Source organism: Amblyomma mixtum, chromosome 2 (assembly GCF_055824585.1).
Source record: "Amblyomma mixtum isolate Tamu chromosome 2, ASM5582458v1, whole genome shotgun sequence".
Lineage (NCBI taxonomy): Eukaryota > Metazoa > Arthropoda > Arachnida > Ixodida > Ixodidae > Amblyomma > Amblyomma mixtum.
Genome location: NC_143013.1, coordinates 11,108,835 through 11,169,099, shown reverse-complemented (window position 1 = coordinate 11,169,099; position 60,265 = coordinate 11,108,835). Strand labels below are relative to the sequence as shown.

General features: G+C 46.2%; 3 protein-coding genes across 4 annotated transcripts; 2 read left to right on the top strand and 1 right to left on the bottom strand.

The window, feature by feature from the left end:
* The first annotated feature begins 599 nt into the window (after window positions 1-599).
* Window positions 600-9,592, top strand: LOC149358397 (sequestosome-1-like). The gene is made up of 7 exons (XM_089570466.1): window positions 600-783; window positions 1,216-1,387; window positions 2,848-3,203; window positions 4,666-4,873; window positions 5,901-6,199; window positions 7,599-7,746; window positions 8,888-9,592. The coding sequence occupies exons 1-7, from the start codon at window positions 727-729 to the stop codon at window positions 9,016-9,018; spliced, it is 1,371 nt and encodes a 456-aa protein (XP_089426592.1). The 5' UTR covers window positions 600-726; the 3' UTR covers window positions 9,019-9,592.
* A 957-nt stretch (window positions 9,593-10,549) lies between these two features.
* Window positions 10,550-12,290, bottom strand: LOC149358396 (translation machinery-associated protein 7). Its single transcript, XM_089570471.1, has 4 exons — window positions 12,136-12,290; window positions 12,001-12,056; window positions 11,470-11,557; window positions 10,550-10,663 (listed from the first exon to the last, which is right to left on the bottom strand). Exons 1-4 carry the CDS (start codon window positions 12,149-12,151, stop codon window positions 10,629-10,631), a joined length of 195 nt encoding a protein of 64 aa, XP_089426597.1. The 5' UTR covers window positions 12,152-12,290; the 3' UTR covers window positions 10,550-10,628.
* Window positions 12,291-12,511: 221 nt separating this feature from the next.
* Window positions 12,512-59,756, top strand: jar (Myosin heavy chain 95F jaguar). 2 transcript variants are annotated; one of them, XM_089570463.1, is made up of 27 exons: window positions 12,512-12,635; window positions 18,067-18,197; window positions 20,024-20,093; window positions 20,653-20,726; window positions 21,282-21,411; window positions 26,139-26,303; window positions 28,024-28,121; window positions 35,603-35,767; window positions 37,520-37,685; window positions 38,943-39,186; window positions 40,098-40,255; window positions 42,021-42,112; window positions 43,422-43,494; window positions 43,585-43,808; window positions 44,281-44,578; window positions 46,835-46,965; window positions 47,409-47,616; window positions 47,853-47,943; window positions 48,893-49,043; window positions 49,462-49,679; window positions 52,161-52,230; window positions 53,262-53,308; window positions 54,464-54,571; window positions 54,660-54,748; window positions 55,200-55,337; window positions 56,625-56,813; window positions 58,293-59,756. In XM_089570463.1, exons 2-27 carry the CDS (start codon window positions 18,078-18,080, stop codon window positions 58,442-58,444), a joined length of 3,669 nt encoding a protein of 1,222 aa, XP_089426589.1. In that variant the 5' UTR covers window positions 12,512-12,635; window positions 18,067-18,077; the 3' UTR covers window positions 58,445-59,756. The 2 variants fall into 2 exon arrangements, with proteins under 2 accessions (XP_089426589.1, XP_089426588.1); XM_089570462.1 differs by having other exon boundaries at window positions 53,259-53,308.
* The last annotated feature ends 509 nt before the right edge of the window (window positions 59,757-60,265 follow it).

Here is a 60,265-nt window from a genome sequence, read left to right as displayed (position 1 = left end):
CTCAAAGCGCGCCTGATGCGGATCCTTGTAGTGCCGCGGCAAAAACTTTAAATACGAGCACGACACTAGCCACGTGCTCCTGGGGAAACGGCGAAAGCCGCAAGCAAAAACTGCACAGAAATTTCAGCTGGCTGTCGCCGCCGAGCGCACCACGCACGAACGCCATAGCTGCACACGCCTCGAAACGAGCGCGCCGAGGATCACGAAACGAATGCGGCATGCCCGCTCACCACGCACGCGCGGCGCGGCGGGTGCACCTAGCGATTCCCCAGGCGCTCTAGGGAGAGGTCGAGAAAGGCGCGCTGACGCCACGTCCGGTTGAGAACGAGGGCGAAGTCAAAAAACGTCACGGAGAAGCGCATCCCATCGACCAATCAGCGTTTCCAGCCTGCCGTCCCGCAAACGCTTCTATTGGTCACACGCGTCTCACAGGCTTGCATGTCGTGACGCAAGCGCGGCCACGCAGGTAGGCAAGAGTGGTGAGAACCGAGAACCCCCAAAGCTCGCAGCGATGAGATCATCGCGTATCCTTTCTCCTTTCTCTCGAGCTCTTTATCCACGGCCAATAGCAGGACAGGAGACTGTCACGTGACATGAATCGACCAATGTTTACTAACAAAATGGTGTCTCCTTGAGGTGGTGACACGGAAGAATTGAAGCGGCCGGCAGAACCGTCGAGAACATTTGACTAGCTGCAAGTCACCGAAACTCGAGCGTATAAATACGATGGACAACCGTCAGTCGCCGTTTTGGACTGCATCTGCCACCTCATCGTATCCTCAGGTAAGCTAGCCGTGCAAAATCTCTTTAGGTATGGCGTCAGCTGTTCTGTGCCTAGCTCGAAACGTATATCCGCGCATTGTATTGTTCTGCTTTGGCAGCGTGTATTTAGTGCTGAAAGACATATCAGCTAGCTTTCTGGATGTATGTATCTAGCTTTAGGTATAAGTTTGCCGTGCCTTCGGCGATCTCGAGGGTCGGGTGCGTCATCGCATGTCATCAACTTATCAGGAAGTGGCTTGGATCTATGGCGCAGTTAGCCTCCAGCTGTTTTAGAACCAGCTTTTACGGTCAACATTCGTCGTTGATCACGTTTATAGGGTCATTTGATTTGCACTTGAAGCTTCATGTTTTCTTCCTGCTTTACTTTTTTGCTTAGGTGTACGTCTTTCGGCAACGGTCGGCTGATCGTAATCGCGTGCGCATGTTTTGCAGGTTCTTCTGGCCGACCCCATGACTGTGACGGTCAAAGCTTACGTCCGGTATCTCGGCGGCTGCGAGATCCGTCGATTTGTCATCGAAAATCTGCGGCATTTCCAGACGCTTCAAGATAGGATCAAGGAGGCTTTTTCATTAAACCGCGTGCAGTTCTCTGTGTCCTGGAAGGGTAAGTTCCCAAATCCTCCGCGCGTGGCAACTTTGGGTCCTTTGTCACACTGCTTTGTCACGTCCAGCACATGTTTCTCTTCGAGTCTGTCGCATGCGCGCCCAACAAATCGACATTTTCTGGCAGAAAAAATTGTTGATTACATTAGCATGCAGAACATCAGATTGGAGGCTAAATAATTGTGCTATTTGGTAGTACGCATTCCAAGTAGAAATATTAGGCAATAAGGGGAAATTTATTCGATACAAACTTTGGTGAAAGTTATGGTAAATGTTTATGTTGTAAGGCTTATAACCTAGAAAAAAAAACGAATTATGAAATATACAAAGAATTATATGTCTTATTGCATAAAGCATCCAAAAGTTTAATTGCGTTTGTAGACAAATACTTGAGTTACAAAAAAAATATTTGCTGCTTCATAAAAAGTGCCTATCTTTTTTGGAGGTGTTAGAAAATCTTTTTCTTCAAATATTTTGATTGGAATATGCTAGACATAACAAGCACATCTACTAACATCAACATTTTCATAAAGTATATATGTTAAAAGAGTAAATGGGGAATTGTAATTGCAAGAAAAATTAGAAAATAGAAAAATCTATTTAAGATGACAGCAAAACATAGAAAGAAATGTGAATATCATAAAAGAAATAAATGGCTGTTATGTATCTTCTGCACAAAAATGTTCCAAATCAAAGTGGCTAAAGGTTGCGCGAAAAATTAATGTTGCACTCGGTTGTGGTTTTAGCTAAAAAAGAAAACCTTCACTTCCCAAGGCTGTGTGACACAGCTACTCAATGTTGAAAGGTGTGTACAAATGCCCATAGAGTACAGAAAGAGCAGTAAAATGCCTCATGGACTTTAACCTGGGAAGAAAAAGGCTAGAAAACAAGTTGGCATTACTCCAGTAGAGATGCAGTCATAGAAGCTCAACAACGTTCTTGGAAATGATCAAGGCATTGGACGATGTGCCTCTGCACTTGCTGCTTTTTTTATGGGCTATCGGATTTTGCTCGTGCTTGTTTGCTCAGGATGAGCATGCAGCATACTTATTTTGTGTTATTGTGTTTTGTTGTGTTATTACCACTGTTGAAAAAAAAAAAGTGGCCAATAACCATTTCATTCTGCTTCACCGCATCAAGTGTCATTGGCTTCACTACATAGGCAGCATAAATGGATGGCAAAGAAAAAGGGTGCATGGACCTCCTATACATACTGGTAGTTCACCCATTCAGCATTTGTGAGGTCATAGCTATTGCTGAGCACTGTAGTAGGATAGTTGCAAGATTTTAACAACAGTCATCAAAGTTAACGTTGTTTCAGCATTACAAATTCGTGTTACAAGACAAGCGGTGGACATTCCAGCAGTGCATGATTTGGCACGAAGCTTGCAGTAGTAAGAAAAGTGATAGTGCTGTACAGTGAAATGTATAACTGGCTGCATTGATTGCATTCTTGTGCAGACTCCGAAGGAGACGAGATTGCCATGTCCAGTGATGCAGAGCTCGCCGAGGCTGTGCGAAACATGAAGGATGACATATTGAAGGTCTTTGTGGAGCTCATTGGTGAGAGAGGGCCTGTGGCAGCTACTAGTGCCAGCAGCGGTGAGCCGAAGCCTGCGCCCGGCGCTAGTGCCAGTAGTGCTGCGGGGGATTCGACCAAGGTTCATGTCGGGGTGCTCTGCGATGCCTGTGACCAAGAGATCTGCGGAGTGCGGTACAAGTGCCTCCAGTGTGAGGACTATGACCTGTGCGGTTCATGCCATGAAAAGAAGATCCACGAGGACCATGACATGCTGAAGCTCGTCAACCCTGGCATCGTGAGTATTTCTCAGTGCTGCTGCTGTTGAGACTTGTGGAGTCTGGGTTGAAAGAGTTTAAAGGGCCCAACTTTCCCCTTATGTGCTTTAAAGGGGCACTGCGATGTTTTCCTCGGTACCAATTGATATCATTAAATCGACTTGTGCGCTCCTGAGACCAGTGCAAAAAGAATGATTGAAATCAGAGCACGCAAACGAAAGTTATTGCACTTTGAAAATTTGAAATGGAAAGACGAGACAAAAATGCGATTCACTCACCAGCCACCAATCAGAACCGCGCCTAGCGCACACGCAGAGGAAGCTTGCATGCAATTGCTGCTTTGTCGGGGCAGCCCACGGCCACGTATTTTGACGGTGTCTCCCCCCCTTTCAGGTTTGTGGCTGGTGTCCACATCTATGGTTAATGCAGCAGTATGCCTTTTGTTGTTGGCGTGATGATGCGATTACTTGATTCAGTCCGTCATGCATTTTGTTGGAAAGCTTGTTTGCAGTGCATCCTGAGGAGTTGTGCTAGGTTTGCATATTGAGTGGCCTGTCATTTTACGGCTGTTACAGATGCCTAATGGCTTTATTTATTCTCGGGTACTGTTTCAGTTGTGTGGCTTGGTTCACTTGCGTGGCATTCATAGCCCTATGTCTAGCAGCTGAAGTTTTCTGGAGTGGCTTTTGAATGGTGGCCGCCACATAGGTCTGTGATTCGCATTGCACATGGTTGATACAAGCCACAGTTTGTGAAGTGAGAGATAAATTTAAGTGTGTGGATGACTGGCAGATGACATTGGTTAAGCTAAGGAAGGCACAAGGCAAAGTGTAGTTTTGTCTGAAAAGGAGGAATAGAAATTGCTAAACACCTTAGAGAAAAAAAATATATAGTAGTAGAGGAAAAACTAGTACAGTGTTGTTTCAAATCGAATTCCAGCAGCCTTGTTGCAACTTTTTTAACTGTAGTAATTTAAGGCACCTCTGCTTAGTACTGTTTCTTTAAAGAGAAAGGTGGTAGTGTGGTGTAGTGGTGCAGCAAATTAATTTGTCTTTTCTAGGTCGGACTTACTGTGCTTCCAATTTATACAGACTATTTGAGGAAAACTTACATCTGCACTCATGTATATGCGCATGATACACTTGAAGTAGATGGCCACCTGCGTTCAATATAACGGTGGTGGATTTCAAACTCTTGTATTTGGACCACAGTGTTCACACTGGTTGCAGTCAACTGCAGTTGCTTATATTGCTTTGCGGGGCTTGTTAGTGCATTTAATAATACTAGTACATGTTGAGATATTAGGGAAGGTTACAGGCTTGACGAACATACTGCGATTTCTTGTAGTTATGGCATGCAGCTGCCGTGTACAAACTAAACTACTTCCATGGCTTGCTGTCTAGAGCGGTTCTTGATGATATGCTTAGTGCCGTCAGGCAAGAGTTCAGTGATGCAACGCAGAGTGCCTCTTGCTGTTTTCAGCGCCCCCTGTGGTCGTTTCCGGGGTGGAAGCGTCTGTGGCGCCACTGCGGTCACCACCGTCGAGGAGGCTACAGAGGTGCCGAGCGAGGGTGCCCGGCCCAGGGCCGCACCCGTTCACCGCCACACCCTCGGCCCGACCAGAGGCAGCAGTACCAGGAGATTTTGCGCGGCATCGGAGACACTGTGGCCAACTTCCTTGAACCCTTTGGTAAGCCCTTTTTGCCTGTGTATTACTGTGTTTACGTAAGTAATGCGGCCACGAATGTAACTCGTGCGGGGAGTTAGAGACCTTGTTGAAAAAAGAAATATGATTGTAATGCAATTATAGGTTGTTCAAGCCAACTACAGCTGAGGCGCTGAGGGCATGGGAAAAAAAGAGCTCACAAAAACACTGAAGCAAGGAATACATTTATATTGTTTGCGGCAACACTTCAGAAATGCGTGTTGCGTCATTGACTGCAGCAAAGCCTCAGACGTAGCACACGCAGTCTTCCACCGCAGTCATTGCCGCACTACTCTGCTACCAGTTCCGCTTCCCACTCCTGTGGGTGTTCACCCTTTTTTCTGTTTACTGTTCCTCCACTCTTTTAGTGACTACTACTCTTTCTTTATAGTCTGCACTGGCTTTTTTCCTCGCCCATAGCCGCCCTCTACTTTCCCTGTGCGTGTTGCGTAGCCCCAGAGTTGGCGTCTTCCATAGATAAATACAACTCAAGTGTCAGATGCCCCTCAAAGGAGGAACTCATCATCATCGTATATTGTTTCCTTAAAGGTCCTGTTGTGAACATTACGTAGGGGAGGGGAAACAGGGCTGTGATACGGTCATAAACGGCGTCAACCGATTCTCATGACATCATGGTTAATCCTCGTGGACCTACTGGCATGACATCGCAAAGGGGTGGGAGATAAAAGGACATTAACCATGGTTTAATTGGATGAGCCACAACGTTGTGTGAATCAGTTGACGCCATTGGCTGGAAGGCCTCCTTTTGAGGGGTTTCTGCCAGACTCTAGCAGCTCATGAGTCCGGTGGTGGAGTCCACTGTAGCCATCTTGAGGGGCAGTGAGGGGAGAAAAAAAGTGTTATAATCGTACCTTGGTTCCGAATATAATGCGAGGTGGATTCTGAAATGAACGAAGTCAGGAAAAAAAACTCTCATTGTATTCGTTCAAGTGCAGTACTTGAGACGCCTGCATCCGAGTTTCAAGAGTTGCATACCCCATTTGTACTGCAGGCATTACAGTTGATGTGCTCAATGATATGGCCAGCAACACCACACCGGAGCAACCCAAGAAGGACAGTGCTACGGAACCAATGGACACAACGTCGCAGAGTCAAGCGGGCCCTAGCAGTGCCGAACAGCAGGCCAAGGCTGCCACACCGCAGAGACCCATGGATGCAGAGACCCCAGGAGCAACCGCCAGCGGTAGTGCACCGTCAGCTCCAAGCGGTGGGCCGTTCATGACTACCAACGATGGTAGCAGAGGGAACGCACCCCAGGAGGATGCCTCGAGGAACTCTGAGCTTGTGGTGGTGAGTGGTGTCATAGTTCACTCCAGCTTCTACCAAATTCAGCCCATGGCCATGTTGCCTTGATCATGGCTCCTGCACTGGGCTTGTATGCTTTTGCTACATGGTAGCATGCTGTGAATGAAAAAAGGGTTACAGTTTTTCTCCTGAATGCATTTAGTCTGTGGGGTAATTTATTAGAAAAAGTTAATATGTTGACAAAAAAAAAAAAGCCCTTCTAGTTCATTGTACAAGTGAATACGAGTGTACGTATTTACTCGCATAATAAGCGCACCCATAGTTTGGGCGAAAAAAATCAGATTTTTTTTTATTTCCGCGCATAAAAGGCGCACCCCGAACTTGGCACTGTGATCAATACTGTATTTACACGATTGCAAGCCAACACCTCGCCACCCCCCGCTCCCCAATCTTTATTTTAACAAAGTTTTTGCTGAACTGACTACTAGTCCTCACTAGTGCTGCTGCGGACCCACAGCACGTACAACATCGCGTAGAACAGCCGCGCACAATTTTCAGGGATTGCTCTGTTTGGAACGCTTCATCTGTTTGGAAAGCTTCATCTCCAGCCGGAAATGTTCCTGACTTAGGCCCGCGAAAACCTCGGCGCTCAGAGTCGCGTACGAAAATTTAGGGACGTCGCAGTCGCAACTGCCGCACTTCTCGGCCACGTCGTATTTTCCGACCTGCACGCTAGCCGTGTTCGAGAGCAAACTCCCAGCCGTGTAGCTGCTAAGGTGCTTGGCCGTCGAGCTAAAACAGCAACGCCTCGCGGCAAAGCCATAAACCACGATGAACTATCGCGCTACCGCAGATCCCGGCACTTGACAGCAACAAAAAAAAAAACAAAACAAAAAGAAACCCGAGCTGGAGATGCTGATGGCGATATGAATAGCGAAAGCTCGCGGCGGAGGAAAACGATGATGATGATAAGCTCTACCTCGGGCGCCCTCCGTGGGTGGCGTCTGGAAGCTCCTGTGCGCGTGTGTGACCTCCACGATCAAGCGCCCGTTGCACGCAGCCGGAGCCGATCGCAGAGGCCTCGGCGCGTGCATTCCGAAGGCTATTCCCGCGTGGGTCGTGGAAAGTTTCGGTGCGGCCCTTACACGGATCTTTTTTTTTAAATATTTTCTTCGGGAAAACGGGGTACGGCCCTTACAGGAGTGCGTTTACGCGGTGTGTTCAATTTTGAGAGTCGAAAAATTTCCAGAAATTTTACCCCGCGTAATAGGCACACCCCGAACTTTGAGCCGGATTTTTTGGAAAAAAAGTGCGCCTATTATGCGAGTAAATACGGTAATTTGCATGGCAACAGTATACGCCCACGACCAAGTGTATAAGCAGTGTGTCTTTGAGGTGTGAACAATTGTCGCCCGACTTGCCCCCTTTCGTGTTGTGCACACAGGATTGTGAGGTGGCCCCCCCTGGCTGGACCCTGCTGAATCCCATGCGCGACTCGGTCATGGAAGAGAATGGCCTGCCGCGTCCCATGAGCCCACAGGTGGTGCCTGCTGCCCCACTGTTGCCAGCTGCAGCCAGAGCTGACAACCCAGGTGAGCTGTCGGCACTCGGGCTTTTTTTCTTCATTCATACGGGTTGTGCGACTGTGCCCTTCATGCCTAAATAAATTGCACAAGATGAATAGCTTGATCAGAGCTTCGTTCAGAGATCGGAGAATTCTTTCAGCGCAAAAGTGTTAGTATCCCTACGTCGCAAAACATTATTCGGCGCCAGCGGTGTTGAATGTTTGGAACCTCGTAGCTGAAGTGGCTGGAGCAACCAGCTGCTCCGGCAACAGACGGGCCACCAGGTCATGTGACTGTGGGGTGTCATCGCAACCTGCCAACTGGATTGTAGAAAACTGACCGCCAGGGCAGATGGCAGGCTAATTAATGACTGGCCACGAGAGGTTGCTTGGGAAGAGCAACCTGGGTCGAACAAGCCCCACCGGTGGCAGCACCTGCCATCGCAGGGCAGTGGCGCATCACTTAATCTTTGCACTACTATGTACGCCAGGATTGGTAAGACTCCCAGGGACCTATAAATAGAAAGTCGAGAATGACTACATAGTTGCACATATATGGGTGTTTACCCATAGTACATGTGGAACTATCGCGTTACACCCTTAAGGTGGAGCTAAGAAGTGTCCCCTCCCGATTTTTGTGTTTGATGTGCCTGCATAACTGAACAGGGACCTGTTGGAACACACAGTTGAACAGGCACAGCAGCCAGCATTTCATAGTAAAATTTGGAGTTTTAGCTGTTGCAAAAAGAAAGAGGTCCTGAGAAAGTCTGAACACAGTAGGAGGAGTGCACATTTATCTCCTGTAGTGCAGCAGTATTATGCCTTTAGTTTTACAGTCTCTCATGATGTCGTTTTAAGCAGCATGAGTTTAACAGGATGCAAGTATGCGCAAAAAAAAATTTATTTTGGCACAGTCGCATAATCCATCTGAGGGATATTTGTGAAGTTATGCGAGGACTACATGCTTTAGCGCCAGGTAGAGCTACAATAACTTTTTTTTTCAGAGAATGTGCGTCCCGTAAACTTTTGCTGCTGATAGTACAGCAGCATCAGTGATTGATGAGGAATGCAAGAGAGCTAGGTGCATGCTCTTATTCTCACCCTTCTTCCTGCTCTGCCTTGTCGTCCACTGTAACTGTTCTGACATCCGCTACTGGCTTGCTTTTCAGTTGACGTCGCCCTCACTCAGATGCTCGCTATGGGATTCAACAATGAAGGTGGCTGGCTGCGCCAGTTGCTTGAAGTCAAGCGTGCTGACATCGGAGCAGTCCTGGAGTCTTTGCACCCATCCCCCAAGTGAAGCAGCTGCATCTCGCGTACCCACTGTGCTGCAATAAAAATTTTTTCCAGGCATCCATGCGACAAGACGCATAAGACAGGCATCTTTTGGCGATGTGCCACTGTATCATGTGGAGGAGCTTGTCAGTTCCCGAGATCAGTAAACTCTGCTTAGGGCTGAACAGGTGTGCCGAGGGCTCAAATGCTTTCATTGTGTGTATGTTATACCAGTCAGTACTGACTGATGTTATGTAAGGACCAGTTTATTATCTGTGGACGTTGCAGTGGTATGCTAGTATTGTTGCATGCAGCAGTGCAGTATTAGCTTTCTCGTTTTTATTTGTACTATTGCCCTTTTAAATTTCCTACCTGCTTACTGTGATAAGTTTCAAGCATGGCTGATTGTACCAACATTCCTTGCAACCAAGCTGAATGTTAGAACAGCATCTTAGCTCTACAAGCATGTAATCAAACGTTTTGTAACCAAAGGTGTATATCGACACTTGCAGCTGCACATCTTATTCTGTGAAGAATGCCTTGTCCTGTGCAACTGCATATGTAACGACTGAGTGGAAATAAAAAAAATCTCTTCCAAAGTCGAGTTTTGTTTTGTTGGGTACGGTATGCACATGCAGTGGACCAGTAACTTGCAGCTGTGCATACGATTTTTGAGCCGACACAATAATGTTGCATGCAAGTCCAGCATAGCTTAAAAAATATGCCACACAGTGGACGATGGTGATAGAAAGCCTTCACAAAAGTTTAGGTGCAGGTTCTCTTGGATGAGTTTTGTCTAATTGCAGACTCCACTTATAAATGGACCTTTTATAGCTAGAAAAGGTGAATAAACGAAGTACAGGTATCGTGACCACTGGCTCATTTTGTATGGACACCGGATTTAGGGCGCAGATCTTTAAGCCTACGCTGCACTGCCAATCGTTTCCAAATGCAGGTTACTTGCCCTTTTCAGGAAGGCAGAGATGATTTTGCTCGGAGCATTAAGTGGGTTGTTTAGAGTCTCTCTTTAGTGCTGGCTTTCAAGAATGAGTAGAGCTTGTCATCGGCAGAAAAATTGGCTGTGGCTTAGCTTGGTTAAGCCCGGTAATTGCGAAAGCAGTATCTGTAGGTACACCATGGTTCAGCTGGTAGTGTAGCTAGAGGTGGTGCTTGTGGTGATGCATCGGTTATACAATCCAAGCCAATATACTAATTTGGTAGCTACCGGCCTCGCTACGCGACGGGCTGAAAGTGTAACTAGTATTGCTGTCGCAATAATAAACGGATGTTATTCGTTTAAAGGAGATAGAGAGGAGACATTATAGAATTTTATGGCATGACTCTTGCTTGAAGGCCACTTTCAATACTCGGCGGTGCTGGTAATACCTGCACACTTTCATTGAAGGGGCGCCACCAGCAACGCTCCTGCACGAAACAATGCTTGCTCTTCACAACTCAAACTTCAACTGCCCATTGTCTTGCAACTTCCTTGAACACCTGCACCACTTTCTAAGCTCAATTGGTAGACGCCCGTATATCGGCCAAGAAAAATGCAATAACAAGCAAAATGCGATTTTATTTGACAAGTAGAGTGCAATAAAAATGTCGACGGCATTCAGTTGAGGCAATTGTGTGTCATTTCTTCCCAGATTTCTTGATACCTCCGCTCACTGCAAAGACCACCAGCATTCCAGTTTAGACACTCAATGATTATTGAACATATACAGCATCAATTTTAAGACGAAAGCCTTATATGTCCCATTAGCAACAAAACCTGGTGTCGTCAGCGTCCAGAAAACCCCCAATGACGTCACCAGCACAGAAAAAAATTTCGTCTGAAGGTGTGGGAAACTGAAACAAGGACCTTCAGATTGTAAGGTGAGCACGCAACCCATAGGCCACAAAAGTGCGTTGTTTCTTGGTGAATAAAGATGAACGTAGTCTATGCAGCGCCTTACAACTCTAAGCTAATAAAGAGGTTTGTCATTAGAAAAGAAGGAGAATTACAAAGCACATAAGTAGCCTTAAGTGCCCTCCGCATTTTTTTTTTTAATGATATTGTGCAGCAAAATGGGCAAATTCAATTGAACGCATCTTCAGAGATACAAAGGAGAATGGGCAAAACGAAACAGTTGGGATAAGCTGAACACCAATGCCTGTCACCTTTCTACTTCCTCTTGTTCCCTTTGGGGGGTCTGTCTGCAGTAAATGTAATCAGGTGCCGAGGTCCTCCCCCAATGTATTTAGGACGCCAGAATCAAGCTTAAAAGCATCCACCAACTTGAAAGTGTCCATAAGTTGAATGGAAAGTCGAATTTCAATTTCGAATTTCGCTCCTATTTCCTTCACTGCGCCAGCGCTACGACGACTGTTACTTTAAGAGATTTACATTGCCTGGCAAGAAAACGGACACACGAGGGTGCCAGAAGAGTGCAAAGAAAGGGGAAAAAAAAAAAAAATACTTGGGAGGCCGTACCGAGGGGTCCCTTTCCAGCAGCCTTCGCCGCTGCCTCCTTTAGGGCCTTCTGCTCTTCTTTTTGCCGCTGCTTGAACTCCATATCACTCTAAGAAAATGAACCAGAGAAAATAAAAATCACAATCGGCAGATTATCCGGGGAGCATAGGCCTTATGCCTACGACGCAGCTAACGTGCGATGTTTGAGAGTGATGAGCACAGGGGCCTCGCGATTACCACAAATGCCATGTGCACCATTACGCTTTAAGGTGTGCCAACATATTTATCCAGGCGAGCTAAAGCGCTCGAACCCGTGCACAGGGTGTAGAATAACTAACTGAAAGGCATTGATTCACAAAGTGCACCTTACAGGCGATTTGACAATGCACGGGACAACGTGCCGTTCTCTATGGTCGATTTCGCATAAGCAGTGGTCTTAAGTGTTAAAACAGTAGTAGATAGGGTAAAGTTCACACTAAAATCTGCGTTTCGAACCAACTAAACTGCCCATGTGACGCAACTTAAAGTAACTAGCAACGAAACGTGTCTCACCTCGTCCATTTCTTTCTTTTCCTTCTTGGCAGCCTTCAGGGGTTTCTTCTTGCCGCCTAGAATTTTGAAAAGTTGTTAGCGGTGCCAAACTCAGTTTAGCACCAGCCAGCCTGCCACGAAAGATCGCATTCTTACCGTCCCTGCCAGACATTTTGCCGCACGCGGTTGCTCGATAGCTGTACGAAACGACGACACCGCTCCTGCCTCGCTGCGTTTCTCACAGCTTTTGAAGGTTTCTTCGACAACCCCGAAGAGGGCGCCAGCGAGCGGAACCTTGATGTTGATGCCGCTTTTGAAGATTTATCGCTACCGGTCAATGTCACGCCACTTCATCTAACTTTTTTGCTCTCTTTTTAAACTTGAAACTGACTTAAAATTTTTAAACTTAAGTGCTATGGACGTTAAATTTGCTTTGAATGTTTGTCAGTAAACCTGTAAGTGCCATAAAAAAGTTTGGCTCGTATTGGCTTATTTAATGGTTTTGTGGCCGTCGGCTAGAAGCGACCTCAGACTGAAACAACAAAACAAGAAAAAGAACTACGCTCGGCAAAACGAGTACTCGGCGCTTGCTAGCCACGCGAGCTGCTAGCGGCAGCGATCGTTGAGTCGCTGTGGCCGCTGAAATTGGTGTTGTGGTGAGTAAAGTAATTCCTGTTTCTTGAGTCTTCTCGTTCCCTAAGTTCTTGTTGGCTTTTACCGGCCGATATGACGCATGGCATATTGGCATTGCGCATAACTGTTGCTTGCTGTTGTCGACAGACAACCGCCTCCAAAAAAGCAGCAAAAAAGTTTGCTCAGGCATTACCTCTTCATTTACCGATATGAACTAGGCGTTGTTCGTTGGCATATTTTTCGTTTGCAGCGTTATGAGCTCGCGGAGAGTGCAGCAGTTCGACGACAAATGCTGTGCGGATGTAAAAACAACGAAAACTAGCAACAAGTATGCTACCTGCTACCGCAGAGGACCGTGTCTGGTGCGGGCATATTTTTCGCCGCCGCCGAATTTGCGGCTTCCCGGCGAAGGAAAATGCTAGATGGTGTTCAGCACGGTACGTGCTGGGCCCCGGAATGAAGTCGAGTCGGATCGTAACGCGAACCGCTCGGGGGCTCGCGTTGCATAATTGTCTAGCGGGGCTAACGCGCTCCTGACGCTACAGGTGGAAGGGGAAGTTGGCCCGATGGGAGGGTGGATTGACGGAGCGCTGTCTGCTCGTGCTAACGCTCCCTCGCGCAACGCGATATCGGTGTTTGCCGTTCCGTTGTCTCGCGCGCGTTTCACTCGCACATTCATCGCCTGGGAAGCACGTACTGTATGCTTGTTCATTGCGGAACTGCGATCCCCCAGCCGTCTTGGCGTTCACCCTGCTTCAGAGGCGGATTCCGGATTTCTCTTCTTTGCTTTTATTCTCGGATGTAGCGTCACGCATGGAAGGCGGTGCACGCACACGTTCTGCCGCGAACGGCGGGCGCGGTGGCGGGCCCAGCGCGAACAATGCCGTCGTTCCATGGCTGAGTGATGGACAATCTTATCGACTGCCGCTCTTCGCTGAACCCTGTTTTTTTTTACGGTCGGCGCCCCTATTTTTTCTTTTCTTCGCGTAATAACGTGTCCACTCCCTTCTCGGCGATCGAGATCCGGGCAGCCCGCCAGCAAGCAGCCAAATCACTTCCGACTCGCGAGCGATTAGCATTATTGGAAATCGGGATCAAGGTTGCACGCTCGCGCGCCCAGCTGTTAGAGAGAAAACTTTGCTGCCGCTCGCTCGCGCTCAGTCCGAGTTTAGCAGCCTTTCGCGCGGCACCCAGGGTCGGTCGCCGAGTTGCATAACGCGGGGACGTTTGTCCCTGCACGGGGCAATTAAAATTCTTCGCGAGTTGGTGACGCCTCCGTTGCGCGTCGTGTTCAGGACGCCCTGCCAACAGACCCTAGCGTTCGTGTATACTGACAAGCGACCATGTTCTGCGTTAATCTCGGATAGTCAGCTGATCTGTACCTTTTTCACCTTCAATAAAGATTCATTGTTTTCACATGCATATATGTTGAAAGGGTCAGTAAAGTTTATCTAGTGCCTCCCATACTTTGCATATATGAAATTTGTCGCAGAGCCACCATTGTCATTTTGGCATAACTTTTTGTTCCTTTTATCTGCACGTTTGGTGTGCTCCAAGGCAAAGATAAGGGCTTTGTCAGAGAGACATGCAACGTCTCTGCATGCCTAAAGCAGTTGTAGATTGGCAGTGCAATTGCACAGAGTGCAGTAAAACTTGGTACGTATACTTGTGAGCAACAGTTTTCGCAAGCCAGCCGTGCGCGCAAATTGCATATTTTTCTTGCAATGTATAGGTGTGTCAAGTGTCTGCAGTCATCTAATCAACACTATCGTGCTCCAAACACTCGGTTTCTGCAATTCGCAGTGTGCAGATTATTCTGTTTGCCAGATTAGTTCTGTTCAGGTTTTTTACATAATGAGCCATCCAGCTGTGCCTCGGAGTAATTACACTCGCTGTGGAGAAGGCAAGTTTCAGTCATGGGAACAGAAAGCAGTTTTGACTACAGTGTACTTTTTGCTCATGTTTATGCAGTGCAGTGCTTTTCTGTCCTGAAATTTGCTGTTTATGTTTTAGGAATTCCGTTCATGGCATTTAATATTTTTGCTATAATTTCTTTGTATATTTTGCTGCATACCATAAAATTAGAATGTGTACACGATTTGTGCAACAAAACAGGTTTTGATATTCTTTTTCAACTTGGATGCAGAAGTTCCGTATTGTGCTTGTTCCATTCCTTGCTTACTTATTTATTTACAAATACTTTACAGGCCTCCTTGGTGGCATTGAGTAAGGGGGGTAAATATAAAAATATATATATCATCATCATCATCAGCCTGACTACACCCACTGCAGGGCAAAGGCCTCTCCCATGTCTCTCCAATTAACCCTGTCCTTTGCCAGTTGCTGCCACTGCATCCCCGCAAACTTCTTAATCTCATCCGCCCACCTAACTTTCTGCCGTCCCCTGCTACATTTGCTTTCTCTTGGAATCCACTCCGTTACCCTTAAGGACCAGCGGTTATCTTGCCTTCGCATTACATGCCCTGCCCAAACCCACTTCTTCCTCTTGATTTCAACTAGGATGTCATTAACCCGCGTTTGTTCCCTCACCCACTCCGCCCTCTTCCGGTCTCTTAACGTTACACCTATCATTTTCCTTTCCATAGCTCGCTGCGTTGTTCTTAACTTAAGCTGAACCCTCTTTGTTAGCCTCCACGTTTCTGCCCCATAGGTGAGTACCGGTAGGATACAGCTGTTGTATACTTTTCTCTTCAGGGATATTGGTAAGCTACCATTCATGGCCTGAGAGAACCTGCCATATGCGCTCCACCCCATTCTTATTCTTCTAGTTATTTCCCTCTCATGATCCGGATCTGCGGTCACTACCTGCCCTAAGTAGACATATTCTCTTACTACTTCCAGCACCTCGCTACCAATTGCGAACTGCTGTTCCCTTGCAAGGCTATTGAACATTACTTTGGTTTTCTGCATGTTAATTCTTAGCCCCACTGTTCTACTCTGCCTGTCTAGCTGATTGATCATGCTTTGCAGTTCTTGTCCTGAGTGGCTTAGCAAGGCAATGTCATCATATATCATATCATATATATAACAGTTCTTAGAAAACAATACCAAAATCTGTTAGTACAAACACTGTTACGGTCAAATAGCTGCATTAATCGCAATGAACAACAGGCATGCACAAACAAAAACTAAAACAGTGAATCACGAAAGAAAATAATTAAAAATATAAGCATACAAAAAAGTAGCCGGGCACAATAAGCGCAGTCAATATGCTTCAGCTGTGTCCATTAAAACGTTGCTGATGCCACTACATGTGAACCTTCCATAGGGCTAGAAACTTGGGCTTTAGCTTGCATATGCATGAGGCATTACTTATTTGATTGTATAAAGTTCACATTAATTTACTTTATGTTGCGTAGAATTCTTCTATAGGGGTTTCCCTTTTTGATATACCTGGCAAAATTTTTTTTCAGGGCTGAATTAAATGCTGTAAAAATTTAGCCTTACTCTGAGTCTCTGTGCGCTGTCGCATTTTTTTACATTGAAAATACATGCACTGAAAATCGCGTAGCAAAGAGCACCTATTGCAAGACTAAGATGTGGTCTTATATTAAGTCAGTAGTGATAAATGACAGAAGCAGTTGTGGTAGACTATAACATTTGCCAGTAGTTTCCAGGCTTTGGAGATATGGTTATATTGTTGGGCCACAGTGTTTGCTTGCTAGCTTGTAAACGGCTCTATAAACCACACATGATGTGCAGGAGATACTATGCTTTAGTGGGACCCCAAACCTTTCATATCAGTGGTCTTCACTATATTTTTTCTCTCTTCTTTCACCCTTGCCACCCTTTGTGACATTAGTCTGGTGCTCACAGTGTTATGAAAATGAAATGCCATCAGTGAATGGCTACTTTGCGTAATAGGAAGGGCTATTGCATGCATGAATGGATATCAAGAAAGAAGGAAAGCCTTGATAAATAAAAGTCGCGTGATATGATAAGCTGAGCAATGGGAACATTGCATGAACTACACAGGATGTGCTCTTGCAGATATCAGCCTGTTAGCAGTGCTAAGGTTTGAAGGAAAAAAGATGGTAGCATTGACAAGTGTTTAGGGCTGCTTCAAGTAAAGAATGAAACGACCTTTTCATGTGGGGTCAGCATTCTGAAAGCACTTGTGTGATTCATTGAAGAGATTGTTTCCTTCACTTGTAAGTGATGGCAAGTAAGTTTTCTCAGAGAGGTAGTCGCACTTCCAGGACTGCGGTATGCTGTTCAAGGATGGGACTTATTATTCATTTCTGAGCTTTACTGGAATCTGTGTGAGAGTGTGCTTATTTTATGATTCTTGCAGCTTTAGTATTGTTGGCTGTTTTTGTGTCAGAACTACTTGCTAGAAAATGCACTGAAATTCATTCTTCACTACAGAAGGCGTCATTTATAATTCCATCTTGGCTTTGAGAGGAGCTGATATCTTGTTCATGGTTAGAACTCTTCGATATATTTCACGGGGTCTTGAGCAAACGAAAGTATTTTTTTTTTTACTCAAATAACCAAATAGCTACAAGCTCCTAGAGAGCCTCTGTGGGGTTAATAAATTGCTTGTTGGGTAATTCTTATTGGGGTTGTTCTCCTGATGCAGGGGAAATTCAGAATTTGAATAGTTTGTGACACAAACATCTACGTCCTAAAAGGCGTCGGTCAGGTGTTTCACGGACACTTTCTGTACATTAGAGCACCATAATACCTTGCTCTTCCATCATTACATGAGTAAGTTGGAGAGAAGGTAAAAGAAAAAAGAAAACTCAGCTGTATTACAATTTGAGGAACTTTTGGCATGTGTCTCTGGTTATCTTGTTTACTTCAAAGTCTCTAGCTGATGACCCATGCATCTCCAGTGGTTAAAAAGTGAGTTGATTGGTGACTGCATCATGTAAGCGATTGTCACGTACAAGCTCTTGTACTGAACCTGCACACTTGTGATGCTGCTTTGCTTGAGTGCTCTTACTGCTGCTGTGTTAACAAGCTGACAAACTTATTGTTATTACTATTGAAATCCAGTAGTGCTTGCAGTTTAGAATGGAAACTCGGGGAAGTGGGTTCAGTACTGATGCCATGAATATGAAAGCGAAAAAAAAACACACGATAAAGGTGACATACGCATGAAAAGCACATTTTTCCAGCTGATTTACTTGGGAAGAGGTGTTAAATGTATAGACGTAAACATGAAGTGTGTAAAACATTGGTTGTGTGCACCACTTTAAAGTTTGCCTGAACAATGTAGCACTTTTAGTAAGTGTCGCCACACAATCATCTGTTGCTTTAACCATCATCCTTGCCTTGCCAGGTGTGTTCTGCAAGTCTTTTTTCTCATTTCCTGCTTGTCTATTATTCATGCAGTGAACAATGCTTTTCACTCTGGTGTGTATGTATGAAGCCATGTGTCTGATTTCGCTGTGCATTGACGTGTAATGCTTGACATGCCAATTTCAGGCACCGTCAACATGTTGGCCATGGATGCCAGCCAGGTTTGGGCCCCCGACGAACATGAGGGCTTCAAGCTAGGAAGGATTGTCGACATCGGTGGCGAAACTGTTACTGTCCTTCTCAATGGTGGCACTCAGGTTAGTGTTAAATTTCCTCTTGTCAAATTTTTTTAATGTCATGTCTGAGAAGGACAGAAGTTGTGGTCTCAGTATGGTTCAGGAAAGATTCAACTTAGTTCACGTCTGTTTGACCATGTATATTGTTTTTTTTTTTTGCGGCAAATTCAGAAGCTCCCATTTGGTGTCTGACCTTACTCGGGTGGTGCACACTATGTATGATGATCAGTTCCAGTAACTGTTCCAGTAAAGTTAGTGTAAACACCTAACTTAGTTACATGTTTTTTCTCTGTAATGATGCATAAGACATTGTTATACATGGATTACGGCATAGTATTTGTAACGGCCACTATATAATTTGTAATTGAGTTTCTTCTCTCATGCTGTTTTGATTTCTGTTGCAACAACCGAACGATGGTTTTGAAGCCAAATGTGGGTTTAGGTCACGTGAGGCATGAAAGAAACTGAAATATAATCATTGATACCTTGTTTGTTGTAATTTTGGCTCTTGAAGCAGGCTAGCTTAAGCTTTGTAGGGGATTAAAACAATACATTCAGTGATAATGTTGCAGTTTTTTCCCATGCCTAATATGGCTTAAAGCCATCTTTGACATCACAGCCTTCGTTCAGTTGTTGAAACTGAAGCAGCATCGGACAAGAAATTTAATTTTAAGTTATTTAGCTGTCGTAAAGGAATACCACAGGGTGATCCATGTTTACTATTGTCTAACGTATATTAAAGAAATGCGGAAGTGAAATTTCTTCAGTAGAGTACAGGCATAAAATTTCAAACAAAAATCAATGTCAAGGCATAAGGAGATGTCTTCTGGCAAGTTTCAATCGCAGGTGTTGAGTGGAACTTAATTTAACATGATTTTTAAAGTTGCCCGAGGAGCCGCTCAGCATTTTTATCTCGTTGAGTGACGTCAAGGTGCTCTTGCCCCAATTATCATAATGCCACTGATTGTTCACAGGAACACCCAGTGCTTGCCGGCATCTGCGATGTAATCAAAATGTGGTAGTCCAGGTCGGCCGGTTGACTGTGACGTTAAGGGGCACCTCAGCGCTGGCGCTAACAGAGACCAAAACTACCCATACAAAATCGTTTGTAATTAATTATTAATGCTGTGCACTGGTGTCTTGAGCTCATTTTCATGATTACTATGACCATAGACATCTTTCAAGGCAAAAAAAATGGACACCCAAAAATTTTTTGTGTCTATACCCATTTAAGATTGCTACTTGACAAAATTTTCCTTTGAAAGTGCAAACTGAGTGCATCTTCTGTAAACATTTTCATTTTTGACCTTTCCGTTGAAACCATTCGGGCTCATTGTTAAGAGCAGTCACGACCATAGGTTGTTCCTGAAAACAGAGCTAAGTGCCGTTTTTGTGAACGCACTGGGCCATGGCCCCAGACACTCTCTTGTTGTTCTAGGTGGTGCTGTTACCTTCAATGTTCACTCTGTCTGCTGTGTTGGCAAATTGTCGTTCATTAGTTCGGTGTCGCAGCGTCTCTGTCACTCACCGAACTGGTGCCCCATTTAAGCAGCACTTACTGCTTCCTTGTGTGGTGTTTATTGGCTCCTGTTGTTTTGAAGTTAGTTGTGGGGAAAAGAAAAAAATTGTTTGTTACGATTTTCAGAGGAAATATAAATTTCGCGTTTGGTTAGTCCTTCCTGCCAGACATACATATGCCTAACTGCGAGGCAGATTAGTCATCCTGATGCATTGTTTATCTGGCCGGTATTCTGTGTCTTGCGACTTTTACACGTAATGATTGTTCACATAGTGTGAATGAGCTTAAGCATAGATTTTACTTACGTTTGCCATCTCGTCATTTGCAGCTTATTACGGCACCATATAGAAGCGTCCATGCTGCTGAAGATGACCCAAACAAGGATGTTGATGACAACTGTACGTGGGCTGCCATGTTTTTCTTTACTGTGTTTTCTATTTTGTCCGGAAATGTCAATCGAGTGAAAATTCTCGGCGGCTGCCACCTATCCTTTTACCTCTGAGGAGTAGGTAATCCATATTTGTTCATGTGACTGCGCGCGTGTTGCTGAGACCAGTCATCATTACGGAAAGAAAGCCACGGGATTGATAACATCGCTTTATTAACAAGACTTTTTGTTTCGCTCTTTCATAAGCTTCGAAGACTGTGTGGAAAATGTGCCTGTGAGGTGCTAGAGCTTGCGACTGTACCTGACTTCACAACTTAAACTGTACTGACTAGAAGGAGACAGTAGAGGTGCTATCCTGTTGAGAAACACATTGCACTACACTGAACGCAGTATGAGAAATCTCTTCCACTTGATTAAGTTGCTCATTTTGCCTTTCTATGGTTCACTTGGTAGCCTGTATGCTCTATTAATGCTGGCTGATAGTCTGGAGCTTTCGTGAGTGCTTTGTTTTGCATATTGACGACCATGCGTGCTGCTTGCAAATTGATGAATGTTTTTTTTTGAACAAGGTGCCCTGATCTACCTGAATGAGGCCACCCTCTTCAACAACATTAAAGTTCGTTACAACAAGGACAAGATATATGTAAGTCTGTATATGTTCTTGCTACTGAAGTGGCCTTTGCTCACTGGACTGTTAGTTCTATGTATTTATGTCACACTACAGCAAATGCTGTGCAGGTATAAAAAGATTTGGTGGAAAAGCCTGGCCAACAGGAATGACTTGATAGCTAACGGTAGGCTTATAACTGTGCTGAGCTTGCTTTTGCTGACTGCATTAGACTTGCATAACTTCTTTTAATGTACGTGGTTTTTTTAAAGCTTATGTAGTACTACTGCTTTTATCCAAATGTTTCCCACAGAAAGTGACTGTAGTCACATTTCAGAAAATGTAACTGACTTTGGAATTTGCAGGGGCTTTCTCAGCTTTCTCGAAAGTGCCATTGTTACTTTTCCTGACATTTTTTTTTTTCCTCAGTGCTTCTTGTAGTTCTTATCGTTAGCGCCTGCCTGTTTGGTTTGCAAGTGCTGGAAGGTTGTGGTAAATTTCAAGTGCCTAGTTTCTGAGGACACAGAGCATCATGTGTCACCTAAATCATACATTGGGATGAAGCTTCTCACATGTCTCATTTTTGTGCAGACATATGTGGCCAACATCCTGATCGCTGTGAACCCATACTTCGAGATGCCCCGCTTGTACTCATCAGAGACTATCAAGAAGTACCAGGGAAAATCTTTGGGTGTGCTACCCCCTCACGTGTTTGCTATCGGTAAGTCGCAGGAATTACTCATCATCATTTATTAACCCTTAAGGGTCCCGTGGGGACATTACATAAGGGGGGGGGGGGGGATACAAGTGTCCGACGGTCATACATAAGAAAAGGCAAAAAAAAAAGAACAAGAAGAGAGAAAAAAAAAAAGAATAAAAACTAGAAAGAAAGCTAGACAAAGCAAAACAGTAAACAAATTATGAAGTCAATCAAAGACAATGTGAGAAACAAGCAAAATAGTAAATACATTAATATAGTCAATCAAAAACAATGTGAAAACAAAAAACATACAGAAATACACACCACAGTAAAACAACGCGTCCAATAAAGCGATCATTTTGTAGCACATCGCAGCTGACACATGGAAAGTTTTATTTTTCTTGGAAATGGTCGATGAGTAGCTGTCTAAAGTTGGAAGGATTAGTTTCAACGACAATGTTTTCAGGTAAGTTATTCCAAAATTCGATCGCGCAAGGAAGAAACGATTTGTTGAATGCATTGGTGGAGCCGTGTAAGCGCTGAATGCTAAATGAATTATATAAACGGCGAGATGATCGTACCGGAGTGCGCAGAAGGTTTTCACGAAGTGTTGGAAAATTAAAGTACAGTTTGTGGAATAGGCAGAGGATTGAAATTTTTCGGCGAAGCGCTAATGATTTGAGACCGAGAGATGATTTCATGAGAGTAACACTGAGCCGAGGTGTGTACTGCGAGGTGATGAAACGTGCTGCCCGGTTTTGGATGGCCTCGAGTGAGTCAATAAGGTAGGCTTGGTGCGGGTTCCATATTGTTGAGGCGTATTCTAGTTTGCTGCGAATATATGTTTCATATGCTAGTTCTCTGATGGCTGGGGGGGACATGGCAAGTGATCTCCGGATGAATCCAAGTGACCTGGAAGCGCTAGCGCATAATTTTGTTATGTGATCTGCCCATGTTAGACTGGTCGTTATCTCAATGCCGAGGTACCTGTATGAATTAGTTTGAGACAAGGCTATGGAGTTCAGGGTGTATGGGAAATAAAGATTGGAGCGTTTGCGTGAAATGTGCATGAATTTACATTTGGAAACATTGAGCTGCATTAACCAGTCGGAGCACCACTTCTGGATTCTGCTGAGGTCTTCCTGTAATATTGTCTGGTCACTGCTGTTGCTGATGCGGCGATAGATGACGCAATCGTCCGCGAAAAGACGGACGGTTGATGAGATGCCAGAAGGTAGATCATTGATAAATATTAAAAACAGTAACGGAGCAAGAACCGATCCCTGGGGGACCCCGGAGATTACTCGAGTAGTTTCGGAAGTACGACCGGCGATGACTGTGAACTGTTGGCGGTTGGTTAAGAAGCAATGAATCCAGGATAAAGTAAGAGGGTCGAGTGACAGACGGGAGAGCTTGGACAGCAGGCGTTGGTGGGGGACGCGATCGAAGGCTTTGGCAAAATCTAAGTAGATGATATCGGTTTGAAATGAGGAGTCTAAATTTAAGTGAAGATCAGTAGTGAGCTCGAAGAGTTGTGTTTCACACGAAAAGCCTGCCCTGAAACCATGCTGATTGAGAAAGAAAAAAGAATTTTGATCGAGGTGAGATGCAATTTGTGAGTATAATATGTGCTCGAAGAGTTTACACGAGATACATGTCAATGAAATCGGTCGGTAATTCGAGGGGTCGGTGCGATCTCCAGCTTTGAAAATTGGTACAACTTTGCTTATCTTCCAGTCTTCCGGAAGTTGGCTAGTTTCGAGAGATTGGGCGAAAATCAGTTGTAGGATTTGGCTTGTAATGTATTTTGTTCCTTTGAGGATCTTGGCGGGAATGTTGTCTGGTCCAGGAGAAGTGTGTGGTTTCAGGTTGTCAATGAGATTTAAGATTCCCTCTGACGTGATGACAATAGGTGGCATAGGTGCATAATTAAGGGTAGGCAGGTCAAAGCTGCTGCTTTCTGTAGGCTCATGAGTGAAAACAGAGGTGAAATATGTGTTCATTACATCGGAGCGCTCGAGATCTGCAACATCGGAGCCGTCTAGCGCCTTCAAAGAAATATTGTAGGAATGGCTTTTATTGGGCATGAGTAGGCTCCAGAATTTTTTCGGGTTCACTCGTAGAATGTTCATCAGGTCGTGGCAGTAAAATTTTCTTTTCGAAGATCGTAAAAGGTGTATGTAATCGTGTAGGCAATCGACGTATTTCTGCCACCTCACAGTGCATCCTGATTTCTTGGCACTGCGGAAAAAGCGTTTCTTTTTTCGAGATAATTTTCTGAGCGCATTGGAGTACCAGGGTTTACCGGTGTCCCCTCGGATGCAGATTAGCGGGACATAAGTATCTATAAGAGATAAAAGTTTTTCCTTAAAAAAACACCAGTTTTCATTCACCGATTTCGTGTGTCTGGAGATTCCAAAAGTGCAAAGGAAATCTTCGAGATGGGCGTTAATGCTCGCGAAGTCAGCCTTGGAATAATCTCGGATATATTTAATGGACGGTAGGCGGATGGGAATTTGAATGGAAAGGTTGAAAGATATTAGGCAGTGATCGCTTAGTCCACTAGTACACGAAAGCGATTCGATCAATTCAGGGTTAGAAACGAGGACTAGGTCGAGAATGTTTGAACCTCGCGTTGGAAGGCACACAGCTTGAGAAAGGTTGAAGGTAAGGACTAGTTCTAAAAAGTCTTTGGATTGCCGGGACGATGCAGTCAGGTTTTCCCAGTCGATGTCAGGGAAATTGAAGTCCCCACAGACTGTAAGATTGGCGTGAGGGAAACGATACTGTAAGTCTTCAAGAACAGAGTGAAGGTCATTAATAAACGAGGGATCGCTGTCAGGGGCTCTGTAGCATGCGACTAGTATGTTGGTACCAGAGGGAAAGGAGAATTTAATGCATAATATTTCGCTATGGCTGGTAATACTAACTAGAGTGGAAGAAAAGCTTGATTTCACTAGGGCAAGGATGCCGCCTCCCCTGCGGTCTACTCTGTCTCGCCGGTACACGTTAAATGACTGATTGTCATGAAGTAGTTCGAAATCTTGAATGTCGGGTGTCAGCCATGATTCAGTGAATAATGCGATGTCTGTGCTGAGGTCATCAAGAAGGGCTTCAACTGTTTCTTTTTTAGGCAAGTAGCTTCGAATATTTGTTAACAAAACCGAGGTTTTCTGATAGGCTGCAATAGGGCGTGGGCACTGAGAATGACTTGAAAGATGAGATTGCGGGTCGTGCGGTGCTTGCGGTAATCGCTATGGTTTCAGCTCAACTACAGAATCCGTATCTGCTTGATAGACGAAATGTTTTTTGCCGATGAGTAGCTTGTCGAAACGAATCTTGAATGATGCTTTGCTTTGCTGACCGTAAGCGAAAAGTTTCCTTCTAGCTAATCGAACCTTAGCTGAATAATCCTCGCGAACAGAAAATGCTGTTTCCTTAAGCTTCGGCCCGGCAAGCAATATTCTCGATTTGTCTTTGAAGTGTGCCAGCTTGACAATGATTGGACGGTTTTTGCCTGTCTCGAAGCGACCCAAACGGTGCGCACGTTCAATCTTATTATTATCAATTGATATTTCGAGCTTTTCGGAGCAAAAGGAAACAACATGAGCTTCGGACTGTTCCCAAGTTTCACCGAGTTCGTCTGTGATGCCGAAGAATAACAGGTTCGAGCGGCGTAAGCGATTCTCGGCATCGTCGTACTTATCCTTCAGAAGTTTGAAGTCGGATGAAAGCTTAGTGAAGTCAGAGGTGGTTTCAGGAGCAGCGCAACTCTCAGGGTTGACTGCTACGATTTTTTCAAGGATTTCAACGCGTGATGAAAGTCGACGTACGGAGTCCTCAATGCTATTTTGTGCGGATCTGATCACGGCAAGCTCTGCCAGAATGGTGTTCTGGCTCAATTCGATGCGCAGTACTGCTTGGGAGATTGTTTCTAAAGACGGAGGGATGTCGTTCTCGGCAGGACCTGGGTTTAGCTCGACATCCCCGGACAAAGCGAGCAAAAGGCAAGTAAGATGAGCATTAAGGCAATAAAAACCAGCAATACATAAAATCCTTCGACAAAAATCACTGGTGTCTTTGGGGCACGACACCGCCAGCAAGAAACGGTCACTAGAGCGGAGACATTTGGCACCAGGTAAGTAACTAACCTGTAGGAGAAGAAAATGCCTCTGCATGACCGGTTGATTTGCGGCGGCGTGCCCCAAGTGGCTCCAGCAGGGCAGCGGCTTATGTAGTCGTGCAGTTCCGGTGGTGGTACTGGCAATGGGTTGCCAGATGACGGTCCCGTCCATCGCCAGGAATGGCGGGTGAAGGTGAAGCTTGTAGTCATCACTGCTGTTTCCGGTCTCGGCCGGCAGCCAAGTGAAATGGTCGGTGTCGTTCACCGCGAAAGGGAACGAGCAGTCAATGTCGAGCTGTTCATATGCGATGGTCCAGGATAAGATAGCCTGTAGGAGAAGAAAATGCCTCTGCATGACCGGTTGATTTGCGGCGGCGTGCCCCCGCACGCCGCAACCCTGTCGGGTTCCACCCACGTTTCCGCCAATTCGCTTCAATTTCACCATGTTGTGCCCCCAGGAAAATAGTTTCTTGCTTTTTGAGCCAGGCTTGCTTGAAAAGGTTTTCAGTTTCTGCTCACAAAATGTGCCGTCGGAGATTTTCTGGCTAGGTCTCTGGACGGAGGATGTGGTGGCATTTGTCTCTTCATGATCGCACTGAACATGCCGTTGCATTGCCACATGCAGCGGACAAGGCCTTCCGAGACATGAAGGTGCTCAAGCAAAGCCAGTCCATTATAGTAAGTGGAGAGTCGGGGGCTGGGAAGACCGAGTCGACCAAGTACATCCTGCGCTACCTGTGCGAGTCCTGGGGAAGCCATGCTGGCCCAATTGAACAGCGAATCCTTGAAGGTGAGCCCATCACATGGGCCTTGGGGCAAGGTTTAATTGTGCGCTGCACTGAGCTAGCATCTCAGTGGAAAACCATAATGCAAAAGTGCTGACATTTATAACCATGATGATTTGTGGTACCTTATCATTCTGCTATGCTTCCGTGCTGTATATTTTTTTGCCCTTTTTTTTTATTGGCTTACACCTAATGCTTGTCTGTACCTAGTACTTGTACTTATTGGCAATTTTCACAAGATCAATGCCACGCTGCAGCGGTGCCGCAAACTAGTCCGGGAAGGATTGGTGCACGGGGAAGTGTGTTGTTTGCTCTGTTGTGAGTGCTTCACCAGCATATGTAAGCATTGCTGTCATAGTTTTCCTATAAAAATATACTAGCTTAGGAGCGATATTACATGAGCACTTGCCTGCTGACGAGATAGAAGAAGCACTATTAAGTTTCACTGCTTTTTTTTTTTTTTCAGTAATACAGAGAAATTGTGGGAACGGGATTATTTCCCGCTGTAGTGGAAGGAATGCTTGCTCGACGATGACAGTGTTGTTGTTACCAGGCACTGAGCCTATATTTTTAAGAACATTTTTCTGGATTACAGTGACTGCAAGCTTTTCTAGCTTCGGTCTGTGCAACAGCATGAGTATCGTTGGGTCTTGCTTTCCTGTTGTGCTAAATGCAGAAAACTGCGCATCTAGTTTTGCCATTTGTCCATTGTACAGGGGCCTTCATTGTTGATATCATCGATTTTTAGATCATCTTCATAAGCGCATGCGTCGACTTCTACCGTTCAGCTTTCATGCTGGAAACTCCAGAAAGCGATTTTTGCCCTTGTTTATTCTTTTACACCCTCGAGGTAAGAAAGACTACCTCACACGATGTTGGCACCATTGAGAAGAAAGCTTGAGTGTACTGCAGAATTTTCAAACTAGTGTGATTCTGTCTAGGCTGCGTACAGGAGGAGCTCTTCGTAATGTCGCCATACTATAGTATTTGAGGCGTCCTCTCTAGGTCGGGAAGATCACCTAGTAGTCATTAAATAATAGCACTGGTTTTACAGTGCTATTACTTCATATGTGTTGGAACTGAGCCAGTGCAGTGAGCAGGTAACAGCATTATAAGTGCCCTGCTGCTTTCCGTTGGTAGGTAGAACATACTAACTACAAGTTATTATATTGGCGGCATGAATGTCCAGGTCACATTGCTGGGCATTATATGATTCTAGAATGAATTAATTTGAATGCTAAAAGTTGTGGTCTCGAAATCATGGTATCATATTTAGCCTGAATCTCGCTTACTTCACACCACAGATTTCAGAGTAGATTGGCAATCTACTAACTATGCCAATCTAGTAACTTCTATGTTGCCCTTTCTTCTCTGCCCTTTTATGAAGGCCACAATGCCACAGCTCTCTGTTCTTGATAGTGACCTGTCTTTAGAATTTGCTGTGCTGACTTCCCTGTTTTGATGGTGTAACCAGTGTAAGAGGTGCTAGCTTATAGAGGTGTCAATAGCTCTTTGACCCCAGAACCTGAGTGCAGGTGTAGGTGCTAAAAGGGCGTCGCTTGCTTTATGGTCTAGGCAGGCCGAGCTTCAAGCAAAAGGGGAAAGGGCTGAAGATTGAAACTCACAAGTCGGCACTTATGTGTGCTGGCAACATATAGCTGGGGCCAAGAAATTCTGCTAAATGTACACAGTGTGTTCACTGATGGCTTTTGTGGTCTGTTCCAGCCAACCCAGTGTTGGAGGCGTTCGGAAATGCCAAGACGATGCGAAACAATAACAGCAGTCGTTTTGGCAAATTCATTGAGATTCATTTCAACAACAAGGTATGTGCCGCTTGCACTGATTCCATGCTTGTACTTGGTGTCCTCTTAAGATGATGATGAAAAGTACTGCTAGGTCGATACTGTTAGCTGCTTTACATCCTGTTTTTCTACTGATAACATTGTTGTTCTCTGTCCACAAAATGCTGTTCTACTCCTGTCACAGAGGATGTTTCAATTCCTGTTGAGTCAATGGACATCGAACTCAGTGGGGATTATCGGTGCCCCACGGCGGCTTTTGATGACAGTTTTTGAACTCGATACATTGGAATTTCAAGGGCCATTGAGAACACCCTCACACTCACCATATTGCCCAGCTTGCGTGGCCTTGTCTGTCTTCGCACTTGTTATTAAAGCCCCCCTTCGTCAACAAGTACGTTACAGTTTGGTGGAGTGTGCCGGGTACCCGTGAACCCATGCAAGAGACCCCTCCAGGCAGCCGTCGCGCCAGCCCTGTACCACTCGACACCCCGGTACACCGCTTCAGTCGGAGGATCCAGGGACTGCCTCCGGAGGTAGGACTAGTAGAGAGCGGCGCCATGGAGACAGCCGCTCCTTCTCCTCTGCAAACTGCCGCTGCCGCGCCATCTCACTACACCCTGCAGACTCCGCGGATTCCCAAGACGTTCCGTGGGGAACTTTTTGAGGATGTGGAGGACTGGCTCCTTCATTTTGAGCGCGTAGCTGCGTTTAACCAATGGGACGACGCAGCCAAACTCCGGAACGTTTACTTCAGCCTCGAGGATGGTGCTCGCACCTGGTTTGAGAACCGAGAGGACGTTTTAATCTCGTGGCATGAGTTCCGTCGTCGGCTGCTGGAGGCCTACACAAGCGCTGATCGTCGTGAACGAGCTGAGCGTGCACTACAATCTCGCATCCAGCTGCCGAACGAAACTGTCCAGATGTACGTCGAGGACATGACGCGCCTATTCAGAAGAGCTGACCCGGCCATGCCGGAAGACAAGAAACTCCGGCATTTGATGCGTGGCGTCAAAGAGCAGCTTTTCGCAGGCCTCGTGCGCAGCCCACCATCGACCGTTGCTGCATTCCTTACAGAGGCCACAACGATGGAAAAGGTGCTGCAACAACGTTCTGCGACCTACGACCGGCCCGTGCATGCTGCTGCTGTCACCGCATCGTTTGCTACCTCCGGGAGCCACCCTGACGATCTGCGTGAACTGATTCGCACCATCGTGCGTGAAGAGGTCCTGAAATTTTGCAGCCCTTCGCAGCCAGCGCTAGGTTCGATTTCTGCTCTTGTTCGCGAGGAAGTGCAACAGGCGTTCAGGGCTCCTGCTGTCGAAACACCTCCTCTACCAGGAGAATGTCACCGCCCCACCTATGCTGAAATTGCGAGGCGCCCGGCTGCGGTTTCGCCACCACCGTTTCCGGTAACGCCTCCTGAGCCGCGGTCCTCCGTGCCACCAGTGCAGTATTTCGACGATCGCCGAGCGCCCTTGCGGAAGGCCGATATCTGGCGCACACCTGATAACCGGCCACTCTGCTTTCACTGCGGAGAACCAGGACATCTCTACCGTAACTGCTCTTATCGACGTCTCGGTCTGCAGGGCTTTCGAGCCGATTCACCCAGACCCCGGTTTGGCCATCGGCCCCCTGCCATTGAAGATTTCCTAGCGGAACAGCGAATTTCAGCCCGCACGCCGCATCAGCCGCGCTCATCGTCTCCGAGGCGCTCTTCCCCGAACCCCCACAGCTCCTCGCGAGCACCACAGGGTCGCTCGCCCAGCCCTCGTCGGGAAAACTGAGACCGGCGACCTTCGGGGGCGAGGTCGCTGGGAGTCGCTGCGCTGAAGACCTCCCGTCGCCGCCGCTACGTTCCGACCGTGAACAGATGGCACCGTCATCCGACCTAGACAGCCCCGTTTCTTTGGACATACCTGTTCTTCTCGACGGTCACAGAGTCAGTGCATTAGTGGACACCGGGGCCGACTATTCAATTATCAGTGATAAATTGGCGACTCTTCTGAAAAAAGTGCTTACTCCATGTTCTGTGGTGCATCTTCGTACAGCCGGTGGTCATCTCGTTACCCCAAAGGGCATTTGCACGGCTCGCGTTCAGATTCATGGATCTACGTTCGTCATCAGTTGTGTAGTTCTGTGCAATTGCTCCCGCGATCTCATTATCGGCATTGACTTCCTGCGGGAGTATGGTGCTGTGATCGACCTCCGCCACCGAATCATCAGCTTTTCGACCAGTCAAGCCACCCACCTCGCCGACTCTTGCCACCGCAGTGCCGCCCTTCGTGTTTCTGCTGACAGTGTCACGTTGCCGCCACGGAGCAGTGTTTTGGTTGAAGTCGCCTGCAACGACTTGCATGACGCAGAAGCAGTCGCCGAGGCTAACTGTTCACTCCTGCTTACTCAAGGCATCTGTGCCGCTCGCAGTCTATTAACGCTTCGTAGTGGCCGGTCTGCGGTGCTGGTCACAAATTTTTCTAATGAGTACCGACATCTTTTTGCAGGAACCGCTATTGCTTCTGCTGAACCTTTTATCGATACTCCTGTTTGTTTTGCTTCCGCGGCAGCCGGCACTGACGAGCCCTCCCTTGAAAACGTCGACATAAACTGCCACCTGCCTCGGGAACAACGACTGGCTTTGGAGCTTCTGCTGAAGGAATACAAGCCGTGCTTCGCTTCTTCCTCGAAGGTTCGTCAAACACCCATCACGCAGCACCGCATCATCACCTATGACGACGCTCGCCCTATACGACAGCAGCCTTACCGTGTTTCTGCTAAAGAACGGGCAGTTATTCAAACCCAGGTTCAGGAAATGCTTGATGATGGCGTTGTTCAACCTTCCCAAAGCCCGTGGTCTTCGCCTGTCGTCCTCGTTAGGAAGAAGGATGGCACTCTCCGGTTTTGTGTCGACTATCGCAAACTGAACAGTGTGACCAAAAAGGACGTCTACCCGTTGCCGCGCATTGACGATTCGCTGGATAGATTACGGCGCGCTAAGTACTTCTCATCTATTGACTTGAAGAGCGGTTATTGGCAAATTGAAGTAGATGAACGGGACCGCGAAAAAACCGCTTTTGTGACTCCAGATGGCCTCTATGAATTCAAAGTGCTTCCTTTCGGTTTGTGCTCCGCCCCGGCTACGTTTCAAAGGATGATGGACACCGTCCTCACAGGCCTCAAGTGGCAAAGCTGTCTTGTCTACTTGGACGACGTCGTCGTTTTTTCGGAAACGTTTGATCAACATCTCCAGCGCCTGCGGGCTGTCCTCGACGCTCTCCGCTCGGCTGACCTTACCCTGAAGCCCCAGAAGTGTCATTCCAGTTACGAAGAGCTCAAATTTCTGGGTCACGTTGTGAGCGCTGAGGGAGTGCGGCCAGACCCCGAAAAGACTGCCGCCGTCGCGCGCTTTCCCGTTCCAACCGACAAGAAAGCTGTCCAGCGCTTCCTGGGTCTCTGTGCGTACTATCGGCGCTTTATTGCGGACTTTTCCACGATTGCCGAGCCGTTGACGCGTCTCACCAGGAATACCACCTCCTTTGTCTGGACCTCTGAGCAACAGACCGCTTTCTCTACGCTCCGCCAGCGCCTTCAAACATCTCCCGTTCTTGCGCACTTCGACGAAGATGCCGATACCGAGGTTCACACCGACGCCAGTAACATCGGTCTTGGAGCTGTCCTTGTTCAACACCAAGAGGGCCTTGAGAGGGTTATCGCCTATGCTAGCCGTACTCTCTCCCGCGCCGAGAGCAATTACTCCACGTCTGAAAAAGAATGTCTTGCGGTGGTGTGGGCCACCATGAAGTTTCGCCCTTATCTATACGGCCGCCCATTCAAAGTCGTAACCGATCACCACTGCCTATGCTGGCTGGCAAATTTGCGAGACCCATCTGGACGCCTGGCACGCTGGAGCTTACGGCTCCAGGAATTTGACATCACTATTGTCTACAAGTCCGGCCGCAGACACGAAGATGCCGACACACTGTTGCGCGCACCAGTTGATCCTGGCGACGCAGCGCCCGATGACGACAGCGGATTCCTTGGTACGCTCACCGCCTCCGACCTACTGACCCGGCAGAGGGCGGACTCGGAACTTCGCCCTCTCATTGACGGCCTTGAAGGTAGCGATACGGCTATACCTCGCCACTTCTCTCGACGTCTTGGCTCCTTCTGTTTGCGGCAAGGCCTCTTGTACAAGAAGAACTCGAGAGGCAACGATAGACCTTACCTTCTGGTCATTCCAGCCGATCTCCGAGCTGACGTTCTTTTCGCCTGCCACGATGAGCCCACATCTGGCCACTTGGGCTTTTCACGTACGCTCGCCAGAGTGCGGAACATGTACTACTGGCCTGGACTTTCTGATGATGTCAAACGCTACGTTAAAAGCTGCCGAGAATGCCAGCGCCCGAAAACGCCACCACTTAAGCCGGCGGGTTTTCTCAAGCCCGTTACAGCCCCTCGCGCTCCGTTCGACCAGATCGGTATGGACCTCCTTGGCCCTTTCCCTTTGTCGCACGCCGGCAATAAGTGGATCATAGTTGCTACCGACTATTTGACTCGCTACGCCGAGACCAAGGCGATCCCTCGTGGCACAGCTTCCGAAGTCGCGGAGTTTTTCATGCACAACATCGTCTTGCGACACGGCGCCCCATCGCACGTCATTACCGACATGGGGACGGCGTTTACAGCGCAGCTAATCGACCACATCTTTCGGCTGAGCTGCACAACGCACCGCAAGACCACAGCCTACCATCCGCAGAGCAATGGCTTGACCGAAAGATTGAACAGGACCCTCTCGGACATGTTGTCTATGTACGTAGATGTCCAGCACAAAACTTGGGATGAGGTCCTGCCGTATGTCACCTTCGCCTATAACACCGCCCTGCAGGAAACTACGCGCTTTACACCGTTCCGCCTTGTGTACGGACGTGAAGTTCAGAGCATGCTTGATGCCATGCTTCCGTGCCCAGAGGATGACCAACTCGACCCAGACGCCCAACAATTTGCCCAACGTGCTGAAGAAGCCCGTCAGCTGGCCCGTGTGCACATCGGGCAACAGCAGAGCACCGACGCGCGCCGTTACAACCTTCGCCACCGACAGGTTGACTACAAACCCGGTGACCAAGTCTGGGTATGGACTCCTGTCCGTCGCCAAGGCTTGTGCGAGAAACTGCTCTGCCGCTATTTTGGCCCTTACAGAGTGATCCGGCGTGTGAGTGACGTAAACTATGAAGTGGTTCCGGACGGTGTTGCGCAACCCCGACGCCGACAGCCCAGCTCTGACATTGTGCACGTTGTACGGCTTAAGCCGTACTATACTCGGTGACGCAGACGTGTTGATGTCTTGGAACGGTTCACTTGCGGAACTTTGCTCGTTTCTTGTTTATTTTTTGTTTCGTCGACAGCGCTCTTTTTTTATAAGGGGGGGAATAATGCCACCTAGCATTGCCAGGTGGCGCATAGCTGCTGACGACGATGAAGAAGGGCTCGCGCCGTGTGGAATCTGTCGCCCTTGCTGCCCCAGCTTGCGTGGCCTTGTCTGTCTTCGCACTTGTTATTAAAGCCCCCCTTCGTCAACAAGTACGTTACAATATGTTGAAAAAAATGACATAAAAGCTCGAAACAGACAAAAAAATCTTTCTGATTTAATGCAAAATTTTAAACTGTAGAACTAGGTCATAAACTTCGGTAGTAAAAATGACAACTCCTCATACTGTCCGGTGGTCAAATGTAAACAAGCAGACTCTGTTCTTTGATGCATGCTGCTGCATTTTGCTCGTTTTCACTTCTTAGTGCGCTTTGAGACAACTGAAGCCAAGAAGTGCCCCAGAGCCGTGAATGTTACAAAGACTGTCACCAATATGTGCCAGCTTCACCGACCAAAAAAACGAATGTTTCTGAAATGGAGCTTGCGTCGTTGCCAACAGTTTTCCCACCATCGCTGTCTGTGGACTGTAGCAAATTGTGAAGTATTTGAATAGCTTTTGCCGAACAAACTTTCAATTAAAAATAGCGCTTACTTAAAAAGTCGGCTCGTTTTGTTATGCTTCACTTTGAATTTTTACTCTCTTGCTACACTTAGTGCCGTTTTTCGGATTGCATGCTCACTACTCAATGATCATTAAAATTGGCTGTTTGGCAGTGGTGCATCTGTATGGCCCTTGGAATTTTCTTGACTCAATGGGCATTGAGACTGCCTGTGCGACGGAGGTATTACACTGTTCAATTATTTAGTTGGAAATAATATCCTGGTGTTCTAAATGCATGGTTCAGGTGATATGGCATGATCTGAAAATTATGCAGTGATCTTTCCTTCACTATTGCTTCTGTGACTCATTTACAACCATTCTGCAGTTTTGAATTTGCTTTGAAGTGATAGTGTGGTGCCATGTATTGGGGGTGTTTGCTACTAAACTACAGGAATACTTTTGTGTTGCTTGCTGGAATCTATTGGACGAGCACAACATCAGATGGCGAGTGCACTGCTGTGTTTAGCCTTTAACTTTGGCTTGCACTACCCTGCAGCTGTGCACATTCTTTTATTGGCACTGGTAGCTGGAATGTCGCTGAATGCATAGTAACAGAAAAACAACGCAATTTGTGGAACAAAAAAAAGCAGGAGCTGGCATATCTGAAAGGTCAGTGTGAGGATTTCACCCCATGATGTGGTTGGTTAGTTGGTCGGTTGTTTGGTGCTTGTAATTCTTTGTTTTTCATCGTAATAAAGACCCTTGAAATATAGACTCACTCATAAGTCACCGTTTTTGTTTGTCATTTTCTTTCTTTCTTTTTTTAGTTTCATGTTCTGTGCGGTTTTTCTGTAACTGCGAATAACTGACCATTCCAAACCACTGCACTTGCTAAATGGGCTTCTGACTCTGGAATTGGCACAGTTTTCCTTTTTCCTTCGTGTATGCAAGCTGCTAGCACTGCCATGGCAAAATATTTTGCATTTGCATGGCATGCTGTGAGGTTACTGTCATTCACTATATACTGCTCAGAATGAAGGCTTACATTCTACAGTTAACCCTCGTTAATTCAAACTTCTTCAGTTAGAACAGCTAGTTTATTCATACTATCAACGTCAAAAGGCTTCTGTTCATTCTAACCCCGCGCCGCCGCGGTGGCTCAGTGGTTATGGTGCTCGGCTGCTGACCCAAAAGACGCGGGTTCGATCCCGGCCGCGGTGGCTAGAATTTCTTTGGAGGAGAAATTCTAGAGGCCCGTGTACTGTGCGATGTCAGTGCACGTTAAAGAACCCCAGGTGGTCAGAATTTCTGGAGCCCTTCACTACGGCGTCTCTCATAGCCTGAGTCGCTTTGGTAACGTTAAACCCCATAAACCAAACTAAACCATTCTAAACCATTCTAACCTCGCATGATTTGAACAAATTTTCGCTGCCCTTAGAGTTCGAATTATCGAGGGTTCACTGTACTGTCAAAACAGTGGAGTGTTCTGTCCTGTGTGCAGTTTGCAATGTGCCTAGCGAGTGTTCTGTTGCATCGCAGTGCAGTGTGGTGGGAGGCTTCATATCGCACTACCTGCTGGAGAAGTCCCGCATCTGTGGTCAGAGCAAGGGCGAGCGCAACTACCACATCTTCTACCAGCTCTGCGCTGGCGCACCCAATGAGCTGCGGCAGCAGCTCAGGATCACCAGCCCTGACGACTTCCATGTGAGTGTGGCCCCCTTCGGATTGCTTCCTGGTCATTTGCGTCTCCTCTCAGGTTTAGGCTCTCATATTTGTTGCATCCCAACTGCTGTCTTGCCTGAAGGAATGTGTAAAGGTAAGTAGTGTCATGAATATGTTTGGGACCCAGAAAAAGACTTGACCCTTCAGAGCAGTTTGCTGGGTGTTCATCAGCCTATTGTTTTTCTGCCTCTGTTGTACTCTAGGTATTCTCTTCCTCTTTTTGCTTTCTTCGTCCTTATCCTCTGTGAGCGGGGACGGAGCTTTGTAAATTCGGTTCAGCTGGCTGTCTCCTCTGCGGTTGTTGCTGTAGTTGCTCACTTCATAATCATTAACTCTTTCCTTAATGCCCCTGTTGGAACTGTTCAGTTTGAATGATGGCATGAAATGGCTTATTCTGTGTGGCCCAGGCTGCTTCTGGACAAGCAACGCCATCTAGTATGTTGAAAAAGGACTACATCAGCATCGCACCTAAAGTGGTGTCCTTGTCCTGCACAAACCCTGCTCAGCAACGGCAGTGTTCTCACGATTTCGCAGCGTCATTTGACTTTGTAGATGCAATTAACAGCTTTGTGGGAAAATATGACATTAATTCGTCCGGTTTTAGTTCAGACGGAGATGACTGCTTCGCCCAGCCCAGACAATCGATAGGCGCCCATCTGTAACTTTCACTTTTGCCGTTGCCGAAGGAGATTTATTGCTTTCCAAGTCTCTCTTAAGGTACCATTCATGTTCTGAATGATTTCGTGCCACCAGCAGTGTAGTGGATAGAGTTATCTTCAAGACTGCTACGAGTCTACCTTGGCACTGCTTTGCAAAGTAGCCCTAAATGCTTCGCGCAAGTAAATGTATTTTTTTGTTGTTTGCTATTTGAAAAGCTTAGCGTAAAGAGTTCTGTAACTGAATATTCGTTTCTGAGATAGTACCAACACGTACAGTGAATGTTCTAAATTTTTATTCTTCTATTTTTGGACTGAATGAAATTACTATTTTTGTGAATTTTTGTGTCTCGAACATTTCCAAAGATTTCTTTTCTTCGAGAGCAGTGCATATGCAGTTTTGTTTTTATGTCATTAGAAAGAGAACTGGATTAGCTGCGCTGTGATATGCTGAGATAAAGCAAAATTAAAAAATTTATGGGTGAATATTCTTTACACACGCCACCTTAAAGTTGCCCATTTTCCCTCAGTAAGGAAGGAGTTAAGGTCATTGAAGATATTTGAATTAGATGATGTTTAAATATGAGCCTTGGTAAAACTGGACTGCCAACTTTAGCCTTGGCAGCAGCTCCCGTCCTGAGTGAGGCGGTTGCTGTGCCTTTAATTTTCTCATTACCGGTTACTATTAATTATTATCATAGCTTTCTTCTGCGTTCTGGAACGCATGTCAGGACAAAAGAGGATAGTTTTGTAGTGCTGTTTTAATGTTTTATACGAAGACTAGGTAAACAATGTTTGCCCATTTGGCGTATATTTTGACTGGATAAATTGATGCTTATGTGGCATGGATTACTGCATCATGCCTACACATAGCTGATGTGTATTATATGCATGATAAAATATATTATGTTTCAACTGTTTCAACTGTGACTAAGGCTCTCATATGAATTGGGCCAGTGGTGTGAGATAAGTTGCATTTCGTGGGCATTTGAGGAATTCCAGTGCGTGCAGTGTGTTGCCTTGATAGGGGAAAGAGACCTGTGTGCACTATATCTCTTTCGTCGTCATTCTGTTTCAGTACCTGCGCCATGGCTGCACTCAGTATTTCTGCTCCGCTGAGTCCGAGAAGCTTCTGAAGAACAACTCTCGGTCTAAGGAGCACCAAAGCAAAGGACCGCTCCGTGACCCAGTCATTGATGACGCCAAGGATTTCTCAAACCTGGATCGAGCCCTGCAGTTGATGGGTGCGCTCATATTGCATGTCTCTCTCTCTCTCTCTCTCTTTCTTTTTCTGCTGCCGCGGTGGCTCAGCGGTTATGGTGCTCGGCTGCTGACCCAAAAGACGCGGGTTTGATCCCGGCCGCGGCGGCTAGAATTTCTTTGGAGGAGAAATTCTAGAGGCCCGTGTACTGTGCGATGTCAGTGCACGTTAAAGAACCCCAGGTGGTCGAAATTTCCGGAGCCCTCCACTACGGCGTCTCTCATAGCCTTAGTCGCTTTGGGACGTTAAACCCCATAAACCAAACCAAACCTTTCTTTTTCTGTGTGTGTCTGCCATTTTATGTTATCTGCATGCAAACAATGGCTCTGTGGTAATGGAAAGCTGGGGTTCGTAAAAAAAAAAAAAAAGGCTTATTCTGTGAAGAGCCACAAAGTGCTGCTCAATAGGCAAGGTGCAGTGGTTATTGGCCTGTTCGTAGCCGCTGACAAGCAAGGCTAGGTGTGCTTGTTTCAGCACTGCTTTCGATGACCACAACATTGTGCTGTATCTACCCGGATGTAGTGTCACCATGACTGCAGCACAAGTGTTGCTTTTGCCAGCACAGAGCAGGAAGGAATAATTAAATTGTTCGGTAATATTGATATAATTGGCATGCAAAAGATGACAGTTTACTTTATTATTAGTAAAAAAATGGGTTGTGTTCAAGCAAATATGGCAATGTAGTGCCGTGGTGATTTTTCTCAAAGGTAGTGTTTCTGACAGATCCTCAACAGCATTCTTGAGGTCCTGGAGCAACTCAGCAATTCTAGTTCTCATTTAAAACCTGCCCAGTTGAGTAGTCTGAATAAAGATCAGTCTTAAATCGGCTCGTGTTGTATGACTTGTAGCATGTGAGAAACAATGTAACAGTAGTACTAATGTGGCTGGTTTAAACTTGCACAAGGAAGATAACTCAGCTTTCTTCAAGCCTCTTTAGAAATCTATACTGCTGCTTGGCATCATATTCGAATGCACAGTGAGTGACGTGAGGTGAAGGGCCAGACTTGGTGCAAACACAGATTCCTGTTGGATGTAACCATCTAGGTAGCTGGCATGCTCCAGTAAGGATATGCTACAAATTTCACACTCACTGGTTTTCCAAATGAACTCAATAGGCAGTCCTCAAGGCTGGGCAGCCACCAGCAGTCATCTGCATGGCTAGAACTGCCAGTAGGAAACAACCTCTTGTTCGTCCCTAGCTGTGTAAAACTGTCGTACTCTGTGTGTGTGTGGTGTGCAGGCCTGACAGACGAGGAGCGGCTCAACATCTATGTGTCAGTGGCCACTGTGCTGCACCTGGGCAACGTGACCTTTGAGGAGAGCCCCGACGACAGTCGTGGGGGCAGCCGCGTGACCCCCGAATCGGAGCAGTCACTGCGGGTTGCTGCTGCACTGATGGGCGTTGATCCAGACGAGCTGCGCCAGAGTTTGCTGAGTCGTGTGATGCAGACCAGCAAGGGGGGCCTCAAGGGCACCATCTACATGTAAGCAGCGACTTCGTGTGCCGAGCCTGTGTGCTCTACATGAATTCGGAGGTTTATCAATGCTGGGCAAGGCATTATGATCCGGGATCTCTCTGGATGGATGGAAGTACTGGCAGAAAGATTAACCTGTGAGCTTTGTGAATGGATGCTAGGTTGATCACTGTTGTGTGTGTGGTTTTATCACCTGACCAACCTTCTTTGTTTTTTTTTTTTTGTTTTCATATTCTTGCACATAAAAGAGGGATCTTTTTATGGTATTAATCACATTGCATGCCTTTGATATGGCTGCTTTTTACACAGTATTCACATAGACCTGCTTGTACCTCCCTTTACCAGCCAGTGTTGGTAACGAAGAATGATTTCACTGCAATGGAGGCACTCGTGTGAGAACCGGCATTTACTGGAACAAGCCACAGTGAGAACAGAGGTGTGGACACAAGAACACACAGTGACGATCACTAGTGCAGTGTGCTCTTCTTTCGTCCATATTTTTGTTCACTCTGCAGCTTGTTCCATTCGATATGAGCCAACTTCCCAAAAAAAACTGTTCTCCTCGACCTCTTGGTGTGAAAGTGCAGTTTTGGTTCATTTTCCGCCTGGCACGTAAACGTTTTTTTTTACAGTGGCCTGTCCCCAGCTTCCAGACTGTTTAATCGGCAAGAATTGTGCATTGAATTGTTTGCATGTGAGGTTGATGATTCAGTGCAAGCTGGAAGCGAGCACAGCGGTGCTGCATGGTTTAGTTTGTACCAGACATTGTTGTCTGTTCTACTTGCAGTGTGCATGACGCATTGTGCAGATTCGTTGTCACGCTTGTCGAGTGAGTGCTGTGATGGTGACTGATGCAAGTTTCACTTGTGTTGTTGCATGTCCACTGGTGTGATCCCCCCCCTCCCTACCCCTTGCCCCAGGGTGCCACTGAAGGCCTACGAGGCGAACAATGCACGTGATGCCTTGGCCAAGGCTGTCTACTCTAGGCTGTTTGACTTCATTGTGCAGCGCATTAACCAGAGCATTCCGTTCAGTTCATCGTCCCACTACATTGGTGTGCTTGACATTGCTGGATTTGGTAGGCATTACCTTGTCTTCTTTTCTATTCTTTTTTTTTTCAGTTCTTGCTTTCTCTCTTTCTCCCATGCATTACATTTTGTTTGGCTTAGTCTTAATGACTGATGAAAAATGTGTCTAAGCATTTGCCCGTTTTCCTGCATTGTGTGGTCAGTGATCTGTTGCAGGATGAAGCAAAACATGCAGAGTACGCTTTGTAGTGATTGCATGTCACTCAGTGTTACAAAAGTGGATCATGAAAAAATTGTGTGCAATTGGTTTTGTTTTATTTTAAATTTATTTTCTTTGGCCATTGTCGTTGGCATCTGAAGTGAACACCCTCCCCCTGGTGCTGCTCATCATATAGACACACACTGTTTAATGTTTGTGTTTAGTTCTATCTCTCGATATTTCAATTATTTAGATACAGCGGAATCCCTGTGATGCAGATCTCTTAGTGCGCAAAGATATTCATGTCATCAAAAAATTAACAAAATAAATACTCTCCACCATGGGTAATGCATTTATACAAATTTCTTAGACTGACAGGAATCCTGGTAGCTATAACATGCACTGATAGGAACTCGGAAACATTGTCATTGCTTGCAGAGTTGAATGCATGACTGTGTGCGTGCCCACGAATACCATCACTTGGTGCTTGTGGGTGTGTACTATTTGATTGACAGTTGCAGCGCTAGTGATATGTGTGTAATGCCCTACCACTCTGTGCTTGTGGTGTTGGTAGTGTGCGGGCAGTGCGCCCATGGCGAAAGTACATATAAACAGCGCTAAACGACAGGACTAGAAGAGGAGAGACAAACACGGCGCTGAAACACATAAAAGATGCCTATGTACAAGAAATGAACTGTAGAAGAACGGTAGATTGGGCGAGTTGGTGTTCCATGGCGAAAGTACATATAAACAGCGCTAAACGACAGGACTAGAAGAGGAGAGACAAACATGGCGCTGACGCGCTGTTTAGCGCTGTTTATATGTACTTTCGCCATGGAACACCAACTCGCCCAATCTACCGTTCTTCTACAGTGCGCCCATGGTTGCGCTCAGAGCACGTGACAACGCCATCCCATTTACTCTACAGTTGCATTGTGGAGCCCTGTCTGTAGCTTGCCACACTGCTGCCGCCAAAATCCAAACTCTGTCACAGCCTCCCCACCACCTTTCTGCAAGCGGTGATGTTTCCAGTGTTTGTATCATCCATAGTGGGTGTGAGAAAGCATTCAAGTCACCCAAAATTGTGCACATTGTACGCAGTGTGCTTTGGTCAAGAAGGCACTTTACAAATTTATTTTCTGCTGAAATTCGTTTCAGCAGTGATTGTGTCATTGAGATTCTACTGAAGCATAAGCATGAAGGCACAACAATTCACTGTCTTATTTGAATGAGCATAAAGTATTTTTTTTGCATTTCTTACTGTTATGGTTTGGTTTGGTTTATGGGGTTTAACGTCCCAAAGCGACTAAGGCTATGAGAGACGCCGTAGTGGAGGGCTCCGGAAATTTCGACCACCTGGGGTTCTTTAACGTGCACTGACATCGCACAGTACACGGGCCTCTAGAATTTCTCCTCCAAAGAAATTCAACCGCCGCGGCCGGGATCGAACCCGCGTCTTTCGGGTCAGCAGCCGAGCACCATAGCCACTGAGCCACCGCGGCGGCTTTACTGTTATGTATGGCATTCTTGTTAAAATGGTTCAGAGGCTTTGTTTTCTGTTTTAAAATTTTGAGACAGCCATTTTAATATTTTACCTGGATTACGTTTCTTTGCAGAATATTTTCAGGTGAACAGCTTTGAGCAGTTCTGTATCAACTACTGCAATGAGAAACTGCAGCAGTTCTTTAACGAAAGGATTCTCAAAGAGGTGATTTTTTTTTTTTTTTTTTTTATTTCTGATACTAGTAAATGTCATGAACTGACAGTATATGGTACAGTGTGGGTTGCACCGAACTAAAGTGTTTGTAGATGTTACATGCCTCTCGTTCTGCATCTCTGGTTTTTGAATCTATGGGCTGCTGGTGTTCCATTAACATTATCCCTCTGGCAGCATCTTCTTTGCTACGACTATCTTCAAAGATTGCTGCGGCAAAATTTTTTTCAGGAAACGCTTTAACAACTTAACACACAGTGAAGAGCGTGGTTTGTTTTAAGCAGACACTCATTTTGGCGCAAATTTTGAAAAAAAGTCTGTTAGGGGTTAGTGAATTTGGGTGTGCTATCAGAAGAATTCTTCAAACATAAATTTAGTCAATGCAGACATTTGTCACATTTTATCTACCAACACCATATAGTAGGTTGCACAATTGACCAAAATTGGGTTTCCTAATTACACTGTGACTGCATTAGGAGCATGTAACGTCTTTTGATGGTGCTGGACTGGTAGTGTTGTCAGGGGGCATTTTCTTCCCTGCTAGAAGCTATAGCAGAAATCCATTTTTTTTTTTTTTTTTGCAAAGAGCATTCTAATGCAACTTCAAGTTTTTCACATTTACAGGTTGCTTGCAGTTTATATAGCTATTCCTAGGTTGTCAGGCTGTGTAAGTGTACTAATGTGATTGTCATGGCTTTTAAACCATTCTCGAGATGAATGAAAGGACAAGGATTGAAACTGTATTGAAAAAGGGCTGGGTGGCATGCAACACATAGCAGCACTGTGGTGTGCATCAAAAAGCATGAACTTGCAAGCAGTAAACTGAAACTGTATGTAAAGGTCATGCGCGCATAGAATGCTGATAAATATTAATGCAAACGGCTCTTTTTTAACTAGGGTCTCAACTCATGTTTTAAAGTAGTGAAGATGCCCTGCATGAATTTTCTTTAAGTCATTTGGTCACTGACATTTGTCTCAGCTTCTCTTCGAGGTTCTTATTTTTTTCGTATTTTTCGAGTTTAGAGAGTGTTTTTGTTGTACATCTCATTCTGCTTGACAGTTGTGATGAAATATTAGAATTTTTCCTTTAGGTTCAGAGCAGGCTGTCTTTATTTTTAGTTCACTTAGGTAGTTCATTATAGCGCGTACTGGCGATTTCCCACCGTCAGAATCAAGTGTATTATGAAGATTCGCCCTCAAATTCTCTCTCCCCTTTGGGTTTTTGAATTGTTGAGAGTCGACTGTATTTTTTTTAGGCATGCCTTTCCTAGTAATCGTTGCTAAAACAAAATGACTGTTTCAGGAGCAAGCCCTGTATGAAAGGGAAGGCTTGTCTGTGAAGAAGATTGAGTATGTGGACAACCAGGACTGCATTGGTGAGTGTGTCCTTCCTGCTTTGTCTTGTGTGTTAAGCAGCAGCTGTGAATTGAACGGGTGGCAAGCAACACTGTGTGCAACCATTTCAGACCTGCTGGAAGGAAAGGGCACGGGCATATTTGACCTGCTGGACGAGGAGAGCAAGCTGCCGCGATCAAGTCACACCCACTTCACCTCGGTGCTGCACAGCACGCACCCAAAGCACTTTCGTCTGGCCGTGCCTCGCAAGTCCAAGCTCAGGGACCACCGAGAAATCACCGATGACGAGGGCTTTCTTGTGCGGCACTTTGCCGGCGCCGTCTGCTATGAGACGGTATGTTGGCCGGGTGTAATTGTCGCTATTATTTGGGGATGTTTACTTGCTTACCTCCTCTGGGGATGATGGGAGTGGATTCCAAGAGTGGGCAAATTATAGGGGGTAGCAAAGAGTCGTGTGGGTGAATGAAATTGGGAAATTCATTTGGATAGGGTGGCTGCAACTGCTACAGGACAGGGTTAATCGGAGTGCATGCAAGGTGCAAGGTCTTTGTTCTGCGGTGGATGTAGCCAGGATGATGATGGTGATGACGATGACAAACTGCTCCAGAAAAGAGCCAAAGCAGAAGATAGAGAGCTACTAGGTGAGCCGAAAGTATTAAGAGAGCTTGAAGTAGTAAGAGAGCTTGAAGTATTAAGAGACCTTGAAGTACCTATTAGGAGAGCTTGAAGTACTTGGCAAGCTTAAAAAACTTAAAGAGTTTAAATTAATGCATTTTCACTGTACTTGTTGCTCCTTGCTGTTTCAGGCCAAGTTTGTGGAGAAGAACAATGATGCCCTGCATGCCTCGCTGGAAGGTCTGATGCAAGAGACCAAGAACAGCTTCCTACGGGGCCTGTTCGATGTGAGCGACAGCAAGCCGTCGCTGTCCAAGGGCAAGCTGAGCTTCATCAGCGTGGGCAGCAAGTTCCGAAGCCAGCTGCAGGCACTCATGCAGAAGCTCCAGCAGACGGGTACCCACTTTGTGCGTTGCATCAAGCCCAACCTGCGCATGGTCGACCACTGCTTCGAGGGCGGGCAGATCCTCTCCCAGATCAAGTGCTCGGGTGCGTTGCTCGTGATGCTGTCTGTTGTGTGTCGGTTCACAGTGTACTAAATTGACAGTTCATATGCTGAACGCGGCAATCATGTTCTGTCACAGTAGGCAGAAGTTCATAGGTTCGATTTTGGCGTCAGCGACTACATTATCCCAACGCCCCTCGAGAGGAAAACGTAACAGTTGCACCTCACTACCGCCAACTTGGAGGCTCACGGAAAGGCAAAGTTAAATTGTGGACAGCAAAGGGTGCTATGAAGAGGAAAATGATAGTAGGGGGAAATCCTAAGAGACCAGAAGTGAGTATGGTGGGATGGCAGCAAACATGAGGTAATGAAATCCGAGTTGAAATCAAGAGCAGGAAATGGGCATGGATAATGGAGTGGATCTCAACAGAAGATAAATGCAGAAGTTGGCAGCAGAGAGTCAGATGGGCCAATGAAATTAGGAAATTTGCAGGAAAAAAGTGGCCACAGCTGGCGGTGGACAGGGCTAATTGGAAACCAATAAGAGAGGACTTTGTCTTGCATTGGACGTAGCTGGGCTGATGATGTAGTTGACTGCATTTCAGTGGAAGCAGAATGCAAAGATGTTTATGTTCTGGGCTTTCTACATGCACTAAACATCTCGAGTATACCTAAGTCAATTCAGAACCCTCCACTGCAGGATGCCTGATAGCGCAGTTCTTTCTTTGGCCCATAAAAGCACGTCAAAATTCTTTTTTTTTCTTAATAAAAACTCTTGGACTCATTTGATACAGACCAGAGAGCACTGCATGTTGGAAAAATAGCACAAATAAGATGATAACGAAAGAAACGGGACACACACAAGTGCTTGTATGTGTTCCATTTCCTTTCGTCGCCATCTTTTTGCACTATTTTCCAAACATGCAACAACTCCAACTCGTCCAGTTTTTCATTGTTGTCCAGAGAGGACTATCATCTGTGAGTAGCTTTGTGCTGCCTCCTTCAAAAAATAAAGGACTTTTAATCAATCAGTAAACTATCAGTAGGCTCACAAGTTGTGTGTAAACTTCCAGTCATCCCATATCTTCTTTCGTTATTGCCAATCACTACTTTCCTCCCGCACTCAGTTAAGGAATAAAAATTTACCTTTTGATTTAAAGGGACACTGAGGAGAGCACTATTAATATTTTTTTTATAGTAAAATCCGATAGTTCGGCATGTCATGGCTTTGTTGCCACTTGGCCGGCAGCGAAAGATGCATTTATTTCTAAGAAATTTGGATTCGAAGTTGAAAAAGTTTTTCCCGCCACTCTGATTCAAACTTGGGATTCGTCTATGACGACAGAGGACTAAGAGACGTGAAACGTGACGTGCACATGACGTAACGCAGACTCCGTGATTTCTGGCTGCCAGCAGTGCGGCCTAGCAGCAGCCGAAAAGAAAGCTACCGCCGGCCGCACGTTGAAGGCATCTATCGGCTATTGCGGCCGTCGCTACAGTCGCTTCGATTACGTTTGCACTGGCGTTTTGCCAGCGTTACGATGGATCTCGTTCTCGAAGTCGTCAACGAAGTTCTCGCAAATAGACACCTTTAGCATACCGTGTACCTTGTTACCGCTAGCGGAATACCGGGAGCCCGCCTACCGCCGGAAAACAGGCGCTGATTTGTCCCGATGCTTCAGGAGCGCGCGTAGCAGCCGGGCACGTGGCGCCATCTGGCGACGTCAAGGAGATTTGCGCATGCATTGGCTGCGCCTCAGTGATGCATGGTTTCTCGGTTCCTGGTGTTGCTAGAACCATTCGTTCTAGCAACACTGTTTTGTTCTATGATCTCATCACGCTTGTACTTGCGAGTTTGGCCTGTGGCGGCGATACCTGTATTTTGGTTCTTGCTCTTTTCTACGTTACAAGAGCTTTGTTGTCAGTATGAGTGGCGTTTTTGTAATCAGGAGCTGGTATTCTGTCGATACAAGCCAACTTCAATTTCTCCTCAGTGTCCCTTTAACGACTTAAATCATTTTTCAGGGCCCATGATGTGGGGAAAACATGCATTAAGGCAAAAGGGGCAGAAATGTGGAAGGTTGGTGTAGTGCTTGCCCGCTGGTATTGGCTACCAGTCTAAGCTACAATTGTTTCCTCATTGTGCACAGTTATTTCAGTGCACCAGTTGTCTGGAATCTGGAGAAGACTCATGCATTCCATTTCCATGCGCTGCCACATGTATAGTTGCTCTGCGGTGCACTGGATGTGCCCCTCTTGTAGGTGCCCGGGGATCCTGAGTAGCCGTTGTGCACTTGCAGGCATGACCTCTGTGCTGGAGCTGATGCAGCAGGGCTACCCATCCAGGGCCCCCTTTGCTGACCTCTACAACATGTACAAGCAGTACCTGCCTCCTGAGCTCGCTCGACTCGACCCTCGTCTCTTCTGCAAGGTACGAGGAGGCATTAAGCTCTGGAAGCCATGCTACTTTGGGACAACGCATGCTTTGCAGAGACATGCTCTGTCAACACCTCCTCAATTTCAATGCCGGCCAATTCGGCTTGTTTGACAAATCATGCCCCCTTCTACTATACTTTCGTTCTCTTTTCCACCCGCTAGCCTTCATGCCTTCTTGGCACGTACCATTAGAGATGGCGAAGCACCCTATTACTAATGACGCTTTATCTGAAAAGTTTCCTCTTCTTGATTTCAGCTAGGACACCTTTAACTGGCCTTGGTTCGCTAACCCACTGAGCTCTCTCCCTGAACTTTGCTCCCATCGTTTTCCTTTCCGTGGCTCGCTCTTCATTCTCTTCTCTTGGAAATCCCTTCAAGACAGCAAAAATGAGTGCTGACTTTGGTATTGTTACCTGCCCCCGTTTCGTCTTCGTCCAGGCTCTGTTCAAGGCCCTGGGTTTGAACGAAAGGGACTTCAAGTTCGGCTTGACCAAGGTGTTCTTCCGGCCGGGCAAGTTTGCAGAGTTTGACCAGATCATGAAGTCCGACCCGGAGAACCTTGCCCAGTTGGTGCGCAAGGTGCAGAAGTGGCTGCTCGCTTCACGCTGGAAGAAGGCTCAGTGGAGCGCTCTGGCTGTCATCAAGCGTGAGTGGACATTCTTTGCCTGTCTCATTGTTTATGTAATTCCTTACCAGCCATGTTCACTGCTTTCCAACAGCTGCTTTGGTTAAACACGGGTGGTGTATGTCATCGCACGCTCTGAAGGAAGATAATTCTACAGTCGAGCTTGGATATTTTAAGCTATTGGCTACCGAGTGGCAGTGTAGTTGAGGTACACATCTTTTGTATCGATTTAATTGTGTGTCTTTTGTCTTGCTCAGTGAAGAACAAGATCATCTACAGGCGTGAGAACCTTGTGGTGATTCAGAAGACAGTGAAGATGCACTTGGTGAAACGAAAGTACCGGCCAAGGCAAGTCTCTTTCTTCTTATTCTGCTGCCAAAACTGATAAAGCATAGCATCTCTGTAGACTCTTGTTTTGCCGAGTACCGTTGAATTGTAAACTGGAGTCTAGAACATTTAGTCTAAGGGCAACATTTTCTTTTGTAGTTATGTTACGCCTCTTTGTTTTTATTAGTGGTTTTATGGAAGAAGGTACTATTGTCTATATAATCCTTCAGGTTGTCAGAGTAAAAGCAGTGTTATCTGGCATGTTAAATCAGAACTGTCTGCCATGAGGTTTGTCAGAAGCTGCAGTTTAGAATGAGGAGTTTAGAGCTGGTTAATGTTATTGGCATCTGTAAAGTTTAATTTGAGGACAGCCGAAATTTTTCAGCTGGAATTTTTCTGAAGGGCAAACAGCGAACAAGACCACTTTTTTTATTTCTTGTTGTGGCAAGAACAATGCCAAGTTGTTCTCTTTTCCTAATTGGGCCTGCCCCTTCCGACTTGGTCAGCTCTGAAAGTGATTTTCAGGCATGACCGTTTCCCATCTGTCCCTCTCCTTGTTCACTGGTGTATGATGGGCCATAGGCACAACACTACTCAGCTTCTTCTCAGTTGTGTTGCATCTTTGTTTCTCACCTCACACCATTTGGAGAGGTGCGTGACAACCTGGCAGAGAGCAAGCAGTAGTTCACAGTTGTGAATATCTTGCATTTTTTAAGAAAGGTAGTTTGAAGTTGTGTTGGTGTTGAGCACCGCCAACTGCTCGTGCCTCCAAACCTCTCTGAGAGACCCTTTCAAGCATTTTTGGTTGCATAGTGCCATTAATATTAAATTTAACAGTACAGTCATTATCATAATTGCCATCAGTATATGAGTGCTGCTAGCTCTGTTCGTGATTTTGTTGGGGCTCTTGGGGCGCAAGAAGCGTGAGCAAGGGTTTTTATGTCTTGCTTCGCATACTGTTTTCCCGCAGGTACCGATGCATGATGAAGCTGAGGGCGCTCATCCAGCAAGTGCAGCAGATGTCCAGCCTTGCAGCTCAGCTCAAGAAGGATGGCCAGCAAAGCAGGGCAGAGATCCAGGCCTTGGAGTCCAGAATCAATGGCACTATGAAGCGAATCAAGGTATGCACTTAAGTGTATTGAATTTTTAGGTTTGAGCTTTTCCCTGTACTTTCCATTCTCTTTCTTCTTTCTGCCTTGCATTTAGTGTTGTACTTTTATGTTTTGTTTCGTAATAATGTTGCCTCTGTCTTCTTTACCCGGTCCCCTTTGGGGCTCTGTAAGGGATTGTGAATTTAAGCTGCAGTTCTCCTTTTGCAAGAAATGCTACATTTATATTAGTATGGCAGACTTTTTTGTACAGATGCTAAAGCCATGCATGGAATTGTTTTCAGAAACTGCTTTGATTTCAATGGGCTGCAGTTTCTCTCGAGTAATTGATCTAGGGTGCATCCTTGGTGTATCGAATGTGACCGAGTGGTTGTTATTGCTTCGCGATGAAAAGGAAGCGTAGAGCAAGAAGCCATTTGGGGGTATGCAGGATGGCGGCCTGCGGACAGAGGACATGGAGAAGGAGCAGAACGGGCTGATCACGGCGGCGACGCAGCTGATGAACGCCCTGAACCAGCGCATCCAGCTCCAGAAGGTGGCCGAGGAGCAGGAGCGCATGCGGCGCGTGCAGGAGGAGATGGAGCGGGCACGCAGGCGCAAGGAGGAAGAGGAGCGGCTCAAGAGGGAAGAGGAGGAGAACAGGCAGAGGTGAATGCCACACCCTTGATGCACTGGGAATCAGCCGCACCTTGAGCACAGGGCGGCATAAGAGGAGGAAGAGGCTGTGGGGCTCCTACCTTAAAAACCTGCTATCAAAGCAGAAAAAGAAAGTCTTCGTCTGCATATAATATGAGCGAGGAAAACTCAACAAGTATTTATTTGCGCTGCATTTCATGCTTTAGTGATCGTCATCGCTGAGTGTGCTGTCTTCCAAGAGTCCTCTTTGTCTTCGGTACCGTCACGCGTGCTCGATATCCCGCATTTCTTGAAAACGCTATAGACGAGCTCCTCACAAATGCTGGCCAAAGTGTCCACAATGCAACTGCATTGAATTTCGATGAATGCGAAATTCTAGAGGCCCATGTACTGTGCAATGTTGGTGCACGTTAAAGAACCCTAGGTGGTCAAAATTTCTGGAGCTCTTCACTACGGCGTCCCTTGTAGCCTGAATCACTTTGGGATGTTAAGCCCCTATAAACCAAACCAAACCCTCTCGGCTATCTTGCGGCAGTAATCTGGTCCATGTTGCAGCACTTCACGTGGTGCGGATGCTTTGGCAGTTATGGTTACTTTCCTTTTAAAGGCAGCCGAGTACTGCTTTTCATGGTCTCGACATTTTGTGAGATGTGATTGTTGTGCTTCCAATAGCTTGGGCATTGTGAGGCCAGTGTGGTGACATGGTGAAATTGAAACAGCCAATCTGTGCAACTGCTGCATAGCACCTCCTCTCACTGTAAGCCTGATGGTGATAATGCTGTAATATTGGGACTAGAACTGCGGATTTGGGCTAAGAATTGTTTGGATCCATATACAATACGCGGTGGAAATTTGATGTGTTAAAATCTGGAATTGTGTGCGGGTTTTTATGGTAATTGATAATCTATAGCAGGGATTCTCAAGCTGGTTTCCCTGGAATGCCTTTTGTGATCCATCAACACTTAATAGTACCATACATGCCTCAACCACTGCCGTTCCTTTTAGCCACTTTATTTTGGGACTAATCGTAGGCAGACTATGCAGACAGTCATTATTATTGACCTTGGTCATTCTTCCGGAGGGCTTTGTGTCTGTGTGCTCATTTTTGCATGTATCTTTGGTAGTAGAGGATTGAAGCCAAGACACACGGGGCTCTTTAGCACACTTTGAAAGTCGTTGGGGGTTCCCTGATACTAGAAAGATAGAGAACCGCTCATCCACCAGGGCACCAGGGAGAGGGACTTGCATAGGTGACATGAGGAGGGCTTGTCTCATCTCCCATGCAAGTCCCTGCCCCTAGTGTGCTGTAGCCTGTTGCTAGGGGGTTGCAAATAGCCCTGACAGAGGAGCTTCATGCCAGGAGGCTGTCATGTCCGAAAAAAGCTAGAAGGGCATTCTATCAAGCCTGACTTTATAGTTCGTCTCGACCCTTTTCAGTGAATGCTGTGCTTATGATAAAGAAAATACCAGACTAAAGTTGCATAAATGAAAGTATTAACCCAACAGAAAGACCACCGTCCTGATTGGAACTGTAATGACATATATGTATGTTGCTGTTTGTGAATAGAACTTAGACTCTCTCTAGCTCTGTGTTTGGGGTAAAAAAGAAAGGACAGTTGTTCTGGTGTCCCAAACCTTCAAGAGTAAGGAGTGCAATAGAAGCACCACTGCACTTGGCCATCTGCTCTGGTCGCATTCGGGCAGAGTGGCCTGGGAACTTTTGCAAAGTTCTGCACCTCTGCCATGGCTAGTGCTTATAGTATTTTTTTTTTCTTTTTAGCTATAGCCGGATGAACAGTTTTTCAGAAATGGGCAAACAGTGCTGCCATTAAAGTCCGTCTTAGAAATGTCGTAACTGGAAACTCCTGCGTGGTTTTGAAATGGGGCATAGAATGGCTGAAATTTGTTGCACGATGCTCCAAGTGTAATGGCATTTCTGAAGTTGCAGGGGCTGATGTGGCTGTTACTCTTGGCTAGCTGCATAGTATTTCTAATTGTGGCCAGGTGCTTAACTCTGATAATGACCATTACTTATTAGAATTTTCGATTAACCAGCTTACTGGCTAACATGATTCACCTCATTTCTGATGCCTACCTCTGTTGGCATCACTGGTGCCATAAAAGCCGTCTTTATACCCCAAAAAGACTATTTTAAAAACTACTGGCAGACTTCATTGAAACACGCCGTGTAAGTGAAGTACTTCAGGAAGCTTTGCTGTGTTACTAGCTGTTCAGAGCATTTTATGCATTTATTAAGCATGCAGGTAGGTTGCTGGTGCTTATCTTAGATTTGTTATTAATAGGTTACAAAGCTTTAGCTTTCATTGGTTACATATGTTCGATAACTTCTGGAAAAAGAATGACTTGTGGTATGAGGTTTTAGGTGTGGAGTGGTCATTAGTGCTAAGTTGCATAGTAGTTTTTGGGGCTTTGGTGTTCTGTTGGCAAATGCTTCTTACATGCACTATAATTCATTTGTTTGTGTTTGACCAGGAAAATTCAGATGGAAGCTGCCAGGAAGGCCGAGGAGAGAGCAAAGCAACTAGAAGATGCTAGACTAGCGGTAAGTAGTGTATACAGCCGCGATAAGTTCTTTACATTTTGTTTCATTGCTGGCAGTCAGCATGAAGTGACTTGTACCTAGCAAACTACATCTAGGCGTGTGATTGACATGTCAGTGTATGATCGGCGATGGCTGTCTGCTGTATGGTGCCATGCACTGGCTGACGTCCTTGTCCGTATAGTTTGTTGTGGTGGGAGTAATGGCCCAGTGCGTTTCAACTACTGCTTTCTTGGGAGACTTTATATTTGGATTCTTGCAAAAGCAGCATATTAAGGCGGAAGCCGTTAATGCCTCATTGTTGTAAGCAGGAGTTGTCGACAGAAATGTCACGCTTTTCAATTGGTCGAAATGGTCCTGACGTCACAGTGCGCGAATTTCAAACGGGGCCAATTGTACTTTGCCTAGTAACTATGCAACCAATTAAAGGGAGGTTATAATGATGCTCCAGGTAAGTGAGACTGAGTTTAGTTAATTAGTTAATTAACCAATTAGCCTAATTAACCTTTCTAGTCAGGCCAGATAAATAAATAAAACCGAGTAAGAAATTGGTCGAGTTCGGGAATCGAACCCCGGTCTCCGGAGTGCGAGAGGAGCATGCTAACCACTACGCCATGCCAGCTTGATGGTTTGGAACGAACAAAGGCGCCTCTAGTGAATACAGTGTCTTCGTTCACTCCCATCTTCCTCCCTTCCCTTAGGATGAGGTTCAGGTGTCCACCGAGATATGTGAGACACATTTCCTTTCCTCAGACAATTCACCAGCGAGCAAGGCGTAGAGCCGGAACCGGGATGGCGTTCTGTGGACTCCCTGAAAACGTTGCAAGGCGCTGTCGCGTTCCACTCTTAGAGGCGAAGCTTAATATCTTAACCACACATCACTGACACAGGGAGCAACACTGTGCTTGAGGCTTTCGCCTCACTGCACTTTAGGTCAACAAAGCGCCCCCCTGAATTTTTCTGATCAGCAGTGTCCTTTTCTTTGTGTGTGCCTTCTGCTTGAAACCCACATCTTGTTCTTTTTCTTCCAGAAGGCAATGGAAGAGAAACTCATCCTGGACCAGAAGGAAGAGCAGATTAGGTACGTGTGTCTCGTCACATTTTTACACCTGGCTTATTACTCTTTCGTGACTAATTATTCTGTAGTTCATGTTTAAATAATCTTATTGAGATTGTAAAGCAAGTCATATACCGTATTTACTCGATTCTAAGCACCCCCTTTTTTTCACGATCGCAATGCCCAAAGTGAGAGGGGGTGCTTCGATTCGAAAAATCTAAACTGACTCCCCCTCCCCCGGGCCCCTCTTTTCGCGGCGAAATCTCGATGAAACGGGCGCGAGAAAAAACATTTTATTTAGGAAACATTCAAAAGAAACATAGCTGCAGACAGTTCTGTGCCGCCATCTGTTTTGTAGTGTCGGAACGCAGCAACACAAAAAGCGTTGTGGATGCCGCTGTCCTCGCTTCGGGGAGCGCTGCCTCGCCCACTTATCTGTTTTTACAGCAGCTACGGCAGACGCATTTGTTGCTGGACGCGGGTCTTATCTTTTCTCTTTATCTTTCCTCTGATCTTTTTACTCTCCTCTATCTGCACTTGGCAGGGGTGGTGGCTTGGCTCGAGCCAGTAGGCAGGCCTGTGCAATTTCCTTTTCATCCTTCTCTCAGTCACAACAACAACAACGCGCAGGAGACTCCGACTGCACAGGCTCGACGAAAAAGAGAGCAAGTGCACTTGGCGGCCTCGGCAACGCTCTCTTCCGCGCAAAAAAGGGGGTGCTTAGATCCACATGCAAAGTTTTTTTTCAGAAATTTTTTTCCGAAAATAGGGGGGGTGCTTAGAATCGCGAAAATACGGTAAGACCTATTGCTTGCATTTTTTTTTTTTCATTTCATTGTTGGCATTGTCCAGCAATCTCATCTGAACCTTCACAACTAGTTACAATCTGCTTTAAGAGTCCGTTTATCCATAACAATATGTACTCTGTTTAGCTTCACTGCTTAGTTATTGTAAAGCAGTGAATAGGTAGCAGCGTGTCCAAGTTGTAATTGGGACCGTTCGCTACAGTAGCAGCTGGTCATGCTGCAGTGATGGCGCCTGACTAACTGTTTCGGGAAATGCTGCTGGTTCTACAAATGCTGCACTCTGCACGTGGATGACACACTGCATGCTTAAAACCCCTCCTTTACAGGTTCGACCGGCTCTATTTTTACTTTTCTCCATATTCTCTACGTGCAGGAACCAACAAATTGAACAGGAGTCGCGTGATCACGAGCTTGCCCTTCGCCTTGCGCAAGAGAACAACAGTGTGGTCGAGGATGTGGGCACACCAGTTCTGCCAGTCAGGTGAGCGCCGTGTCTGGGCTTTTCTCTTGCAGACCCATCACGACTGCACAGCCCTGCAGCTAGTGCCTGTTCATTATTTGGCTTGCAGATCCCAGGCCAAGGCCAAGTCAGAAGGGAAGTTTGACTTGTCTAAATGGAAGTACTCTGAGCTGAGGGATGTCATCAACACGTCGTGTGGTAAGTATGAGATTAGGTAGCTTATTGCTTCTCATTCAGTACATAATACCACATAAGCTGTGGAACTTATTTCATTGGAGTTTTAAAGGAATGGCAGTCCTTCCAGCTGCTATTTCTTTATCTGTTAGCCACATGTCGTACTTGATTGAGGACAGTAGCGATGTACTGTTCACAAAGGCCAACACACACAGCCACAGTGTCTTTGTATAGCTTAGCCAAGATGTTACTCACAGGAAACCAAGCCGATTCACCATCCAAATATAGCAAGTTCTACATTTAAAGACACTGCCACACAGTTGTAAAGGGCATGTATATTCGTGTAACTTCTGCTTCTTGTGCCCTGCCCTACACATATTTTACTTCTCATTTTGTTTTGTCTACTTCTTTTGTGTAGTTTATATGTGCCTTGAGTGTTGTTGTGAACAAATAATAAGTACTTGTACCGTTTCAGATCTGGAACTTCTGGCAGCTTGCCGTGAGGAATTCCACAGGAGGCTAAAAGTGTACCACGCATGGAAAAGCAAAAATGCCAAGAAGGGCAGTGGAGATGCCTCGCAGACTCGCGTTCCTGTTTCACTCCAGAATGGTGGTGCGTCTACTTTTATATAGGCATGGTTGTTATCTGGGCTGGTGCTTTCTTGGGTTAGTTGATGTGTACTGATGAAGCCAGTGAGTTACTGCTGGTAGCAGTCTGCTAGAACCACCTTGTCATGTAATGAATAATGATGCTTCACTATTGTAGAGACTGCTTCGGACAGAGTTCATAGTTTAGTGAGTCTGGCACCAACAGTAACTGTTTGATTTGTTATGTTGCCTATCCTTTTTATTCTCTTACCTTTTTCCTAAACAAATTCATCTAGGTCCAAATCCAATTTTACACCTCTTCTGTCTAATATGCGAAGGCATAAGACTGCTTTGACTTGAAATTGGTATTCCTTGTTGTGTTTCATTTTGTGAAATTTAAGTAAAAAACACATCAGTGACCTGTGATGGAGATTACTATACTGAATGCCATTACTTTCTAAAAGGCCAGCATCCTAAAGGATATAATTTGGCTCTTCTCAAACTAAATAGGACAGCAGTTGGCGATGCGTAATGCCTCAGGGGTGCACAATGAGGGAGAAACGATGCACTATCCTGTTCCTGTGTCCCTGTTCTGATCTCATTTCTCCCACGCTGTGCAGCGCTCATTTCAGGAGCCTTAATTTTGCTGCATGTAATGTGCGCATAGAAAAAGGTAAGGCGGTATTAGTTATGTGAACTCTCAATGCCTTTATGCTGAATCGTTTTTTCATCATTAGGCTGTTATTGGACATTAACAGTCATCCTTGCGATACCTTGAAAATCCATGTTGTGGTTTAAACTCTGGAAAACTGACTTCCAATTTCCATTTCCACCATGGCTTGATCTCATTTTGGTGTGCTGCCGCATTGGCTCAGTGTTTGTGGCGCTCGACTGCTGACCTGAAAGACGCGGGTTCGATCTCGGCTGCAGCGGTCGAATTTCGATGGAGGTGATATTCTAGAGGCCCATGTACTGTGCGATGTCATTGCACGATAAAGAACCTCAGGTGTCCGAAATGGTCTGGAGCCCTTCACTACAGCATTCCTTCTAGCCTGAGTCGCTTTGGGACATTAAACCACGTAAATCAAATCATCAATCAAAATCATTTTGGTGACTTATTGCAGGAAGGCTATCTTGCACCTTTGATTTTTCTGCCAATCTCTCCCAGAGTAAGTGCATCAGTGCATTTTGATGGCAGTCTAGAGCTGACTCTTTTCATCGGTGCTGCTGACGTTAGTTGCTGATAATTTGCTCTATATAGTATTCATATGGAATGATCCCTTGCTGAGAAGTGAACTGTCCCCAACTTCAGGTGCACACTCGGTCTCTCCGGGACCGCATGGGGATGTGCCAGGAGAGGACAATCGGCAGCGCTACTTTCGCATTCCCTTCCGCAAAGACGGCAGCAGCAGCGGTCTCTGGTTCGCCCACTTTGATGGACAGTACATTGCTCGCCAGATGGAGCTGCACCCAGGCAGGCCCCCTGTTCTGCTGCTTGCAGGTAAGAACTGCTGAATGACATCCTGACATGTTCAGCGTGAAGACTGGGTTCAGTTTGTGAAGATGTTATGGCCCAGACTGCTGGTTAAGTTCCATAAAACAAAGATGTTGCAGCATTCTATATACCGTATTTACTCGCATAATGATCGCACTTTTTTTTTCAAAAAATTGACGCAAATTTAGGGGTGCGATCGTTATGCGGGATAAATTTTTTACAAAAAATTTTTGAGCACCGAAAACGCAAACAAGTCTCAGGCAGACAACCCTTATCACATGTGTGCACTACCCGCGGTTATCGCGAACCGATCTCGGCGATCTCGGCTTACGTCGTTAACCGAGTAGGTAGAGTGCGAAAAGCGCAAGAGCTGGCCCACTTCAAGAACGTACTTACTTCACACTAAATCACGTTCCAAGAGCAGCGCATCAAAATAGGCAGTGTGTATAGTGCTGTGCGACGGCGCTTTTATGCGGCCTTCGATCTCGTCCGAAAGCGCGGCAACAGCGTACAACAGCAACGTACCACGGCGCTCAAGCTATGCATTTTACCGCCATTACGCCGAAAAATGTACGGTCCCTGCCGCATCGTTGATGTACTTAGGTGACACGTTCGCAACGCTCGGAGCACTGGATTCCAAGCGCTTACCGGAATGGTGCCGCCCGCGAGCGCGGCGGACGACGGCGCTCCGTATTCCCAAGTCGTCGCTAGGCCTAACTTGTTTCGTATCGAAGCCACAATGGACGTCGCTTTTGAATTGACCAACGCTATAATGAATGTTCTACTTATGGCGCTGCCTTACTCACACCTCGTTGTTTCATATTAAAAGAAATATATATGATCGATTTCAGCGACACCTTCGCAGCGGAGCTGGCCAAGCAGATCGGGTCACTCGCGCTGCAACGGCGGCAGCTGCTGCGCGGCTGCGAACGTAAAACTAGCTTGTATCGCAGTTATTACTCCTACGAGCAACTCAGTACAGGCCTGCGATCCTCAAGGGGGATTCATTTTTGATGTTCTCGTATCCTAGGGCTTATTATTTACGAGAACAATAAAGTTTAACCGGATCACTGCGTCACTTCGTTCGTTGCACCGCAACCCAGAACGGTGGTAAAACTTGCGACCACGGCGAATCGTGATTCGAGATAACCGCAGTTCAGTTTGGTATCCGCGGTTAAGCCTAACCGCATTTAGACTGCCCGTGTGACCGCAGGTCAACCAACAGGCGGCTGCCGTTGCAATGCTGACAGAGCAAGATGGTAATCTGCACGTGCCGTCTGTCAGACAGATAAGCAAGTACGATCATTGTCGGCTAGACTCGACATCGTTGACAAATTGCCGTGGCAAGTTCGGGGTGCGATCATTACGCGGGGAATAAAAAAAACTGAATTTTGCCAGAAAAATCGGGGGTGTGATCATTATGCGAGTGCGATCATTATGCGAGTAAATACGGTAAGTCTCATTTCTATTTCCCCCTCTCCGCAGGGCGTGATGACATGCAGATGTGCGAGCTGAAGCTTGAAGAGACCGGCCTGGCACGGAAGCGAGGGGCCGAGATCCTGGAGCATGAGTTCGAAGCCGAGTGGGCTAAGTATGGCGGGCCAGTGTACGTCCCCTTGTCGACACGACAGAAGTAGAGATGAGGCCACTGACTGGCACCAGGGGTGGTGCGTCACAAAGGAAAGAGAGAAAGGGAGAAGGAAAATGGTTGAAAGCAGCATTGAAAGCTTTCTGGCCACACTGTGTGTCCGGGAATGGTGGGAGGCAGTTACTTTTTTTTTCCCACCCTCATTTTTGCTGCTACGTATTTGAGGTGAAGCATGGCAGCTGGGTGTAGTAACTACTGTGGTGCGACGTGTCAGGTTTGGTAGGAGGTGGCAATGTTAGATTTGTACCTAGCGTTAGATCAAAATTGTTATTTATATATATCTTTGAAGGGTTGTGTGTAGCTAGTGCTTTATTATCCCTTTTTTTTTTGTGATCTCATGTCTTTTCATAACGATTTTTTTTTTCCTGGCAGAAAAGATTTGTTTGAGGCTGTCTGTTCAGAAATGTTTGTTGGACATCATTGCTGGACGGCTGAGAACAACTCGCCACTGTCTGTGTCGAGCCATAACATTTCGTTCAGTCACTTAGCACGGTCAAACCGTCGTGTAGTGTTTCATGTCTATTGCAGGAAAACAGAAAAAGTGCCTAATTTGCTTTAAGAGCTAATCTCATGTGCAGTCTCTCGCTTTGATTATACATCCTTGCATAACATTTGCTTTCTTCCGGTGGTTGTATTTGTTAGCCATGGGCGTTTGCATGACTCAGTACCAGTGACAGGGTATCTATGCCTGTGCTCTCGACCCCTTAGTCTGTTCTCGTAGGTTTCACCATTCATGTGCCTATGCTACTTTTCTATGCTGTTATCTCTTACGCTCACAGCAGTGTTTTCTTCTAAATGAGCACTGCTTTGCGGTACCCATTACAGTGTGAACGTGCTTTGTCAATCTCGGTTTTTTTAGGGAGCCCCTAATTTATACACCTAGTTCAATCTATAACTCCCGATAGCAGTGATTTTGTGATGTTTTGAATCTCGGTGCTATGTTTTTTTTTCTGGTACGGTTATTTTTGTAGATCTTTTTATGTACGGTGATCTGTGCATTTTTTGCACCTATACTTTTGTTATACTCGGTTGTGGTGGTGGTTTGGGGCCTTTTATTTCCCCACTTCCTTTTTTTTTTTTTTTGCTGGGCATCTACAGTAATGCCCCGCTACTTACATGGCCCAGTACTGTCTACACTTACTGATGTTTATACATCTCGGTTACTGTTGAAGCTGTTGTTCCTCAAGGCCTGTCATGAACGGAAGAAATGTACAAAGTACATGGTTCTTCATTCAGCATGAACTCGTTCCATGTGTGGCCAAAGGTTGACTGTAGGGTAAATAAAGAGCTCTGAGATGGTATTGTGCGCACTCACTTTGCCAAGCACTCACTTTGTCAAGCACTCGCTTTGCCATGCGGTGAGAATATTTCCATATGCGTTGTAGCAAGTAGAGCCTTGATGTTTCGGATTATTGGCTAAACAAACGCAGAGATTATCGCCTTGAAAATCCTGTGTAAAATTATAGGAAAGTCGCATTGTTTGACAAACTGAAACTTCTACAGTCATTCGATATATCAAACTGCGCTCTGAGCCCTTCAAGCGGTGCTTCTCCTAACGGTGCCCTTCGATCTCTCTCCGTGAGCGGGGATGAGTTGGCTGTGCAGTCTTGGGCACTTGCTGGCAGTTGGGGACCCTGGAAAAGGGGGGACAAAGGCGGCGAACCCCCCTCCTCCCCCCTCAACATTTCTCCAGAGGGAGCAGCGCCAAACCAGCCTCCAACTGCTTGCACTCAAATCAGACATTTGACCAGCGCTTCAATTCTAGGACGTTATTAATGTAAAGAACAGTGGGCCTGAGATATGCGTGCAC

Bases quoted from the DNA above. Each gene is read 5' to 3' on its own strand.
- jar (XM_089570462.1), top strand. From the start codon at position 18,078: ATGTTGGCCATGGATGCCAGCCAGGTTTGGGCCCCCGACGAACATGAG. The intron at 47,944-48,892 runs GCAAGTCTCTTT...GTTTTCCCGCAG, and splicing joins AAACGAAAGTACCGGCCAAG to GTACCGATGCATGATGAAGC. The intron at 55,338-56,624 runs GTGCGTCTACTT...CCCCAACTTCAG, and splicing joins TGTTTCACTCCAGAATGGTG to GTGCACACTCGGTCTCTCCG.
- LOC149358397 (XM_089570466.1), top strand. From the start codon at position 727: ATGGACAACCGTCAGTCGCCGTTTTGGACTGCATCTGCCACCTCATCG. The intron at 784-1,215 runs GTAAGCTAGCCG...CATGTTTTGCAG, and splicing joins CCACCTCATCGTATCCTCAG to GTTCTTCTGGCCGACCCCAT. The intron at 3,204-4,665 runs GTGAGTATTTCT...TGCTGTTTTCAG, and splicing joins AGCTCGTCAACCCTGGCATC to CGCCCCCTGTGGTCGTTTCC.
- LOC149358396 (XM_089570471.1), bottom strand. The intron at 11,558-12,000 runs GTGAGACACGTT...TCATTTTCTTAG, and splicing joins AAAAGAAAGAAATGGACGAG to AGTGATATGGAGTTCAAGCA. The intron at 10,664-11,469 runs GTACGGCCTCCC...TGGTCTTTGCAG, and splicing joins TGCTGGAAAGGGACCCCTCG to TGAGCGGAGGTATCAAGAAA.